General features: G+C 44.0%; 3 protein-coding genes across 12 annotated transcripts in view; 2 read left to right on the forward strand and 1 right to left on the reverse strand.

Moving 5' to 3' along the window:
- DHX57 (DExH-box helicase 57) overlaps positions 1–28,455 on the forward strand; it is an 80,550-nt gene extending 52,095 nt beyond the window's left edge. For 3 of the 4 annotated variants that reach the window (XM_068232193.1, XM_068232191.1, XM_068232192.1), the window contains exons 14-24: positions 796–892; positions 979–1,152; positions 1,882–2,082; positions 3,372–3,648; positions 4,825–4,920; positions 6,975–7,058; positions 9,354–9,491; positions 13,710–13,784; positions 18,530–18,664; positions 18,763–18,963; positions 28,158–28,455. In XM_068232193.1, the coding sequence (XP_068088294.1) occupies positions 796–892; positions 979–1,152; positions 1,882–2,082; positions 3,372–3,648; positions 4,825–4,920; positions 6,975–7,058; positions 9,354–9,491; positions 13,710–13,784; positions 18,530–18,664; positions 18,763–18,963; positions 28,158–28,301 (1,622 nt within the window). In that variant the 3' untranslated portion in view covers positions 28,302–28,455. Of the gene's footprint in view, positions 1–795; positions 893–978; positions 1,153–1,881; positions 2,083–3,371; positions 3,649–4,824; positions 4,921–6,974; positions 7,059–9,353; positions 9,492–13,709; positions 13,785–18,529; positions 18,665–18,762; positions 18,964–23,096; positions 23,187–28,157 lie in introns of all 4 variants that reach the window. The other variant, XM_068232195.1, reaches the window with a different exon arrangement.
- A 6,574-nt stretch (positions 28,456–35,029) lies between these two features.
- GEMIN6 (gem nuclear organelle associated protein 6) lies at positions 35,030–48,777 on the reverse strand. Of its 6 annotated transcripts, none has more exons than XM_068232201.1 (3): positions 48,681–48,777; positions 43,462–43,636; positions 35,030–37,460 (listed from the first exon to the last, which is right to left on the reverse strand). In XM_068232201.1, exons 2-3 carry the CDS (start codon positions 43,587–43,589, stop codon positions 37,088–37,090), a joined length of 501 nt encoding a protein of 166 aa, XP_068088302.1. In that variant the 5' UTR covers positions 43,590–43,636; positions 48,681–48,777; the 3' UTR covers positions 35,030–37,087. The 6 variants fall into 6 exon arrangements, with proteins under 6 accessions (XP_068088302.1, XP_068088305.1, XP_068088301.1 ...); XM_068232204.1 differs by lacking the exon at positions 48,681–48,777 and adding an exon at positions 48,486–48,559; XM_068232200.1 differs by lacking the exon at positions 48,681–48,777 and adding an exon at positions 47,434–48,025.
- Positions 47,726–60,611, forward strand: SRSF7 (serine and arginine rich splicing factor 7). Of its 2 annotated transcripts, XM_068232197.1 has the most exons (8): positions 47,732–47,899; positions 49,492–49,672; positions 50,293–50,469; positions 51,780–51,854; positions 52,658–52,759; positions 53,710–53,757; positions 55,095–55,127; positions 60,034–60,611. In XM_068232197.1, the coding sequence occupies exons 1-8, from the start codon at positions 47,872–47,874 to the stop codon at positions 60,086–60,088; spliced, it is 699 nt and encodes a 232-aa protein (XP_068088298.1). In that variant the 5' UTR covers positions 47,732–47,871; the 3' UTR covers positions 60,089–60,611. The 2 variants fall into 2 exon arrangements, with proteins under 2 accessions (XP_068088299.1, XP_068088298.1); XM_068232198.1 differs by lacking the exon at positions 55,095–55,127 and having other exon boundaries at positions 47,726–47,899.
- The last annotated feature ends 1,583 nt before the right edge of the window (positions 60,612–62,194 follow it).

Below are 62,194 nucleotides of genomic sequence, written 5' to 3' on the forward strand. Positions count from 1 at the left end.
CCGGGCCGAGGCATAGGCTGGAGAGGCTCCAGCCTCAGGGCGCAGTGTAGGAGGGGGCGCACAATTCATTCAGTTGTCATTCCTAATTGTGTATGAAGCAGAAAGAAATAAGAAAAGGGGATACATAGCAGTAACTGCAAGCCAGATAACTAGATATTAAGGTGTTGGGGAGGTTGTGGGCCCTGTGGCCCTCTTAGTCTAATAGCAATTAGTGTGTGATGGCTGGGGTGGGAGGGATGGAGGGGCGCACTTTGGTGTCTCAGCCTTGGGTGCTGGAGGACCTTGTCCCTGCTCTGGTCCCAGGTAATATCTATATAAATAAATCTACAATGTATGACCAATCTTGATATAGTGAACTTCTGATATAGTAGGCTATTTTGCCAGGTCTTTTGGAGTTTACTTTAAAGGGATTCTGCCGGTGGCGTAGTGGTTAGCGCTCTCGCCTTGAGAAAATATGAAAAATGTTATCAGGTGCGTGGATGCGGATCATACTGTATGACTATTAGGCCTCTTGCACACTACATGCAATTCCGATTTGCGTTTTTTAATCGGTACTGCATGCTGCGTTTTTTTCTGCGTCTCTCTTTTTGTTTTAATAGCATCCAGGGAATATCAGAATCGTGAATCGGATTTGCAGTGTGCAGGGGGCCTTATTTGGTCTAAGGGCAATTTTTTCTGCTGCATTCCGTGGAAACAGCAGCCCCAGCTAATAACTGTCCAAAATGGAGATGCCCTTTTATAAAACTTATGGTCAGTTATGCACTTTTCACGTTTTGTGTTTTTGTTTTATTTTAGGTGCTATTTTGGTGTTTTTGCCTGGCCTTGCAGAGATTAAAACACTGTATGATCAGCTACAATCGAATGCCTTGTTTAGTAACAGACGCAGCAAGCGGTATGTTCCCCCTCACACTGATTGGTCATTATCTGTGTATTGTAATAAATAGTATCAGTTCATGTCTCTTGTGTTCCGCCCTGCAGATGTGTTATCTACCCCTTGCATTCCTCTCTGGCCAGTGAAGAGCAGCAGGCCGTTTTTATAAAACCACCACAAGGAGTTACCAAGATCATCATTTCCACCAACATCGCAGAAACATCTATCACTATTGATGATGTTGTGTATGTGATTGACTCTGGCAAAATGAAGGAGAAAAGGTAATATGGGCATCAAACAAAAATATCTGTCTGTTGTGCCTTGCATTTAGTCTTTCACTACTTTTTTCAAAAAAGTAGGGAGAGAGAAGTTCCTGTGTGCCCAAGCCAGTGGTCTCGGTACCAACGAGACCTATCAACGTGTACTAAAAGGCTGGAATAAAAATAATCTCTTTATTGAAATGACAATTATGAGTACAAAAAAAAAATAGGCTATGGCGGCCGACACAGCCTATTTTTTTTACACTGACAATTATGTCATTTTAATGGCATTTCAATAAAGCGCTTATATTTTTTTCTGTGGTGCCAGCCTTTTTGTACGCAACTTTCACTACGTTTAGATTTTACCCCATGATTTACTATGCAGACCTGAAACTTGGGCAGGTGCTTCACTTCCATCCTTCTAATGACTTTATCTGGCTGTAACATTAATCATTCTTTATACTAACGCTGGATTGGCATCCCGGTGGCACGAACACGGCGGCGGCAGCGAGCAATGCAGGGTAAACAGAACGTTTTAATGCGCCCACATTACAGTAATTGGTTATCTTCAAGTTTCCCTACTATGATTTTTTTTTTCTTTTTTTAAGTTTTAGGTAAACTTTAAGTTTAAATGTACTCGAGTTCTAACATTTTGGCAATAGTATTGGGTTGTTTTCATTAAGTGTGCGTGTATACTGTAAAGATGTATGTAAAATGATCCCTGGACTACATTGACTCCCACTTCCCTAGGTATGATCCAGGAAAGAGTATGGAGAGCCTTGAGGAGACGTGGGTATCCCGAGCCAATGCCATGCAGAGGAAAGGAAGAGCTGGGCGTGTGGCCTCAGGGGTGTGTTTTCACCTGTTCACCAGCCACCACTATAAGCATCACCTGCTAGACCAGCAGCCTCCGGAGATCCACCGTATTCCACTGGAGCAGCTCTGTTTGAGGTACATGCGATATTTTCATGAAAAAAAAAATCTGTATGAGAAATAGTTCTGCTGTCCTTCCTAATTGCCATGCAACTAAAGCCTATGACACTTGGACTGAGACACACTGTATCTTTAAATGTTAACATAGACACAGGTTGCTCTATCAGTAACAGTAATTGTCGTTAGATGTACTGCCTCGTATGTATTTGTCCACTAGATGTCACTGTTGTATGAATCATGTAGAATTTATTGCATAATACCCAAGCAGCAATAAGAAGCTTTGGGTATTCTGTTGTAATGGCCATATCAATCCCTGCAATGCACTGATAAGGAGCCAACAGTCTGAAACAGGATGTCTGCGTGTTGGATTGATGTGGCTCTGTAAAATGTATACGCTATAGGCTTGCTATACGCCAGCAGTTCTGGATGTAAGCCTGGCTTCAGGGGCATTAAGAGATAATTTGCATATTCAGGAGTGATGCATCATCATGGGTAACCACAGTTGCTCACTTAAAGCTGAATTATCTCAAATACCTTCTGTTTTAAAAAGGCAAATTACGCCAAAGAATTTATTGAAGATACAAATATTTTTATGCTGCTATATATAGTGCGTGCGCATATACCTGAACACATATTAGCTCTATGGATAAAGTTGCACTCACTGGCTGGCCATCCAATCAGGAATGGCTGGTGTGCTGGAAAAACAAATCCTGGGCACCACAGGATCCAAAGATAGTATGAAGACGTAGTAATCCGCACCACCTTCAATAATAAATCTTCATTTATTGGTATAAAAAGACATACAGTAAAAACAAAGAACTGTAGTGCAAGATAGTCCACTGTTTCAGGCTACCTGCCCATCTTCATGTTGCCCAATTCTGGGCAACATGAAGATGGGCAGGCAGCCTGAAACAGTGGACTGTCTTGCCCTACAGTTTGTTTTTACAGTATGTCTTTTTTATACCAATAAATGAAGATTTATTATTGAAGGTGGTGCGGATTACTACGTCTTCATATACCTGAACACATGCGTTGAATATAGAAGTTGCCCTTATTATTTTTTTGAGTCTCGCACTTGTCTAGACTCCTGCTCTAGATTCTTGTTTCGGGTCAATGATTCAGAAACTTCATAGTGAAGCATTTTCTAAAGGAAGTCAGCTCACACATCCCTACTAGTGGATTTTTCTGTACAGCAGGCTGAAAAATCTCATAGCAAAGATTAGCTTTTATATAAATTGTCTCTTTCCTCCATTTGTAAAGAATAATTTCAACTTTGTTTGGAGTTTAACAAATCCGTTTAACCCTAGGATAAAGATTTTGGAGATATTTTCTGAGATACGTCTGGAAACGGTCATGTCCCGAATAATTGAACCCCCGAACACGGAATCCATTCAAACGTCAAAGTTGCGGCTTCGGGATCTTGGGGCGCTTACTAAGCAAGACACGCTCACTCCGCTGGGCTACCATTTGGCTTCCCTGCCAGTAGATGTGAGGATAGGAAAACTCATGCTGTTTGGTGCGATCTTCCGCTGTCTGGACCCAGCGCTCACTATTGCTGCCAGCCTGGCCTTCAAGTCTCCTTTTGTGAGTAATGCCAACTATTAAATGCCGAATTTATAAACCTGTGCACTGCGAAGGTATAAAATGTTGAAACCATGTGTTACTTTTTTTTTACTTTTTAGTTAAAGTTACTTTTATTTAAAGTTTGCATGGGGAATCTTTGATCCATGCAGTAGCCAACTAAAGCTGGCCATACACTTATAGATGCCAACCAATATGGCAAAACTATTGATTCCTCTCTGGAAGGAATCGATTCCTACCACACATTGCACATCGATTTTACACCTGTGGCCAACTGCACAATATCAGTCCAGCAGTCGTGTGAGTTGATCCGCTGGATGGATTGGGCAAACTGCCTGTTAACATTCGCTCATCTAGTCGTTTGCCACCCGGACACACACACATGCCTGATTGTCATCCAACAGACCAAAATCGGACGACAATCAGGAGAAATTGTTGGACGTGTGTATGAGCCTTAGGTATCTGTTGTGTAACTCTAGGAGATCTTATTTAGTTGGGATTTTTTTTCAATTATTAAATGTCTGCACACATGCTAGATAAATGTTGGGGGCACACAAACTATCGACATCGCTGAAACTGCATTGCTTAGCAAAAAGAAACAGGTAGTTTGAACGACCTTGTTCACACACTGATATTCTAAACAATTATGTTGTTCAAAAACTGCCACTTTCACACGCCAGCGGGCATCTTCATCCTGTTTTCCGCTATTATTAACTCCTATCCCATCTTTGATTTGCAATATCTATCCTGCCTGTCCTTGTGCCACATTGCCTATTTCCGTTAAGCAACTGCCAGGTCAAATTCCTTGCAAGCACAAGGCTATTAGGCCAAATAAAATGATTCAATCTGAACACTGGTTGGCAGATCACTAGCCTGCAGTCTTTTGACACATATGATCCCATGAGGGGGGCATGGTATGTGACAGCAGTTTTCGGCAGTGAGGAGAGAAACGGTGCACTCGGGGATCACTCAAGCATTGCTGTTGGTAAAGATCCAATGTGCCAGATCTTTATGTGACTTCAGAGACCCTTGTACAGATACTAGATTCTTGGCAGAGCCGGTCCTGTATGGCCACCTCAGCCGAGAGTCCTCTCGCGTGTGCTCCTAACTTTATCAACCTGAGAGCATATTTTTACTTGCAAGGTGTACTTTTATTGATTCAGTTTTACCTGTGTCCAGGTGTGTCCCTGGGATAAAAAGGAGGAGGCCAACAAGAAGAAGCAGGAATTTGCTGTAGCAAACAGTGATCATTTGGCTCTTCTCCAGGCATACAAGGTGAGTGGTGGAATTGTACTATGAGTATCTCAACATGGGCATGATGGCCACAATGGTTAGCCTGTTCAACAGACCTGTCCATTAGAAACATTCATGTAGAACTGTACAGTATGGTATCATGTATTTATTTAGCCTCACTAGTTTCAACTTAAAATCACTCTTACCTATTGAAGTATTGGAAGCCTTAACGTTTTGTGAATACCATATACTTGTATTAAAAGTTGCACTTGATGCTCAAGTAAAGTATTTGTATTGTAAGACCATATATAGTGCTTTTAGGATACCCTGTATATTATATTAGTTAGTTCACTGATACTTTATTATACACCTTTCATGTAATCTAATTATCAGGTATGAGCTACGGATGAATTCTGAGTAGGTTTTATTCAGAATTCACCCAGGTAATTAGCACACCTGAGGGGGGGGGGAATCGAGGGGGCACGGGAGGGTTAAACATACCCAGGAGCCTTCTGATGTAATCCATCCCATGCTGCGCTCCAATTCAGTCACGTGACTGCCGCACTTCCTCCTTCAACCCGAAAGGAGAAAGTGCAGTAGTCACGTGACCGTGAATTGGAACACAGCATGGGACGGATTGAAGCAGAAGGCTCCTGGGTACATTTAACTCCCCGCTCAGGTGTGCTAATTACCTGGATGAATTCCGAATAAAACCTATTTGGAATTCATCTGATGCTCATCCCTGCTAATTATGCAAATTTGGTATGTGAATATTTAAATTTAGCTTGAAAATGGACTAATCGAAATCACCAGTGGAAATTGATTGGTTCATTTTTAAGCTGCATAAATCTGCATTAAAAATTATCTGCGTCTCATTGACCAATCGTAGACGCTAGGACTACAACATTTATACAAAGCTAGACAGTGATGATATTTAGCCACACTACAGGGACTCCATAGAACTGCTAAGTAAAAGGTAAAAAAAAATAAAGACTTATGTGAAATGTAGTTCAAATCTAACTAAATTTGGCAGACTAGTGGCAGTTACAAGTTTTGAAAGGACTTCCCACTAGGCACAGCTGTGATATGGCACAGTGTAGGCCTCAGCCTCACATCCGGTATATTTCTTTCAAAACTACATACGTTTAAATGAGCACTACAGCAAAACTAGTAAGCACTTAAAATCTGACAGAACCAACATGTTTTAGACTAGTCTGTCTCCTCATGGGGGATTCTCAGGGTTTTCTTTTGTTTTCAAAAGCTTTTCCTAAACAGCTATTACTAACTGCCAAAATGGTAAGATGCCAGCCTCCCTACTCGCTTGGACAATATTTGGGCAGCTGGAATGCTTTTAAAAAAAAAAAAAAAAAAACACCACCCATAGAATCCCCCATGAAGAGATGGACTAGTCCAAAACCTGTCGGTTCTGACCGATTTTAACTCCTTACTGCTGGGGTGGTCCTTTAAGAAGATTTATGCCTGGCAAAAGCACAACATGCTGAACACAACTTAATAGTGTGTGTGTGTATATTACACACTGCTTTTGTCCCCAAAATAATATGTATGGAAAAATAATGCAATTTCCCCCATATCACGGTGCTATCGATGTGCGCCTCATATCCTGATCAGTCAGAGAAAGCTGTAAAAGCAATTCTACTGCTTAGGAGCAGGGAAGCTGTTTTATCAATTATCCAGATAAGACCACCTACTTGTTAACTTGGTGTTGTGGCTAAAGGCCCGTACACACGCCTGATCAAAGGCAACGATGGGTCCGTCGTCACCTCCCGCTGGGCGGGCGTTCCAGCGACAGTCCGGCGTGTGTACAGTCTGTCTGCAGACTGATGAGGCTGTTTCTGAGCGACCCGCCCGGCAGATCGTTCAGAGACAGCCTTATCACTTCGCCGACAGACTGTACACACGCCGGATTGTCTGCTGAAACCCCGCCCAGTGGGAGGTGACGACGGACCCGTCGTTTCCTTTGATCAGGCGTGTGTACGGGCCTTTAGCCACAGGAGCAGAGGGGAAATTTTAGTAAGAGTGACCTAACCATTCTCAGTTTAAACCTTTTGATGAATCAGTTTATTTTGTTCATTTAGGGCTGGAGCAATGTTATAAAGGAAAACCCACGTGCCGGATATTCGTATTGCCGAGAAAATTTTTTATCATCAAGAGTGATGCAGGTACATTAAATTGGAGACGATGATGGATTGTAAATTAAAATGTTATTTTTTATTATGTGTCCATTAAAGCGGACCTGAACTCACAACGTCCTCTCTGCTCTAAAAGATACACAACAGCATAATAACCTTTAAACAAAAAACACTTGTTTGTTACAGCTGATACAAATCCTAAAATTAATCTGCACTGTTTCTACCTCCTGATTCATGGAAGCAGACATATTGTTAACCTCCTCTGCTTTCAAATGGCCTTATCTACCATCTCTGCCATAGGCAGTCATGTGACCCATGGGAGAGATCAGATTATAATTTGTGATTAGACACAAATGAGGGGGAATTATACAGTGGGTTGCAAAAGTATTTGGCCCCCTTGAAGTTTTCCACATTTTGTCACATTACTGCCACAAACATGCATCAATTTTATTGAAATTCAACGTGAAAGACCAATACAAAGTGGTGTACATGTGAGAAGTGGATCAAAAATCATACATGATTCCAAACATTTTTTACAAATAAATAACTGCAAAGTGGGGTGTGTGTAATTATTCGGCCCCCTGAGTCAATACTTTGTAGAACCACCTTTTTGCTGCAATTACAGCTGCTAGTCTTTTGGGGTATGTCTCTACCAGCTTTACACATCTAGAGACTGAAATCCTTGCCCATTCTTCTTTAGAAAAAAGCTCAGTCAGATTAGATGGACAGTGTTTGTGAACAGCAGTTTTCAGATCTTGCCACAGATTCTCGATTGGATTTAGATCTGGACTTTGACTGGGCCATTCTAACACATAGATATGTTTTGTTTTCAACCATTCCATTGTTGCCCTGGTTTTATGTTTAGGGTCATTGTCCTGCTGGAAGGTGAACCTCCGCCCCAGTCTCAAGTCTTTTGTAGTCTCCAAGAGGTTTTTTTCCAAGTTTGCCCTGTATTTGGCTTCATCCATCTTCCCATCAACTCTGACCAGCTTCTCTGTCCCTGCTTAAGAGATGCACCCCCCTCGAGCATGATGCTGCCACCACCATATTTGACAGTGGGGATGGTGTGTTCAGAGTGATGTGCAGTGCTAGTTTTCTGCCACACATAGCGTTTTGGATTTTGGCCAAAAAGTTCCATTTTGGTCTCATCTGACCAGCGCACCTTCTTCTTCCACATGGTTGCTGTGTCCCCCACATGGCTTGTGGCAAACTGCAAACGGGACTTCTTATGATTTCTGTTAACAATGCCTTTCTTCTTGCCACTCTTCCATAAAGGCCAACTTTGTACAGTGCATGACTAATAGTTGTCCTATGGACAGAGTCTCCCACCTGATCTGTAGATCTCTGCAGCTCGTCCAGAGTCACCATGGGCCTCTTGACTGCATTTCTGATCAGCGCTCTCCTTGTTCGGCCTGTGAGTTTAGGTGGATGGCCTTGTCTTGGTAGGTGTACAGTTGTGCCATACTCCTTCCATTTCTGAATGATCGCTTGAACAGTGCTCCGTGGGATGTTCAAGGCTTTGGTAACCTTTTTGTAGCCTAAGCCTGCTTTAAATTTCTCAATAACTTGATCACTGACCTGTCTTGTGTGTTCTTTGACAGTGTTGTTGCTCCCAATATTCTCTTAGACAACCTCTGAGGCCCTCACAGAGCAGCTGTATTTGTACTGACATTAGATTACACACAGGTGCACTCTATTTAGTCATTAGCACTCATCAGGCAATGTCTATAGGCAACTGACTGCACTCAGATCAAAGGGGGCCGAATAATTATGCACACACCACTTTGCAGTTATTTGTAAAAAAAAAAAAATGTTTGGAATCATCATGTATGATTTCCGTTCCACTTCTCATGTGTACACCACTTTGTGTTGGTCTTTTATGTGGAATTCCAATAAAATTGATTCATGTTTGTAGCAGTAATATGCCAAAATGTGGAAAACTTCAAGGGGGCCGAATACTTTTGCAACCCACTGTATAAATCTTTTGAAGCCACGGCCTGCAGCCATTCTTTTTTTCTGTCCTCTCCAGGATCATGTATTCAAGTTTTTGCAACCCACTGTACAAGCTAAACTCTCTAATTATACACAGGGTGCATTTCTCTATGTATTTTTTTCAGTTCTTTGCAAGAGTTCAGGTCCACTTTAAGTCTGCAGTTGGTATATTATGGATGTTGCAACTTGAGCCGGTAAAATAACTGAATTATTCTGGATAAATGATATTCACAAAGTTAATTTCCTTGGTAATGTTCTGTTTCGTGTAGGAAAATGGGACACACACTGATGTACTGTAATGAGACTTTATCCCTGGTCTGTTTTATCCTGTAGGAAATAGCTAGTCTGAAAAGACAGTTCACAGAGCTGCTGTCAGACATTGGCTTTGTTCGGGAAGGCCTGCGTGCTAGAGACATTGAGAAGAGGTGGGCCTACAGAGGCGATGGAATCATAGAAGCTACTGGTGAAGAGGTAAGCCTTGCTCTAAAGCCGTGCTGTCATGGTAACCATATTTAGTGTCACATTTTGTGACATCCCTGTTTAGACATTCTCTTGTTTTGCTGCTAAGTTAAAATATCCTCAGACTTTACAAAGGTCCACCATAATATATACTTAGATTTATTTCATGTATTCATGGTAGCTTATTTTTTTATATGGGAATGTTTATTTAATCAAAACAAGATGTCCATTTTTGAAAACAGTGGTTAAGTATTTGGCCATACCATAGGAATAGGGCTTTAGTTATCTGGGTGAGGTTTATTTTTAATACTAGAACTGAATATTCATATTTATTGGTAGCAGCTTGTTACAAATCTCTGGGATTAAGACAAGAGAAGGAAAGGTGTTTGACTTCCTGCATCCACTTGACTTCATCATACCTTCATGCTATAAATGGCAATTTAGAAAATCATAATGAGAAGTCCAGTTCAGTCCATACTTATCCACTTCAGGTTCCGGAGTTTTTACCGGTTCCTGACAATACTGGCATATTAGCGGTGATGCTTTTGATGCAGCAGTAATTTATTACCTATGCCATCACAGCGATACATACATTGTTTTTTTTCAGAACATTCTAGGCTTTCTAAGGCCCCGTTCACACTGCACGCGTTTCCAGCCGCGTTTTGGAAACGCGTGCAGGTGGCCGACACGCACGACATCAGACATTGCATAGAGTGCAATGTCTGATGTTCACACTGCATGCGTTCCGGACCTGTGCGGTCCGGGAACGCATGCTGCACGCATTTTTTTGTAAAAACGCGTGGCTGTCCCATTCACTTTTCAGTGATGGGATCAGCCACGCAACGCACACAAACGCGGATGGCGTGCGTTCGTATGCGTTGCGTTCCGCGTGCGTGCCCGACCGCGTTTGTGATGTGAACGGGGCCTTAGGGTAATATTTTTTTTTTTCAAGTATTAATTTCACTGGCAATTTTATAGAGAAAAATTAGGCGGAAACTCACAAATTACACAAATTAAACATTTTTTTAATGTTTCCCCCTTCCTAACTTTCACATGAGAAGTGCCACAGTTTTAAAACACCTCAAAATATATTATTTGGCTTCTGGTTAAAACGATACCCTACATGCCATATATCATCACTAGTCGGGCATCTAGCTTACCAATATCGCCAGCCTGTGCGTCTGTAGCGATTTGCATGCGATTGCTAGGGTGCATAGTTTGGGAACCCCAGTGCTGTATAGATGCATTGATTGGCAACAACATTTCCATACATCTATACAGCCTTGGGTCCCTGAGCTGTCGCCATAGTAATCGCATCCGATCGCTATGGGCGGCAGCCATTACAGGTGTCTGTGAATCTTAAAGCCAAGTATAGGTGACACAAGGGGTTAATTAGTTTGGTAGGGGTTAAAAGTTCACAAAAAAGTAACACTTCATTTTACACTGTCACTTTAAATAAAAGAAATATTTTTTTTGTAGTTTTATCTTTCACAACGAATGTGCATGAGCGACAGGGGCGCGTACACGATTACGGATTTTAGTGCTGGACTTAGTCTCACGTCCAGGAACCTACAGTGTACTAACTAATTTGGGAGTAAAACGTCTGTCCTAAAACCTAAAGTGGCTAAAGTGTATGTCCTGTTGTTGTTTTCATACCAATTCTTTCTTTGAGCGTCTCTTCTCTCCGCATGCCTGACACCAGTTTCTATCTTATGCACCTTTTAAAAGATCAGGTCAGAGCAATGCACAGTTGATTTCACGTCTGACAGGTCTGTTTTTAACATTGCCACTTCTTTGATTTCTCCTCTTCCCCTCAGCTTTCCCAGTTATGATCACGTCATTAATACATTTCTAAATCTTATAAAAAAAAATAAAAAAAGGCATTGAATGCCGCACTCTTAGATCACCATGCACCTGACATACTAGGAACGTTCCATAGGTTTTACACTGCAATGCAACATTCTGCATTACTATGCATCTGCTATTTCAGACCGCAACACATCACTATGAACGTAGTTTAACAACAACCTCTAAATGTAAAGCCAGTCCAATGCAGTATATCAAGAAATCACAGCTGCTTTTCTGTCTTTAAAAGTTGACTGAATTCTTCAAATGGAGAGGCTTAATTTCTCCCTCATATGCATTGTTACTTCCCCTCACCTCTCCTAGTCAGATCAGTGACCAGAAGTTGTCTGCTATGACAGCTGACAAGGGTCACTCTGTATAGACTAGTTAAAGAGGAACTCCAGTGAAAATAATGTAATAAAAAGTGCTTCATTTTTACAATAATTGTGTATAAATGATTTAGTCAGTGTTTGCCCATTGTAAAATCTTTTAAATCCCTGATTCACATTCTGACATTTATCACATGGTGACATTTTTACTGCTGGCAGGTGATGTCGCTGCTGCATGCTTTTTTGGCAGTTGGAAACAGCTGTAAACAGCTATTTCCCACAATGCAACAAGGTTCACAGACAGGAAACTGCCAGAAGTACCACGGTACTCAGAGCTTCTTGTGGGAGGGATTTCACAACAATATCAGTCATACAGCGCCCCCTGATGGTCTGTTTGTGAAAAGGAATAGATTTCTCATGTAAAAGGGGGTATCAGCTACTGATTGGGATAAAGTTCAATTCTTGGTCGAAGTTTCGCTTTAAGCAGGAATTGACAGAGGTGAGTTGACTGCAACTCCTTTGCTGCTGTATTGCTAAGATTAGCATATGGGTCTTTTACATCAATTTATAAATGCATCATACTGAGACTTTTACTACCTGAATGATCAATTATCTATTTCTTCAAGTGCACCTGTCCTCCTGTCATCTCTGCTTGGATGATAGTACTGTATTGTATTTTTTCCTCCCGTTACTTGTGTATTGCCCGTAGTGATAGGCTTCCTGTTCCTCCCCTCTCCAAAGTACTGCACATGTCACAGTCAAATGTACATGCCTGTATAAGTAATTCTTGGTGCAATTTCAATGGATGTTATCTTAACCACTTGATGACCCACCCTTTACCCCCCCCCCCCCCCCCTAAGGACCAGCGCTGTTTTGAGTGATCTGTGCTGGGTGGGCTGTGCAGCCCCCAGCACAGATCAGCGTGCAGGCAGAGAGATCAGATTGCCCCCCTTTTTTCCCCCCTATGGGGATGATGTGCAGGGGGGGTCTGATCTCTCCTGCCTGCCTGGGTGTTGCGGGGGGGGGGGGGGGCACCTCAAAGCCCCCCTCCGCGGCGAAATCCTCCCCCTCCCTCTCCTACCTGTCCCCCCGGTGATCGGGGCTGCACAGGACGCTATCCGTCCTGTGCAGCCAGTGACGGGACGTCCCCTGTCACATGGCGGCGATCCCCGGCCGCCGTACAATGTAAACAAAGCGGATTATTTCCGCTTGTGTTTACATTTAGCCTGCGAGCCGCCATCGGCGGCCCGCAGGCTATTCACGGAGCCCCCCGCCGTGATTTGACAGGAAGCAGCCGCTCGCGCGAGCGGCTGCTTCCTAATTAATCAGCCTGCAGCTGGCGACGCAGTACTGCGTCGCTGGTCCTGCAGCTGCCACTTTGCCGGCGCACGGTATAAGCGTGCGGTCGGCAAGTGGTTAAGCACATACACATTTAGGGGGGGGGCATAACAATAGCAGGAGTGCATCCTAACACCCTAACCTCGAAATGGTGGGGATCATATGATACAGCTCCAGGATGCAGTGCAGCTGTCGCAGTAGAGTGTTATACTTTACCTGCTTTTGGCAGCGAGACAGGTCTTCTACACTTTTCTTCAGTGTACAAGCGCCGTGCAGCCAATCACCATGTGGATTCCATCCCTATCACATGACACCAGAGACAAGAGTCAGAGGGCGTAGAACTGCAATGAAGAGGAGTGAATAGGACCCACCACAGTTTCTTTTGTGTTCTCCTGTAGTGATAGGATTCATGTTCCCTCCTTTCCTCCCCTTTCCAAAGTACTGCGTGTCACATCTCAGTGGGGCAGGGGTCCAGCACAATGTAGTTATGCCCCTGATTCAGATGAGGTCATCTTTATTCGCTCAAACTTGGATGAAGGAAAATCAAATTTTCCACCTGCACATCTAAAGTTGTGGAATTACGGGCATAGCACTGAAATATCTGTGTGAATTCTCATGTGACTTATGGATGACAAATGCTCTGCCATAGTCTGTACCTTTTTATAAGATTATTTTTACAACTGACGATTTCTGCATGTTTCTTCCTTATTTTGTGCAGGCAAACACAAACGCAGAAAATATAAAGCTGATGTCTGCCATGCTGTGTGCTGCTTTATATCCCAATGTAGTCCAGGTAGGTTATTCATATGAGTACTTTTATTTGAAAGCCCAGCTTCAGAATTTTTTTTTCAATAGACAGAAGTGCCAAGCTTCCCTCTATTGGCTGATCTCTTTTTTTTTTTCCCCTCCATGTTCTGCCAAGTTGTTGTGTATATCGAACAGTTGATTGCACAAACTAATGCCATGTTATGTGTAGAACTGATTGATATATACGTTACCGTGTCTGATCATTAAACAACTGAGGAACTGATGGTTTGTAAAATCCTGGAAAATCTACAAATAGTGTAGTGCTTTGTATTATTTAGGGTTTTATTTGTCAACTCTTCAACATATTAAACTATGTTGTTCCTGAAAGTAAATCTCCACTATAGCTGAGAAAAGGAGATCTCTTCTGCTCAGTTCTCTACCTTGTGGGGATTATTTGCAAATCTGATTTCTGTTTGCTTATTTGTAAGCATGTAACACACTATTCTACAAAGTACCTAACAGACACTGCAATATGCGAGTGTCCAAGTAATCTGCTACTCCATGTGTGGAAAACAAGCTCCTCCCATGTGCAGTTTATCACTCCTGATACAAAATGGAAGGTTTCTTGGCAACCTGCACTCCATTAGGAGAGTACAGATTCCTGGCTGGCAAAGAGAAGCTATTTAATTACTTGGAATTCATAGCAGTTTGTAACTTGAAATTAAAAGATACTTCTTAGTTACATTAAATGACAAGAAATCGTGGGCAAAACTCATACGTTTGTAGCAATGTTCAAGGAAAGTGGAGTTTCAGGTTGAGTATTGAAGATGTGCAAATTAAAAAGAAAAAGGAAAGTCTAGGCACAGTTAGTACATATGCTTGACCTAGGTTGACAGGTCTTAAAGCCAATGGGTACTAGTTTAAAAATAAAAAAGTCAGATACTCTGTCCTAATGAGCCTTCCCTCTCCTCTCCCGGTGCCCTCGGTGCTGCGCTGGCTCCCCCGTACGCGTCCGCCGCCGCAGGGACTTTGGAGGTCTTCGGTAGCACTTGGGCTCCAGAAGACGGGCCGCTCCATACTACGTACGCGTGTATGCGTCATAGAGGGTGCTCGCGCATGCGTACTATGAAGCGGCCTGTCCCCTGGAGCCCGAGTGCTCCCGAAGGCTTCCGAAACCTCCCATCGGTGGTGGAAGTGGCAGTATTTGACCGAACTGGTCGAATACTGCTACTCGGGATCCTGCGCGGGACCGGGCACTGTGGCACTCATTAGGACCGAGCCTTCCCTCTCCTTAGGTGAGTATCTGATTTTTTTATTTTTAAACTGGTACACATTCACTTTAAGCCTTGTACACATGCTAAATGGTCCTCAGCTGGTGTCTCAACCAGCGGTCAGCCTGGTGGACCAACTTTGTCCACATTGTTCTCCCCATTTACCCCACCCACTCTGTGCTCTCCATTGTGTTCTGCTACATTGGCCTTCCTTCTACTTCCATAGCAACAGTATGTGTCGCTAGCCAGGAGGCTAGCGATGCACCATTACAACCCCAACCATGCAATATTGCCCGAGAGAACGAGTACTGATTCCGTTCTGGCAACAGTCTTTGTACATGTGTAAATGGCTTAAAGAGAATCTGTATTGTTAAAATCGCACAAAAGTAAACATACCAGTGCGTTAGGGGACATCTCCTATTACCCTCTGACACATTTTCGCCGCTCCTCGCTGCATTAAAAGTGGTTAAAAACAGTTTTAAAAAGTTTGTTTATAAACAAACAAAATGGCCACCAAAACAGGAAGTAGGTTGATGTACAGTATGTCCACACATAGAAAATACATCCATACACAAGCAGGCTGTATACAGCCTTCCTTTTGAATCTCAAGAGCTCATTTGTGTGTTTCTTTCCCCCTGTTCTCATGCACTGAAGTTTCAGGCTGCTTGTTTCTTCCTGCAAACAGCTTTGCCCTTGTCTGTAATTCTTCAGTATGTGAAAGCCCAGCCAGCTCAGAGGACGATTTATCCAGCTTGTAAAAGATAAGAGAGAAGAGAGAAGCTGCTCTAATCCTAAATAACACACAGGCAGTGTGCATAGAGGGGACTGGAAGGGGAAGTTCATAGCAGAACCACAACACCGAAGAACTTGGCAGCCTTCCAGACACAGGCCGACAAGTCTGACACGGGAAAGATACATTGATTTATTACAGAGACAGTGATAGTATAAAGTGCTGCAGTAAGCTAGAACACATTAGAATAGCTTTTTGAACTTGTAGGATGATAAAAAACAGGATGCAATTTTTGTTACGGAGTCTCTTTAAGACATTTAGTAGAGCTATTTATATAATAGGTTGGGTAAGGAAGATGATATAGTATATACTATGGAACCGGTGAAGCACATTTTCAGAGCCTGAAAATAGTGACATATCTGTTCTTTGCATTTGTTTTTCTTACATACACTATATGAAATGTAAATTGTTGTCCCGCTTTATAGGATTCCATAAACAAACTGACTACAGTGTTTTCTGTAAGGTGCATATATTTTCTAGTGCCACAGACAACTGTGTGTGTCTATAAACATCTATACGTAAACCTTCTCATTAGTGAACTGGAAGTGGCTGCAGGATCCCAAATAGAAAGTTTTTTTTTTTGTTTTTTTTTGCATGGTTTCTTTAAGTGTATATTGCACTGCTTACAATTTTTGCCATATGTTTATTTAGCTTGGTTTAGCTGGTTTCCATTAAAGAGGATTTGGACATTTTAGGGCTTATTTAATTTGTGTTTCCCTGTACTGCTGTAAAGCCATTACTGTTCCCTGGTGCCTAATCCAGCTGTACTGTATAGACACTTCTTTGGTTATAGTTGCAACATTTAAACAGCTGATTTGGCCACGGTGGGCTGATCGTGAGCTCAACCATGATACTTAATGCTGCTAAACTGACATAAGTCTTGCTGAGCCTCGGCCTCTGCTGCCTACTTGATTCTTCAAAGCTTTGTACAGATTTTGTATTTAGGTGTAGCAGAGAGGAGATAGTGGCACCAGTAGGCAGCAGGGCGGACCAGCTGGAATAGGGGAATAGGAGCATGCTCCCAGTGAAGTTGTAATCACATTAGAAGAAAGTTAAGACATTCTGGGCCAAGGTTGAAAACCTTTTGAAATATTTAGCCCCTCCAAACTTCCAACTATCCCCCCAGCTAGCCTTACTATTATACGACATTTCGGAGCTAAACACTTCGCAGAAACCAATTGTAGCCCATGTCATTATATCATGACTTTGAACAGAGGCGCCAGCAGAATAAAAACAACAATTAAAAGTTTTAAAATATGCTGGGGAGGCAGTGGTGGACTTACCTCCGAAAGCAGACTAGACTACTTGTCTGACATAAATAAACACTTTATTAGTACCCCAATAGATGCAACGCGTTTCGCAGGACCAAGCCCGCTTTATCAGGCAATAAAATAGGGGACAAAACTGTGGACAAAGGCAAAAAGTACAGGACTGCAGTGAGCTACATAATATAAAACATTCATACGGTGCATACAAATATATTAATTGCTAAAAAAAAAAAAGCAGTTGCATCAATTAACTACAAACACCTGTTTACAAAACCGCATGCAAACCTTATGCAAGTTTTTTTTTTTTTTTAGTTTTTTTTTTTAGCAATTAATATATTTGTATGCACCGTATGAATGTTTTATATTATGTAGCTCACTGCAGTCCTGTACTTTTTGCCTTTGTCAAATCTCACGTTTGTTTATGATTAATATTCTTTTTATATTTTTGTTATCTGTGTTCTACTGTTTAAGTACAAAACACTTTCATGCTTGTCCTCCAAGCCCAGAGAGGCCATGTAAATTGGATAAGACAAGGCAGATGACATATTGATGCCTGTTTTGTAATTTGTTAATGAAAACTCAATAAAAATCTATTGAAATAAAAAGAAGACAGAGAAAGGGAAGCGCTGCTTCCTAAAAGCCCTTTAATCCAGGCGGGTAATCACAGTGGTACAGAACAGCGGGGGTCTCAGTGCCTAACTGTGTTGTGAAATCAGAGTAGAGGAGTTGGAGCAATTTTGGGTACCTGGAGTCGGAGTCAGTGGTTTCATAAACTGAGGAGTCGGATTACTTTTTTTTTTTTTTTTTTAACCAAATTCACAGCCCTGCTTCTAATGAGATTGTGTATTTGGCTTGTGGTTATTAATTGTCCCTAGACACAAGAGATTGTGATAGGGAAGTGGTCTCATCCTTTTAAAAGGACCCTGAACTGAAAAGGATACGCAGGCTGCCATATTTATTTCCTTTTGAGCAATGCTCCTTTTTATCTAATAAAAGAGCATTACATACTACAGATGGTGCTGACTCGACTGTGGAGGGAACTTTTGAACAATGCGAGTTGCCTGGCAGTCCTAATGGCCTTTCTGGTCAACAGCATCTTAATCACAGGCCTGAAGCTATCATGCGGCTAATCCAGTCAGACTTCAGTCCGAAGAATCTGATCTGCATGCAGAGGATTAGAAGGACAACCAGGCAATGTGCATTGTTTAAAAGGAAATAAATGTCAGCCTCCTTATGTCTCTCTCCTTGGGTTTCCTTTAAAGGGCATTTTATTTTACGAAAATATCACTCAGGAGAAAAAGTCAGTTGAAGAGGGGTCTTTGTGTCCAACCTACTCCAGAGGGAGCTTACGCCAAACTCTGCTGTGTATCCCTCAGTTGTCCCAACAATGAAGGCATTTTACAGTGAGTGATAAGCACTATGATAATACATTACTCTTGCTAAATATTGCTTTTCCTTATAGGTGAGGACGCCAGAAGGTAAATTTCAGGCGACCAGAGCAGGAGCTGTAAAAATGGCACCAAAGGCTGAGGAGATTAAATTTGTGACAAAGAATGACGGTTATGTTAACATACACCCTTCCTCAATAAATTACCAGGTAAGTCAACATTTTTTATGACTATATTGTAAATTTTGAAAATTAAACTGAAACCTAGTTTTCACCTATTTATTATGACCTTTATTATTTTGTTTTAGGAGCGGGGTTTTGATAGCCCATATTTTGTGTACCATGAAAAGATCAAGACCAGCCGCGTGTTTGTGCGAGACTGCAGCATGGTTTCTGTTTACCCGCTTGTTCTCTTTGGTGGTGGCCAAGTGAACATTGAGCTTCGCAAAGGGGAGTTTCATATTTCCCTGGATGATGGTTGGATCCGCTTTGTAGCAGCCTCACATCAGGTACATTCCTTTAGACAATTTTTCAATGCATATACATTAGGGCTGCACGATTTTAGGAAAAAATTGAAATTGCGATTCCCCCCCCCCCCCCCCCCCCCCCCCCCTCAAATTGCGATTTCGATTTTTTTTTTTCACGATTTTCTTCAAATCGAGCTTTAGCACTAAATTCACAATGCCCCCAGTATAGTTTAGCCAGGTAAGTGCCTCCAGTATCGTTGCCCCAGTATAAGATCCTGCTATAAATAAAGAGCATTTTGATGACAATTAAGGCAGACTGTGTACGAGAGAACTTGTTAATCTGGCCACAGAGCTTCCAGCAGGGTAATTGTTAAAGTGCAGAGTATCATAAATAACAGTGAGAGAAGGCTGAGGAATGTGAGAAGGGCAATGAGGGGTAGGAGTGGGTGATCTATTACCTTCAGACCATCACCCGCAGCATGGAGACAGAACACCAGCGCTGCGGCATTAAGGAAGTGTAGGGAGAGGGACAGAAAACCATCACTGCTTCTATAAGCAAGTGTGCAGAGAGGGAGACATCTGTGTACGGAGCACAGAAGCGGGGCTCAGAGGTGCCAGGACAGGAAAGAGTTCGGAGCCCCTCCTTCTAATAGTCTAACCTTACAGCACTGCCTTTCCTCCTGGCTAGCTCTCCTCACTTTCAGCAGCAGCTGCTGTTAACACGCTGGCTCTGCCTCTTTTCCTCCCGGCAGTTCCTGGGGCCAGCTGATGAAAATATAATCCTGCATCACTGCGCTCCCCATGTTGTTGGAAGGGGGAGGCGTGGCAGAAGCTAGGACTAGCAGTGAATATTTATGATTGTTAACGAGCCGGGCAGCAGGGGGAGGGCGAGTCCAGTCCAGAGCAGCACACAGCACCACCAATCACTTTGTACCACCCTCTATACAGCTCTGCCTACCTCCTCCGTCATACCATCTCTATCTAGCTATTGGCGCTGTGTGCTGCTCTGGACTGGACTCGCCCTCCCCCTGCTGCCCGGCTCATTAACAATCATAAATATTCACTGCTAGTTGCAGCTTCTGCCAATCAGTGGCTCCCAAAACTGAAGCTACTGACGATCCTGAAATCGGCTGCACGTGAATCGCGGTTTCGGTTTAAAACCGCAAAACCATGCAGCCCTAATATACATATAATATTTTGCTTTTTGAAGTGAAGGTCCTACCGATCTTCATTACGTAGTCCTTTTGCTAACTTTTCCTCAGAGAAGCTAACAGTCTCATCTTTACCAGCATGGTTTTGGGAACATACAACTGTCACGCGCGTCCTAGGTCTTAGTGGACAGTGTCGTGCGCAACGGGTTACCGGGGGGGGGGGGGGTGCGGCGTGGCAGCATAGCTAGCATAGTTGCCCCAGTATGGCTAGTATAGTGCCCAGTATGGCTAGTATAGTGCCCAGCATAGCTAGTATAGTGCCCAGCATAGCTAGTATAGTGCCCAGCATAGCTAGTATAGTGCCCAGCATAGCTAGTATAGTGCCCAGTATGGCTAGTATAGTGCCCAGTATGGCAAGTATAGTGCCCAGTATAGCTAGTATAGTGCCCTGTATAGCTAGTATAGTGCCCTAGTATGGGTAGTATTCCCCTCTCATGTCCGTGTAGCGGCTGCTGTGTGTGGAAGCAGGAGAGAGCGGTTTCCATAGTAACGGCGATACACATCGCCGCTACAGGAACCCGCTGCCCTGCTTCCTGCCTCCTCACACAGCAGCCGCGGGGCGCGCTGCTACACGGACATGAGAGGGGAATATAGTTTAAGCGGCCGCCGGCTAAGGTAAAAGTGGGGGATCGGGGGAGAGGGGGGCAAGAGGACAGTCCTGCGGCCCAACTGCAAACGTCTTACGGACCAGCAGTGGGCCGCGGACCGGTGGTTGGCCCTGCACTACATTACCATGCTGCCCATTGTGATGCGTCCACCAGAGGGAAGCACAGCACCACTTTTGGCAGCCAAGAGTTCTAGGGCAGGGCTTCCCAACCCAGTCCCTAGGTACCGCCAACATGTTTTGTGGAAATCCACACAGGTAGTTAATCAACTCTGCTGAGACACTAATTACCTCACCTGTGAATGTTTTGTGGTTTTCTGCAAAACATGTACTGTCACTGGTAGTATTTGAGGACAGGGTTGAGAAACCCTGCTCTAGAGCAGACTTCTTCCTGTTTGAGTCCATGAATACAAAGTGGCTTGTTGTTTGAGCTATCCAGTGGCTCACACAAACTATTTGAGTGGACTTAAAGGATACAGTAGTTTTGCACCTGCGCAGAACACTCCAGACCACGTGGGCGCTCTCGTGAACAGCGGCAGACGCAGTAGATGGTGACCTGGCAAGGTCGGCATCTGCAATGGAGGAGATCCTGGGACACCGGAGCTGCAGCGAGGTACATATTGGCTGCCAAGGGCTGGAGGAAGCCCCAGGTAAGTATATATTTTTTTGTTTGGGGGGGAGGGGGAGCTCGGATGTATCCTTTAAAGCAAAGAAGAGAGAAGCCTCCAGAAGCTACCCATTCCCTGCTCATGACCACCGCCTCAGCCCGAGACCCTCTTAAAGTTCGTAGATGTGTTTCTCTCCATGCACGAGCGCGGCTGTACTGCACTGCGTGAGTAAGGACATACAGTAGCATGGAACTGCTCATACGCAGCGGGGAGCGAAGCCTCAAGAACATATTTATCAAGCTCTTCTTGGATGTGTTCAGAGGATACATGTGTGTCAAAGGTGGTGGCAAGGAGCACATGGGAAGCCTCTGGACTATATCTACAGGCAGCCCTCTACCTAGGTATCTTTTTTTTTTTTTTTTTTTTCCTTCCCCCCCCCCCCCCCCTTTAACCACCTCGTGTTCACTTTAAACATTCAAGCTGACCTTCAAACATAAAAAAATAACACCTAGCTAGCTATAGAATACAAATATTGTATATAACATAACTTCATTCTAATTGCCGAAATCCAGCTCTTGTGATGTGTTATGCCTTACTGGTGTGGGGAAGGGAATGGAGTAGCAGTGCTGCAGGCCGTTCAGTCTGATCCTATGTATAGGAAAGGTGTGTCCTGTTTGCTGGTTATCCTGTGGGTCTAGGTTGCCTAGAACTATCTAAATTGCAGAAAAAGAGAGAACACCAAGAGCCCAATATAGTGTAGTATGTACTGGTAATGTATAATTGGAAGAGTAATAATATTAATTTAATACTCACAAACCAGGGTTACCAAGTAGGCAACCACTGTCAAAGCAGGTGGGGAGATTGTCCTGACCCCATTTAGGATTAAAAAGTCGCTCTCTGTAGTAGAAGGAAGGGTACAACCCTCCACCAAGGGTGGACTTGATGTAGATAATAGGATAACAGAGGCGCCAACAGGATAAAAAAAACACTAAAAACTTAAAAACCCATCTTGGTAATAGATGAGGCAGTGGTGGACTCACCTCCTCCAAACAGAACGCACGACTGTGGATTTTCAGTCAAAACAATTTTATTGGTAAACAGCATCTGCCAGTATCATCAACACTGAGGCACTCCGTGTTGATGATACTGGCAGATGCTGTTTCCTTCCATCTGTTGTTGCCTGATGAAGCGGGTTTGTATCCCGTGAAACGCGTTGCACTTTATTTGGAGTATCCAATAAAATTGTTATGACTGAAAATTCACAGTCGTTCGTTCTGCTTGGAGGAGGTGAGTCCACCACTGCCTCCTCTATTACCAAGATGGGTTTTTAAGTTCTTTTAGTGTTGTTTTTTTTTATCCTGTTGGCGCCTCTGTTATCCTATTATCTATCTAAATTGCAGAACTATTTGGAGAGAATAAAAAAAAAAAAAAGTCCTATGATGCGTTATATAAAAGTATTTCAGTTCGTATATCTGTCATAAATGCTTGAATACCAGTTTTGCTTGTTTAGAACATTCTTTGAAAGACTGCTAAAAACAGCATTTTCTAAATGCTCAAACATTTCAGAAGCTGATCGTTAACTCGTCCAGCTGGTTCTCTCCTAACTCACTGAAATAGTTGAATTAGACATCTAGTTAGAGATGGTATTAATTACAGCTAAAGTTTTTCCATGAAAGGTATAAATTACAATTGCTGTTATTCAGTGTCCAAATCGGTGATACTGTAGTTTTTGGAGTTCTTAATTTTTGGCAGTTAAGATCAGCCAGTAGAAACCCAGGCCAGGAGAAGGAACAGGACCCCAAATCCAGGAAGCAGAAACAGATTGATTAGTCATTGTTAAAGGTGAGCTTACAGATTATCGGCAAATATCTGATATCAAAGTAATAAGCACATTTAGAGCTGTGAGTGTACTGCAGGCAATCATTTATTATAGTGAAAGAATTAGCAGGTTTTATGTGAGATCATTGTTCTTGTGTAGTAATGAATGTCTGTTCCTCTAAGATTATTAATCAGTATGCCTTCCATTCTTGCTTTGACACTGGATAAGAAAAATTATATTGTATTATTATATATATATAACAGGTCGGCCTAACCTAAGCTTAATACAAGTGTGAATAAATGCATACCAAGTGGAGAGATAAAAAGCAGCCTCAAAAGACACCTTACTGTAACTACATTACTCCTTTCTGTACTGTTAAAGTGTAATACACACCCTATACTAAACCTTGCAAGGCAACCGTTAATGGCCGCCCTGGATGAGAATAGAGGAACACTAGATATTTGAATGACAGCAACCCCCAAATGCAGCATTGGCCTCAATTCACTAAGCTTATCTCCTGTCATTAATAACGTTTCTAGAGTTGTTACCATGGTGATGAGGCATGTCGTATTCAGGAAACCGTTTACCTCAGGCAAACCTAAAGTTAACTCTTCTGTCTTTAAGTTAACTCTTCAATCCTTAAAATAACTCCAGAGCAAAGGCGGCCTTAGAGTATGCGGGGCCTGGGGCGAGTGTCATATGCGGGGCCTAGAGACACAGGTATGCTGTGTGCATGTATACATACATACCTAATGGTTAAGACTCTATCATTGCAGCGCTGGGTCCCCAATTTGAATCCCAGCCAAGTCAACATCAGCAAGGAGTTTGTATGTTCCCCCCCGCCTGCATAGGTTTCCGCTAGGTACTCTGGTTGTGAATTATATGATTAGATTGTGAGCCCCTCTGAGGACAGTCAGTGACATGATTATGTACTCTGCAAAGTGCTGCAGGAGAAGAGGTCAGTGCTATATAAATACATAACAATAATCTAGAAGGACATTAGACTATGGAAGGATTATATTGTGAGCTCCTTTGAGGACAGTCAGTGACATGACTATGTACTCTGTAATGTGCTGCGTGAGATGTCAGTGCTATATAAATACATAATAATAATGTAGTAGAACATTAGACTATGACTATGGTAGGATTAGATTGTGAGCTTCTCTGAGGACAGTCAGATACATTACTATGTACTCTGCAATGTACTGCAGAAGATGTCGGTGTTGGTAAGGGAGTGAGGGGGTTACAGACTGCAAGAGAGGATAGAAATGAGAGGGAAGAGAGCACTAGAGATGGCTGAGAGAGACAGAGATAGAATGTGATGGTGAGGAAAGTGTAGGAGGAAAAGAGACCTTTTTCTTCCCAGGATTGCAGTTTGAGCTATTTGTCTTGCTGGGGGAGAAAGACCTATATAATCAGCAGCAGCCCCCATCCCCTCTCCCTCCCATAGGTCAGCTTATCTTTATTGCAGCTATTTGGCTGTAAATATCTTAATTGTTTACTAGCCTGTATCTTCTTCCCCATATACCACCGATAGCATCTTACATCTCTCAGCTTGAGCTCTTGAATCTCCTGGCATGTTTGTGATCAGCAGCAGCCCGGAGAGGAAGGGGGCGTGGCTGCAGGTCTCAGTGCCCTACAGAGTAGAGATGCGAAGTTCGGATCTTTTCAATGATCCGGATGATTCGAATCGGATCATTGAAAAGATCCGGATCTTTGATCCGAATCTCGGATCATTTTACAACGAAAGCATTCGGGGGTGAAATGACTAGCAGGACAGGAGAAGGGGAGGGGGGTGGACACACAGAGAAGGGGAGAAGATGGACAGAGGGCAGGGAGTGGACAGAGAAAGGAAGAGGGAGGGACGAGCAGAGAGCAGAAATGTTTGTTTGCACACAATACCCACATGCTGCAATCATATGCTTTACATATATTTCACCTACATGTTCATTTGTATACTCCCAACTCCCATTCCCCAAAGCATTCCCAGAAGTAAAGTACAGCTGTTTAGAGCAGTGCAGGAGGATCATATTGCACAGCAATCACAGTGCCTGCCCTGTCCTAGCCCAGCATGCTGCCTGTAATGTTACTCAGCTGTGCCAAAAGTTTTCAATGTGTTCACTATGCACAACTACGGAACAGACAGCCTATAATGAGCAGCACATTTCAGCCAGTATGTGTGCTCTACACATATCTGGCAGTGGCACCGATGTCCCCTCTCTCTCATCTACCTGTGGCTGTGCAAGGCTGCCTCCCCTTCAACAGAGAGATCCATCTCTGCTCTGCTTCCAGGACCACGCTGCCTGCTGAAAGGGGGGCGTGTCGCTCCTGGCCCCGCCCCCTTTGTGATCCGAATCACTCATTTTGATGATTCGGATGATTTGACACACAAAATAGATTCGGATCAAAGATCCGAATCGTTCATGATCCGGACAACACTACTACAGAGAGAGGAGGAGGAGGACTCAGGGAGCGACAGGCATCAGCGTCACTGAGTTGTCTGCAGCCCTGTCGCTTCCTGCAATTCCTGACTACTAGACCCAGCCATCCGAGTGTGCAGCGCAACTGCCGCCCTGCAGCCGCCCTGCAGCTCCATGACAAGAAATTGTCATGGAGAAATCCGAGGCTCCTGCTGAGCCATGTAGCCATACACTGGTCGATTTGCCATTAGATCCACAAACTGACAGATCCCTATCTGATCGAAGCTGATCAGAGAGGGATCGTATGGCTGCCTTGCAAACAGATTGTGAATCGATTTCAGCCTGAAACCGATCACAATCTGTTGAGCTGCTCCTGCCGCCTGTCGTGTCCCCCCCCCAGCCCCCCCCCCACCGTATACATTACCTGTTACCTGAAGCTGGCTCCGGGTCCTCTTCTCCGCACTGCACCGCATCCCAGCATCCCGCACCACATCCCAGCGTACACTGTGTCACTCCGTGACCATGAAGTTCAAATAGAGCGCCCTCTATTTGAACTTCCTGGTCACTGGAGTGACACAGGAAGTTAAGGTACGCTGGGATGGAGCAGGAACAGAGCGGTGCAGCGCGGAGAAGATGCCCGGGAGCCAGCGTCAGGTAATGTATACCTGTATCGGATCGGCCGCCGCTAGCGACGCGCTCCCTACCCGCGGGCGATCGACGGTAATTTCCTGCACGACGCGATCGGCGGGTGCGTTTAGCGCGAACGATTGGCAGCAGAATCGATCCCAGTGATCGAATCTGCTGTCGAACGGCGGTAAATCGGGCCAGTGTATGGCCAGCTTTACTGTGTGGTGGTACGTTTTCTCTTGCCTTATTATCTCCAGCATGATTTTAGTGAATTGAGGCCATTGGTCTCCATTACCTCACCTGCTGGAAGCTGCTCAGCTGTATGCCTTGCTGCCATCCCTCCTCTATAGCAGAGCGCTCAGTCCCTGAACTGTCGCCATAAAAATAAAGTTCCTGTGTGTGTGTGTGTGTGTGTGTGTAATGCATTATAGAGGAACTGTAGTGAAAATAACATGATGAATAAAATTGCTTATCTTTTATAATATTAATAAGTTATTTAGTAAGTGTTTGCCCCTTGTAAAATCTTTTCTCTTCCTAATTTACATTCTGAAATTTATCGGTGATGGTGACCGCTTTAGTCCAACCCGTTGATCAAAACAGAAGGTTTGTTACTGAGAGTTCTATGCACAGAGGGAGCTGCTGCTTGCTTGGCAGTTGGAAAAAGCTGGTATTTCCTACAATGCAATGAGGTTCACAGACAGGAAACTGTCAGGACCATGGTCATGACATCCCATTGTGGGAGGGGTTTGACCACAATATCAGCCACACAGACCCTCTTGATAATCTATTCCAGGTAAAGATTTCTTGTGGGAAAGGGGGTATCAGCTACTGATTGGGATAAAGTTAAATCATGGGTTAAAATTCCTCTATAAGTAAAGGCATGACAGATCTGTGGGTAGGTTCATGAAATCCATTCTCATGCTGTTGGAAAGACACTTCAGCTACATACACACTTACAATAACTGCTTCAAACAATTGTTCCTATTCTTTGTGGGTGACAGTTTAGAAACAATTATTAGTAAGAAATGCACTCTGGCTCTCTATCGTGCTACCAGTTCTGTTGTTGGGGAGTGCAAAGGGGAGGTGCCTAACTACAGCTTCAGGAAATTGTTGGTTTTCTGGCTGTAATGATTGCAAAAGGGAAGGCTGCTGCTGAGGACATTCATTCCTATTCTAGATTTTCCCTTAAAGTGATCAAAGGCCATAGAAAGCTAAGCTGTGTTTATACTACTTGAGTGGGCATTCCAATACCGTATATACTCGCATACAAGCTGAATTTTTGACCCCCAAAAAGGTGGCCAAAAGTTGTGGGGTCGGCTTGTATGCGAGTCGTGGGTGGTGGTCCGCGCCCCCCCCCCCCCTCCCTCCCGCCCGCTCGCTCCCTCCGCGGCCACTTCCTCTAATCCGGGTTCCCCTCTCGCTCTCCATCATGCGTATTAAGTGTGATTTATCGCCGTTACCAGGGGAACCGCTCTCTCCTGCCTCGTCACAGCAGCAGCGCCGGGCGCGCTGCTGTGACACACTTATACGCATGATGGAGAGCGAGAGGGGAACCCGGATTAGAGGAAGCGGCCGCTGGCTGAACAGGTAATAGCGGCGGCTGCGGAGGAGGGGGGGGGGCACTATACTGGGCACTATACTTGCTATACTGGGCACTATACTGGGGCACTTTACTGGCTATAGTGGGCACTTTACTGGCTATAGTGGGCACTTTACTAGCTCTACTGGGGCACTGCCTACCCGGACTGGGCACTATACTAGCTATACTGGGACACACTAGGGGGATCATGCGGCCTGCACCAATCCAGCATTTCCTACCCCCTGCTTATATGGGGGTCAATCTTTTCCCTGTTTTTTTAGGTAAAAGTTGGGGGGTTGGCTTATATGCGAGTATATACGGTACTTTTTGAACTTGATGATCAGATTTTTCTTTTCTCCTTCCATTAGGTTGCAGAACTAGTGAAGGAACTGCGCAGTGAGCTTGACCTGCTGCTACAGGATAAGATCAAGAATCCCACAATGGACTTGTGCACCTGCCCCCGCGGCTCCCGCATCATCGCCATGATTGTCAAACTTGTGACGACACAGTGACCCTGAAACGTCACTCAGAGTTCTCACTGCCACTTTCTGCCTTCATTCAAATGAGCGCTTCTGATACCTAAAGATAACTTATTTTGAGTTATTTTATTTAATGAAAATGAAACTGATGTGTAACGAGATAAAGGCTCAGATGACTTTGGCTGAATAGCTGTTCTCAGGACGTCTATTGTACAATGAATTCTGTTGCTTCTGGCTCCAGGCTAATCCAGAGTGTAGAAAGTGTCAGCAGCAGAGGTGGTCTGGTAGATGCTCATAATTCCAGGTCGCTGGCAAATTTATTGCAGGTTGTAATTGGGCCAATGAAATGTACTTCCTGCTGATTGTTTGGTCTAATTCCAAGCTGCACAGTTTGCAGATGGTTAAAATAATATCTTAACTAAGTGTGCTTATAAAGAGGCAATAATGCAATTTACTTATACTATTTATCTTGCACATATGACCCCCAGTGTGTAGAGTTTTAAAGGCTATCCGAGACCACAAAATAAATGTACCTTTACTTACCTGGGGGCTTCTTCCAGCCCCTAGAAGTCACGTGTGTCCCTCGCCGCAGCTCCGGTCTCCTCCCGGGTCCCTCTGGCAGCTGACTCACATGACTTCTAGGGGCGGGAAGAAGCCCCAGGTAAGTAAAGATAAATTTATTTTGTTGTCTCGGATATCCTTTAGGGCTCTTTTCCACTATGAAATGCGATTGCGATCGCGATTCCGATCGCAATCGCGTTTCAATTTCCACCATGCGATTGCGATTGAGCTACTATACTCATTATAGTCCAGCTCAATCGCATACAAAACGCGGCAGGACGACGATTGCGCTTTGACCAAAATCGCATCGCAATCGGATCGCACTAATGGAAATTGCTGCTGCAGTTTCCATTAGTTTAATGTACCTTGCGATTTGCGATCAGCAGCAAATCGCAAATCGCAGGCTAGTGGAAAAAGGCCCTTAAGGTGTTACACTGTCCGGATACTAATAGTAAACAGGCTACAGTCCCTGCTGGTCTCTGCTTATATAAGGTCGTAAACCTAAGCCTCGTACACACGTTGGATGAAAGTCAGACGAGGTGGCCGATAAAGACAACCTCTGCCAAGAATGCCTGATGTCCCAACCAGCGATTAACTTGGTAGATTGCTGGCCCAGAGCATTATTCTCCCCAGTCACCCTACCCACCGAGTGACATTACTACCCACGCCGCTCCATCGTCCACGTTGCGTGCTAACCCACATGCTACCAACACGTCTGTACCGCCTTAGCCCTTTAATGTCACCTAATAGATTGGCTCCTGAGATGCTTTGTATGTACGAGGCTTTACTCCACTATATCTACAGGGTAAAACTGCCTCTGTATACTCACAATTACCTTCTTATTCAAGTGCGGATGATGTGTTAACACGAAACACTGTAAAAACAGCACCGAAGATTTGGGCGCCACCATAGTCCGTAACAGGAATTATAGCTATAGCGGCACTCACTGAGTAATTTAGCTGCTGTCAAGGCGGAGCACAAATTACTATTAAAACACTGTAATTCATCCACCAGAAATAGCTGGAAGCTGTTTTACATCTTTCACCACTACTCATGGCGACCTGGAGGGGGGGGGGATAGTAATTACCGCCGCCAGGACTTGTGCAGGAGCAGGTTTTTTAGCTTTACCCTGCGCCTAAACTGCATCTGAATTATATGTATGCTTTAACACTGTGTACAGAGAACTGCTGCTCGGTTATTTTTGCAAAGTCACCAACATGAGTAGTAAAATCTATAAAGTATATTGCATTATTGATCAGAGCCTTATTTTATGTTCTTTTAAAGTGTACCAGAAACGATAAAATATATTTTTTTATACATACTTGGGCCTTCCTCCAGCCCCATCCGCATGGATTGCTCCCACGCAGCTGCCAGAGATACATAGAGGGCGCATTTCTCTTGCACAGATTGACCGTGACTGCCTGAAGTTACAGGACCTGGTACCGGAGCTGGAGAAGGCTGAGGACGGTGGCTCGGGAGCTATCTGTGCGGATGGGAATGGAGGAAGCCCCAGGTATGTATACTTTTTTTTTTATTGTCTCTGGTTTCCTTTAAAGAGACTCTGAAGCGAGAATAAATCTCGCTTCAGAGCTCATAGTTAGCAGGGGCACGTGTGCCCCTGCTAAACCGCCGCAATAGCGCCGCCAAACGGGGGTCCCTTGACCCCCAAACCCCCCACTGCGACACTTGGTCGCAGGCTTGGTCGCTCCTGGAGGCATCTCCGCCTCTCCCCCGCCCCTCTCAGTGAAGGAAGACAGAGGGGTGGGGGAGAGGCGGAGATACGCGCTGACAGACGCGTGTGGGGCAGGGCTGCGATGGTTAGCCCTGCCCCAACCAGGAAGCGCTCCCCTGCATTACGGAGGGGATTTGGGGGTGAAGGGACCTCCGGTAAGCCGCGGGATAGAGGCCGTGTGCCCCTGCTATCTATGAGGTCTGAAGCGAGATTTATTCTCGCTTCAGACTCTCTTTAAAGAGGAGCAGCTGTTAGGTATAGGGTCTCAGAGAAAATAAACACATATATCAGTAGCTAAATATTGGCTGTACTTACATTACATATGCATTTCACTGTCCACGTTTGGATTTCACAGAAGTTTTATATAGTATTTGCAGAGAATGATGCTCCTGACAGCTTATGGCAGGTTCCATGTTTGTCTGTCTCCTATGAAGCCAAATGTGTCGTCATGTCCTGCCTGCTTCCTGATGATTCGCTCACACAAAAGATCTGTAATGTAAAACACTACTGTGCAGTGAATATTAATTAGCCATGTGGCTAGGAACAATAGCGGACTCCTGCAGTGTACTCTGCCCGGAGTTTTTTCAATGTTGTGAGCTGCTGCTTTTGTAACACGAGCCCTGTAACTTATCAATAGCAGCTGAGGGGAGGGCCCCAGAATGCTTTGCTGTATGGTATGCGGCTCTCGGCTTCTTAAGCGCTTGGGTCTAACAGCTTTGCTGATAAGCACACATCAAAACTAAGAGAGATTTTTTTACTTTAGTATTGCCTTTTTGGCTTTCTTCTAAACCAGTGGTCCTCAAACTAAGGCCCGCGGGCCGAATGTGGCCCCCTAAGGCTTTCTTACCGGCCCCCCACACAAATGTATTGCTTATAAATGCAGTCAGCTACATCTTTAAATATTGGTGGTCCACATATGGAATAGCAGTGCAGCACCCCCCATCCACATGAAAGCCAGAAAGCAGAAATTTTGCTGGTTTCCAATCCAATTCCACATCAGGTGACACTGCTGTCCAATTGGCTTGCAGATTGTCACCTGGGTATGCTTCACTGTCTGGTCCGCAAAGACTTCTACATCATTTTATGTTTACTCCGGCCCACCAGCGGTCTGAAGTATGTTGACCCGGCCCTCAACCCAAAATGTTTGGGGACCCCTGTTCTAAACTGTTTAACACAGGAGAACAGAGGTTTAAATTAGCTTTTGCAGCCTGACAGTTACTCTTTAAACACATTTAGCTGGGAGTACACTAATTATGTGTTTATGTTGACTGGTTATTGCCTAGGAACATGGCTAGCTGCTTTTATGGCAGCAGAGGCTGCAGGCAGCCTCACCCAGTTTCTGAAGAAGCTGCCTTTTTTCATGCAGTACTTACTGAAGAGAGTGATTATTTAACAAGCAGGGGCCCATGTGCAATTAACTATTTCTCCTGAGGTATCTCATAGGAGATCATTTACAATTGAAAAATTACTATTTTTTTTATTATTTTCTTGGTTGCTGGTGGTTTGAAACAGGGCTTTTCAACCTTTTCACTAATTGTACCACTTATCGCCTGACAAATGTCAAATATCACCACTGCACCTGTGCAGATCTGAACCGATCAGGCACTGGATCCCCTCTACTGAGGGAAAAGGTAGAAGCCTATTTAAGATCCAGAGGTAAGTACCACCCTGGAGTACTTTCTTGCAGGTACACTTTACGAAAAGGGGGGCATATGGGAGGGGAATATCAGGAGGCATTGGTGGGGCAAAGGATTAAAATTATATTGCTAGCCTACAGATTGACAATATAGGTAGCCTTTCCAGTTCCTCCCTCCCCTGCTTCAGTATAGGTAACCTCCCACCACCACCAGATACCTGGGCAGTGACTCCCCACAAAATTAAGTTCCCTCTCACCCGCTCCTCACTGTACTGCCCTGCGGAATAGTTCAGACCTCAGATCAGTAGTAAACCGGCCGCAGTGAAGAGATAGCCAGGCGAATGGTGCAGTGACGCCACGTATACGTCAATTACAGGAACTAAGCAGTGATGTCACTTCCTGTATTTGAAATATACCCGCTGTCACTGTGCACCATTCGCCTGGCTGTCTCCTCACTGCTGATCTGAGGTCTGAATTATGCTGCAGGGCAGCACAGTGAGGAGCGAGCAAGGGATAGCCAAACTTTGTGGAGGCAGGACTGGACCAGGACAAGTGGCAGGCAAACTTGAAGTGTACCACCTGGCCAACAGCAAAGTACCACTGGTGGTATGTGTACCACAGGTTGAAAAGCCCTGGTTTAAAAGACCTGTTATGACAAGGTGTGAAAATTTCACTCAGGAGAAAAAGTGAATTGTACCTGGGCCCGGAGCAATCTGCAATTGAAAAATTACTATTAAAATTAGTCTGAGTCTTTTATTGTTTACTTGCTGGTGGTTTAAAAGGCATTATGTGAAAATATCATCTAGGATACATCTCAGAAGAAAAAGTTAATTGCATATGGGCCTTGGTGTTGGTTTAAAGGATACACATGGTGACATGATGAGATAGTCATGTGTATGTACAGCGCCAAGCACACAAATAGCTATGCTCTGTTTTGTTTTGTTTTTTTTTCCCTTTCTCTGCTAGAAAGAGTTAAACATTAGGGAAGCAAGTGACAGTTTCCAGCTGGGTGGACTCTAAAAGCCAGGAGTGTGTGTGTGTGTGTGTGTGTGTGTGTGTGTGTGTGTGTGTGTGTGTGTGTGTGTGTGTGTGTGTGTGTGTGTGTGTGTGTGCTCACCGTTCCAGTGCTAGGACTCCTCGATGCTCGCTGACAAGGTCTTGTTGTCTGAGCTCGGCCATACTGCGAGGTGGTAACACAAAGCCTAATGGGCTCAGCTTTTTCCACGAAGCCCAATCGGTGGCTCCCGAATAGTTTCGGCAAGCATGACCCTTGCAGGTGAATGTGGAAATGCACTGCAGTGACTGCTCTAAAATAGGCTACAGCCTGAAGAAGCATGGTAACACTGCAGAGGAGAGACATGTAGCACTTGGTGCATCAATGTGTCAGAAAGAACACAATAGAAGTAATAACTATCAGATATCAGCCGGGCCAGATAATACTGTTGTATTCCTGTGAAGATGCTCTTCAATGCTCGTTCACTCACGGCTAGCATGAACATAAAGGCAAAAGGGACAATTACCCATGGCCCCGAAGTTCTGCTGACCCCCCAGGTCTCCCCTTAGCTTTTGCTCCCTAGGACCCCTGCAACATTTTGTCAACATCCATCCTTTTCTCCATGAACAGTCACAGGTCATTGAGCAATAACATGAGCCGGGTCACTGAGAAGATGAGTGCATGGACTGGAGCAGCACTGTGCTGACAAAAAAGGTGCTGAGCCCCAGAGAGTACCGAAAAGTTAAGGGGGGGTATTATGGTGACAGTAATCTTAGGGGCCCAGCGGGATGAATATGCGGTGGGGGCGGGATCAGGGAGGGACCACAGATTAATTTTGCCTCACTGCCCCATTGTGGCTTGAACTGGCCCTGCATTAATTCACTATTTGTTGTAAAACAAAGAAGAAAATGTTACTAAAGACCTACAGCACATAAATCAGTGTTAATACTGTACATTTTTTTTTCACCTGGTCTAATGATATACAGTCATAGAAAATGATCACTGCCTGTGTTCCCCAGTGCAATTTTAAATGGATGTTATCACTCAAATAATTAAAATACAATATTTGCTTTTCAGGCAGATTTCCTGTTCAGTTTATTATACAGTAATTTGTGTCTAATTAAAGTGATGTAAATACCTGACACAACTGGGACAAGCCTTGGTTACTTCGCTAACTAATACAATTTGTCCATAAAAAATGGTCATTGACATGCAAATAATTCCATCTCGCATAAGCATTGTATGCAGTTCAGTTTACAAGTAAAAAAACTACCCCTGATCAACCATAACATTAAATCATCTGTGATGAGCAGCACTGATTATGTTGTTACAATGGCCTGTTAAGGGGTGAGATGTATTAAGCAGCAAGTCAGCAATCCGTCCATGGAAGCAGCAAAAAATGGGCAAGTGGCAGTTTTTATAGGGGCAAAAATTGCGAAAGCTGGATAAGCAGGTCACAGAATCTCCAAAACTGCAAATCTTGTGGGGTGTTCTGTGGATATTAGGTACTTAAAGTGGTCCAAGGAAGGATGAATAGTGAATCGATGATGGTACCCAGGGTTCAGTGAGAAACGTTTTCATTTAGATAAAATTCTCCAGATCACAATCTGATAGATCACCTTCAGGATGTACTGAGAAAACTAATCTGATCCATGGAGATCCCAGAAAACAATTTACGGATGAAAAGGACCTGCTGCTGATATCTAGAGCCTGGTACACACGATCAGATTGACGGTCGAAACAATTTCCGACAGGTCCAAACTATTTTCCAATCGTTTTTCTGATCAATTCTTTTATAGAAGTGATTAAATCCCAGCCAGGGTGCTAACTGCACAGAGTTTGTGTGTTTAAAAGGTGACTTTTATTGAAAAATTTTTGTTACACAGAAGAAAAACAATCGCCTCATTAACAGCTAAGCCGTACCTAACACATAACTCAACCAAAAACATCTCAGCCATCTAACGGCTGTTAAATCAAAAACTGTAACACTTAAAATACATATAAGATGTAGATTTGTTCAGAGGAAAATGAACTATAATTGACTATTTCTATGTAGTTGTCACAGTAAGTGATTTTAATCCTCTGGGTCATACTTGTTAGCAGTAGGTTTGGTCCAATCCTCCCCTCAGGTTAAATCTAATGGTTTCCTTAAATTCTTGTAAAAGCACTTTGTAGCAAGGATCTCTATAAAGATGCTGAATGGTCATCTTACATGTTTGCACTCTTATTCTGCCAGTGGGACTAAGCCCGGGGTCCCCAACCTGTGGTCCGCGGCCCACTGCTGGTCCGTGGGACTGTCCTCTTGTCCCCGCCGCTGCTGTTACCTTAGCCGGCGGCCGCTTCCATATATTCCCCTCTCATGCCGCCGTGTAGTGATTCCCAGCAGCGCACAACGCAGCTGCTGTGTGATACGGAAGGAAGCAGGAGAGCGGTTCCCATAGTAACGTAAGTAGCGGTTGGGGGAAATTGGGCGGGGGGCACTGTACTACCCATACTAGAACACTATACTGGGCACTATACTAGTTATACTGGGCACTATACTAGCCATACTGAGGCAACTATGCTAGCTATTCTGCCCCCCCCCCCCCCCAATAACCCGCTGCGCACGACACTGTCCACTAGGACGCGCCACCACCCGCGATCCTTGGAAACAAATTTGGTCAGAAAGTGGTCCCCGGGCCGGAAAAGGTTGGGGACCCCTGGACTAAACAATCATCCTCATTCTGTAAGTGCTTTTTGAAACTAAAGGAAATCCTGAGAATCCCCCATAAGATGGACTAGTCCAAAACCTGATGGGTAAGAGGCCAGAACTTACTGTAAGTGACAGCTACCTAGAAATAAAGTCATTTACGGTGCATTTTACTCCGAGACAGATGTACATCTTATACATATGTGTACACAGTATTTTATATGTTATGGTTTTCAGCATAGTGCTCCTTTAACGTTCCAGTTCAATTTCACAAAGATATGATTGTTTTATTGAATTGAATGTGAACAATTGCAGTTGAAACGCGTCATCTGGTGTGTCTGAGCACACATAACGGTAATGCACTAACGTAGTGCAAGTCAATAGTTGGAAATTGATTAAAGGACACCTGAACTGAGAGGGATATGGAGGCTGCTGTATTTATTTCCTTTTAAACAATACCGGCTGTCCTGCTAGTATCTGTGGCTGCAGTAATGAATACAGCCGAGCTAAACAAAAACACAACGAGATCTACTTACCTGGGGCTTCCTCCAGCCCCTGGCAGCCTATCTGTCCCTCACCCCAGCTCCAGTGTCCCGGAATCCTCTCTGTAGCAGATGCCGACCTCGCCAGGTCGGTCTCTACTGTGCCTACATGAGCGCACTCCTATAGCCGGAGCGTTCTGTGCTGGCAAAGTACTTCTGCGTAGGACGCTCCAGGACAAGTAAGTGCGATTGCGAGCGGTTTGGCCGCGTGCTTGCACAGTAGCTGCCGACCTAGCGAGGTCGGAGACACTGGAGCTGCAGCGAGGGACAGATAGGCTACCAGGGGCTGGAGGAAGCCCCAGGTAAGCAGATTTTTGTTTTGTTTTTTTGTAGCTGGATGTATACTTTAATATCTGGATCACACACCTGAAACAAGCATGTGGCTAATCTAGTCAAACATCTGGTCTGCAAGCTTGTTCAAGGTCTACATCCACAGTATCCGCAGGACAGCCAAGCGACTGGTATTGTTTAAGAGGAGATAACAGATGGCAGTCTCCATATCCCTCTCAGTTCAGGTATCCTTAAATGGTTCCAGGATAAAAGAAACAAAACTATGATGGTATGCATTTTCTTTGACAAAGATATAGCCACATTCTTCACTGCATGATATATTCCAATACTCTTATACATTTGAATGTAATAGTGTGTTACATCAGTATGGCTTCTCACTGCTTTGCTAGGTAGCCTTGTAAGAGTCCTTGTACACGGGACAATATGATCTCATTTGTGCTACTGCAGTTGTCTACTCCATAAGGCGGGTCAATGGTCAGCACTCCAGCCACACACAGCGTCCTTGAGGACTCCCCCTGAAGAGCAACGGGAATGTTGTTTTGCTCCAGCCAGCTCTTCAGGCTTTGTTTTCTGGCCTCCAAGTCATCACTGAGCTGTGCGCTGGTTTCATGACCCCCAAAGACATGTGAAAGTTTCTCACTGATGATCTCATCAGGTCCCCGTAACACCTCTACATTCTGCACTGCATGCCCCATCACCACTCGGATCTCTCTCTTCTCATTCTCTTGGAAGTCAGCCAGGACCATGCTGAAATTAATAACAAAGGGAACTGGTCATTACATGTTGTTATTGACTGATATGGCACCATCATCTTACGCAACACTGTAAGAAGCACATACTAGACATAAGTGCATAATAATAAAAAGGTGGTGTACAACATGGATGTACCAGTAACTAATGTCATCCTGGTTCAAAACTTTCTACAATTACTGCAGCACATACAGTTGTCTAATGCTGGGAATACATCATGAGTTTTTTGGCACATAGATGGCTCAATAGATCATTTCACAAGTCCGATCTGATTTAGATCGTTTTTCTGATCGATTTCCTCATAGAAGTGAATGGAAATTGATTGGAAAAACGATTGAAAAGTCTGCTGAAAAAAAAAACAGTGTATTCCCAGCACAACAAAATGTGCAACAGTCACTGAAAACAATTGGAAAGAGCCCTTCCCTTGCCAGGTTAAAGGGATTGGGGAGGTAGGGTTTATAGTCTATTATGCTGGGAATACACAGTACGTTTTTGCCGCTCGATTGAGCCATTTAGATGGCTCAATTGATCATTTCCAACATGTCCGATCTCCCACCTGATCAATTGCGCATAGGGAACAATGGGAAAAGATAAGAAAACCGAATGGAAGATAAGAAGATCGCCTGCATAATTGAGCGCGGAAAATGATCGGGTGCGAAATCGAGCAGCAAAAGCGTACCGTGTATTCCCAGCATTATGCTAGGCACACACCATACAATTTTCTGTTAGATTTACCTGCCAGATAGAGGATTACCAACATCAGGGGCGTAGCAATAGGGGGTGCAGCGGTAGCGACCGCATCGGGGCCCTTGGGCCAGAGGGGCCCCGAAGGGCCCTCCCTCAACTACAGTATTAGTTCTCTATTGGTCCTGTGCTCATAATAATCACTTCTATATATACATTGAGTAGTGGTAAACATTAACAAGCTCTTCCCCATCCCCTTCTTGCACCTTTGACACTGTAGTTGCCATTGGCAGGTTTTGGTGCGCCGTATCAATTGTTATGTATAGAGTGCCTGGGGGGCCCCATTGTAAAACTTGCATCGGGGCCCACAGCTCCTTAGCTACGCCACTGACCAACATGTTACCTGCCAGATAAATAATTACCAACCTGTTGGAAATTATCTATCTAACCATCTATCTGCTTAGCAATTAGGCATTGTTCTACTCAGCAGGAGATAACCGGAAGAAAATGCACCAGAGATAATGACCAGTCTCTACAGAAAATAATCTAACAGAAAATTGTATGGTGTGTACTAGGCATTAAGCCCCATCTACACCCTACAATTTTTTGTCCGATTCGATTCAATCCAACATTTCGGATCGGGATTCGATTCAATTTGCCATTGTTTGGCAATGGTAAATTGAATCGAATCCCGATCGGACATGTCAGATTGAATCGAATCAATGAATGGTATAGAATCGGACAAAAAAATTGTATGGTGTCGATGGGACTTAAATCACAGGTCAGGAACATTTTTGGCTGAGAGAGCCATAAATGCCACATATACTAAAATGTAATTCCGTGAGAGTCATACAATAAATGTTTCAAACTGGAACTGTACACATGCGCAGCAGAGGGCTCACGTCCCTGTTGCCATGGAGATGTTTATACAGTTGATCCTCTGGGCAGCGGAAGTGTCAGACATGTCTTCAGCTTCTCTTGGGTTTCAGCAACATCAGCAATTTTCCTGAGAACCAGACAGGAGAAATACTGCAGCTTGTACAATTAGCTAGCTGACTTGGGGGTTGATGCACTTTGTAGGATGAGATCCCTGCACTTTGACCCAATAGGCTGTTTGTCAAGTGACAGACAGCCTATTGGGCCAATCAAAGTGCAGGGATCTCCTCCTACAAAGTCACTGGACCTGACAGGGGCAAGGGTGGGACAATTGGAGCAGCCGTTGGTTTGGGGGCTGCGCGAGTAAGTTAGTAGTGCTTGCTACAGCAGTAGCGGGCCTACTTTGAAAATTTTACTTGCGCTGTCACACTAAGCTGCGCTGCTTGAGCAGTGTAGGTTAGTGAATCAACCCCTAACTGTGAGCCAGATGTAGCCATCAAAAGAGCCACATCTGGCTCCCGAGCCATAGGTTCCCTACCCCTGGTCTAAAGAGATTGGGGAGATAGTGAGTAAGGCTGTGTTCCCACTTGGGCTGAGAATACTTTTTGTCCATTCTCCATCATTGCTAAACGGACAGTGACCGGCTCCAATTTCATAAATAGGAGCCATTCACACTTGTCAGCCTGCAGCAGATCTGTGAGATTTGTTGCGGTAAGCGGACTGCACTTCTGTGCAGGCGAATGTGTTCCCATGGGGGTAATGCATCTTCCCCAGACTACAGCCGGACCACGGCGGACCATCAGAGCAGACGCTCCACTGTCCACTCCCGCTGACCGCACGTGGTCCAGCTCAACTGGGAACACAACCTAAAAGTATATTCAGTGTCAGTAAGTTTCACATTTGGTGGGATGGAGAGATTGGTCAAGAATGCCCCAGATTAAATGCCTAAAAATGGGAGGATTTTGCACTGAGGGACAAATCATTTTGCACAAGATGATCACATACTGTTATCCCAGACAGCGAATACCTGGTGTCTCTGTGTAGCATAAGCCACAACCGGGAGATACTGATTTAAAGAGGAAGAAGCTACAACAGTGCTGGGAGGAGATTTTGTGGCTGGCACTGAGGCCTGGTGCACACCTAGCGGTTTTTGAAGCGATCCGCAAGCCGCTTCCGCCTTGGAAAACGCTTGGCTAATGTATTTCAATTGGATGGTGCATACTGGCGGTTTGCGGGTTTTAGCAAACCACAAACGTGGGTCCTGCAGCACTTTTGTGGTTTGCAGAAGCGTTTCTGCCTCAATGTAAAGTATAAGAAAAGCTCAAACCGCTCTGGAAAACGCTAGATCAGAGCGGTTTTCCAGGCGTTTTTGTTACAGAAGCTGTTCAGTAACAGCTTTTACTGTAACAATATTTGTAATCTACACAAAAACTCTCCCAAAAATGCTAGGCATGTTTAGAAAACATCTCTAAAGATGCCTAGAATCGCTCTGAAATCTGCTCCAAAAACCTCTAGCGTTTTGAGGATCTGCTAGCAGTTTTGGTGTGCACTGGGCCTTACAGCAGGTTGCTATTGCCTGATTATAAGGCTGCTTTTACACTTAGTGCGGTGCGACTGTTAACGATCGCACCACCAATGGCCGCGGTGTCACAAATTTAGTGAGGCATAAGTATGCCTCACTTTCAGGGTATATGCGCAAGTTGCCCGGTAACACTGCAGCAGTGCATTATCTGCCGCACTCAGTGTGATAGCCCCATAGTGCTGTCACTACATCTGTGACGGGGTGCAGCGATGCACTGATTGTAAAAGGGGCCTAAAGGTGCTCATCGATAATAAAACAATGATTATGGAATCTAACCAAATCTATGAAGTAGAAGGGTAAACGGAGTAAATGTACCTTGAATGGATACTTTGGGCAGTCACTTACATAGCAGTATAATTGTACAATCACAATTGTATAATTGATGGGCACCTTAAAGAAATGCTATGTACTAGTTGTGGACTGGAGTAAGTACATCACAGTGTGTAATTAATATTGGCAGGTGCGCTTTGTCCTGGAACTAGCACCACTTTCAGGGACTTTAGCAGTGGCAGCAGCTCGCTACTTGGAACCATTTGCAGGTCACAGATAACAGCAGTTCTAGACTAAATAATCTGTGATTGGATGAAGCAACAATCCTCAGTATGCCTATACAAGTATCCACTGTCTTCTGGGCGACCTCATTTGAAATAATACTCTAAACTGTATTTTTTACCCATGTCCTATGTTATAAGCCTGCAGCATGAGGTTCCCTGCCTTTCCCTCAATGGTGGTTGCATCATGTAGGACACATGCTTCAGCCAGGTAATATATGGATATTGTGTTTCTGCGCTTCACTATGGCATTTAATAAAAGCACCTTACACACACGTCACATATATGTGTCATTCAGTGATCTACTATGGTGCATCAGTAAATTACTCCATGGGACAGTTGAACACAGCAGGCTAGCAATTCTGCTAAAACAGTCCCAAAGATAATCTTTGCTGAGACTAGCGTTTGCAGAAAGATGTAGGCACAACTACCATGGGGCCCAGGCCAGCAACAATAAAGGTGCTCATACATCAGAAGATGTATGGGGAGATTGACCAAGAGACAGATCTCTGATCGGAGAGAGATTTCCCTGTCCATAGAGCACAGGCCAACTCCCGATCAATTCCAGCATGAAATATCTTAGGAATCAGCCTTGTGATTTCACCTCACCATCCCCCCAAGCTGTCCCCCCCTAATATAAAATGCCCTCCCAAGCTTCCCCTCCCCCCCGTGCAGTATACTTTACCTGTCTGTGTCTGCCACTGGCTTGGCTTCATACATGCACCTTACGTGGTTGCCGTATACGTGGGCTTGTGTGACGCCGCTACCGCCACGCACCCGATCAAGCAAGTTGGCCCTACATAGATACATGTGACCAATTTCAGCCCAAAATTGGTTGCATCGTCAGTCAGGCATGCTCTTTGCAACACCGATTTTCATTTGATTCATTAATAATTATCGAAACATATGGTCGATCGGCCGCCAAGTGGTTAGATGTACGGCCACCTTAATGCTGAGCATACACGGCTCGATTTTGCCGCTCGATCGATTCCGCAGTCAATTGTCTTATCTTCCGCTCGTTTTTCTTATCTTTTTCCATTCACTTCAATGCAGAATCGAGCGGCGAATCAATCGGGTGGGAGATCGGACATGTCGGAAATTATCTATCGAGCCATCTTAATGGCTCAGAATCGATCCGTGTATTACCAGTATAAAGGTCCGTACACACGCCGGACTGGAGGCAACGACGGGTCCGTCGTCACCTCCCGCTGGGTGGGCGTTCCAGCGACAGTCCGGCGTGTGTACAGTCTGTCGGCGGACTGATACGGCTGTTTCTGAGCGATCCGCTCGCAGACAGACTGTACACACGCCGGACTGTCGCTGGAACGCCCACCCAGCGGGAGGTGACGACGAACCCGTCGTTGCCTCCAGTCCGGCGTGTGTACGGACCTTAAGGGTCCCATCTAGCTACATAATGATAGCCAGGAATAGCATTTGGCAAACAAGCTTGCATTGAATAAGCACACACACAATTCAGTTGCCTGCAAAAAAAAAAAAAGTAATGAATTTACAAATGGAAGCTATTGTTTAAGAAATCTTTAAAATTGAATTAAAGCCAGAAACCCAAGAATGGCTTTTGATAGGTCTCTCCCACCCAGCAGGGAATGGTTCTATTCACAAGAAAGTAGTTTGTGGTAACTTGATCTGCTATGCATAGAAAGTAAATTATAATCTGTGAGCAGTTATACAATGGTCAGTCCAGCTCCTTGTTTGCAGTAAATAATCTACATAATAATACACATGCAAAAGAAGTGTAGCTCTTCAGCCAGCTACTCAATGGAAATGGAGCAATGTTTACTGTTGCATGCTGCTTATTATTATTACAAAGAAGGTAGCTTAGTAGTAAGTAGTATTGCCCTGTAAGGTTCCATTCACACTGGGGATTGCTAAATACTAGCAAAATTGCTAGCGGTTTCTTTTTTCACTGAACATGATTTTTGAGTAAGTGCAATTTTTTAACAGTCACTCCAAAATCGCAGAAAAGTGATGCATACACTGCGTTTCTGATTTCCACAAATCATGAACCGCTGCATTGAGATCACTGCCATATACTATACATTACAATAGCGCTTTTCAAAGCGCTAGCGATCGTCAGTGCTGCGGAAATTGCTCGGTAAGCTCCCAGTGTGAATACATTTTAGCACAGTTTAATGACAGAATGACAAGCCTACAAGCCATAACAAAAGAAATGACCCTGACACAACCATGGCTAAAGCTGCACACACTAGATAAATGTCAACCACATTTTCAGATCCATCCATACAGCAGCAGACTGTTGGACTGCCTTGAGCTGCGTCTTATTTACCTGGCAGACACAGGATCAATGGTCACCACCCATCCTTGGTATTTATTGTTTTCATCAGCCGTAACTTTAACTTCTCTATTAACATAAGTTTGCCACTCTGGAGGACTTTTCTCAAGCCAAGCAGTCATGCTTTTGTTTTCTTTATCACGAAGATGAGGAAACACAATCAATGGCTCTAATCGGGGACATAAAAACAGTATCAGAATATCACAGTCTCCTGATTTTGTCTCGATAAACAACATGATAATGCAGGTCTAATGCTAGGAATACACGGTTTGTTTTTGAGCCATTTAGATGGCTCGATAGATCATTTCCAACATTTGTTTAATTAGGTATTTATATAGCGCCCACATATTACGCAGTGCTGTACAGAGTATATTGTCTTTTCACTAACTGTCCCTCAGAGGGGCTCACAATCTAGTACCTACCATAGTCGTATGTATCATGTAGTGCATGTATGGTCTAGGGCCAATTTTTGGGGGGCAAGCCAATTAACTTATCTGTATGTTTTTGGGATGTGGGAGGAAACCGGAGTGCCCGGAGGAAACCCACACAGACACGGGGAGAACATACAAACTCCTTGCAGATGTTGACCTGGCTGGGATTTGAACCGGGGACCCAGCGCTTGCAAGGCAAGAGAGCTAACCACTACGCCACCGTGCTGCTACTGTCCGATCTCTGGCCCGATTGTTTCGCCGCTCAATTCCGCACTGAACACAATGGAAAAATATAAGAAAAACGAGCAGGCGATAAGAGAATCGCCTGCGGAATTGATCGAGCGGAAGAATCAGCGGGCAAAATTGAGCCCTGTATACCCAGCATTAAGCCTCGCACACAGCTGATAACGACCGCCTCAGACGATAATCAAATGTGTGTACATAGCCCCCAACCCTGCCTGCCTACCGCGCAAGCAATCCACCAGGCGGATCAACTCACCCCCAGCGACGGCCGATTCCTTTGTGTACGCTACTCCCCCAACATTCATCAAAGGTGTATACACAACTTTATATGCACAGGAGACACCTCTATCCCAATATAAAAAGATGTAACACAGTTTAAATAACATAAAAGGCATTCACAGTATGTACATGGAAAAGGAGTAAAAACTAAAATCAATAGTTAAATAAGAAGGAGAGGAATCGGGACATGATCCCTCAGGCAGGGGTCACACTTGCTTAAAATCGTGTGTTTTGCTCAACACAAAAAGGGCACATAATGCTGCCCAATGCACAATCACAGTGCACTGGGAGCATTGTGAATTTTTTCCACAGTGGCAAAAATAAAGCCGACACTGTTCCCCTTAATAGTAAATGCCCCCCAGTGCACTATGTGCACTATACAATACCTGTCCACGTCTGCAGTCCTTCGTACAGACAGGTTCCCCACGTGGTTGCCGGCATACACATGGACGCATATGTGATGTCACACACACGCACCCCCATTACTCCGGCGTGGGGCACGTGTATGGATGAAGGACCCAGTCCAGAGGTAGTGGAGGACAGGTAATGTACAGTGCATTGGGCACCGGGGAGGGGCACATTAACCATTGTGGGGACATCGGCCGGGCGGCGGATGTGTTGTCATAAGGCCAATACCAGATCGATTTCAGCATGAAATGGATCAGGAATTGGCCTGTGGTGTATGGGCAGGCAACAGATCTCTCTCCCATCAGATTCAATCAGAGATCTGTCTCTTGGTCAATCTGCCCATACATCGTCTGATGTCTACAAACGCTAGATTATGGGCTGAGGAGGTCGTTATTTGCTGTTTCAGCCTGGTACACACATTGAATTATGACTAGCCAAACACTGACCATTTTACCACCTCTATGTAGTATGAGGTCAACAGATATTGAATACTATGAGCAGATTGTGTAGGTAAATCCTCAAACTACATGGGGATGGTAAAATTGGTCAGTGATTGGCCATTTATAAGGCTTAACAAAACAAAATGACAAAATCTGGTAAAAATGTAAGTGAAAGTACGTTGTGCTGAGTGCCAGAGCTTCCCTACAACTTAGTATGGTTGAAAAAAGAATTCTGCAAAGATACAAATCTCCAAGAATTTATGAAGTGCTGCGTAATATGTTGGCGCTTTATAAATACAATAAATAAGTGGACACTGTATTAGAAAATAGAGGCCACTAGCTGCCAAATACTGGTCAAATATGTGAATTGACTGGCAGCTAGTGGATGCCATTTTCTGGGCCAGGGAAGATTTGCTTGTTCTGCTGTCTTTTTCTTAGGCATGGGTGCACTTCATTATTTTTTTCCCCTACTAGTTTATCAGTTTTAAAGCAACAATAGATTTTAGCGTCATTACATTTTAGTAGGATGACGCAGCGTTCTAACCGCAAGTATTCTAACACACAATGATTAAGTTAATGTTACCTGTAATATTCCAATGTCTACCAAAATGAAAAGCGTGGTTTCAAACAGATTTGTTTAAAAATCCTATAGAAACTGAATGAGCTACCCTACCAATGGTCAGTACTGCTCACTGCAGTACAAAACTATTGGTTGAAAATATTGAGGCTCGGTTCACAGTGGTCATTTGCATATCATACACGTTATAATGGGTATGAACCACAATGGAGACTGGACATAGACTGTAATACATAAGCCTGCATGTAGTGAGCTAGAATAATGTGATCAGTTACAACGCAATCAGTTACGAACAGCCCCATAGAAATGTATGGGCAGTGAGCTGACATGCAGCATTATTCTGCAACACAACTGGCCACTGGGACCAGGGCCTCAACTTCACATTTATGATGTATAATACCCTAAAAAATCTCTGTGAGAGCCAGTGCACACCAAAAAGCGCTAGCGTTATCACAAAACGCACATTGCTTTTTGAAGTGATTTTTCTAGGCGAATCTAGGCATGTGCCTAGCAATTTTGTAAGCATCCCTAGCGATTTTGGGAGCGTTTTGGTGTAGCATTTTTTTTTGTTACTGTACAGCTGTAACTGAACAGGTTCTGAAACAAAAACGCTTGGAAAATCGCTCTGATCTTGAGCTTTTCAGAGCGATTGTCCACTTTCCTATACTTAACATTGAGGCTGAATCGCCATAGAAATCAGCAAAAATGCTGCAGGACACAGGTTTGCGGAAAAAAGCTCATCACTCTGTTGTGCTCTAACATTAGCCAAGCACTTCGATCATCTCTGAATCAGTGAGGAATTGATAAGTGTGTAAAGGCAAAGCATTTGTAGGTTTAAGTACATTTAAATTTCTAGAAGGTTTATGAAAGTAAACATGTGATAGCGTGCTAAGAAAAAAATAATGTTGCAGTTAATGGTTTAGATCAGGAGTTAAAAACAAACAAAACCAGTTGCAGCTAATTACTGCTATAGCAAGGGTTGAGCTTCTCTAGGACAATCTCGTGGCAACAGAGCTCAAGAGTATACTATACTGAATATGGTACCAAAGAGGAATACTGTCGGTTTGGGAAATTCTTAACTCGTTGCAAATTTATAACTAAAAAATTTAATTTCCCTGCAGACAGAGTCGATTCCAGTGTACCGAGATGCAAATTGATCAATCAATCGAGGTATGAAAGCTGGAGACAAGATTCCGCAGTTGTAGAGAGCTATCAATCAAAAGCAGATGAAACCGGGTTGATTGCGCTAGTTATACCGCCGCCTTGATAATATTAGCCATTGAACGCCCAAGCAAAAGCAATGTATTACCAACAGCAATCACCCCTACCCGACAGAGAGCCACTAGTAGCTTCACTCTTTTCCTCACCTGCACATGCAGATACCAACGTCACTTCCTAAGAGAAGGACCCACAATCCATCAGTTTGTAGTTCTGATCTCTTTTGTGAATATGAATGTGTGTCGAAACGACTGGCTGCGTGTGCATGTGGTAGTTTTGAGAATACAGTTCCGTGTGTGTCAGTCTGTAGCATAGGCACATACAGGTGTTAGTGTGACTGTAACATTACAGCCTGAATTAAAACCCTCACCCCTTAGTGCTGCATCCTTATTAAATGAATAATTACAGCATGGCTAGGCGTTGATGAATAAAGTGAAACCGAAACATCAGCGGTAGTTGCTTCGGAGCACGGCCCCCTATAGCTCTCAGTAAATACTGTCTGTAGGCAGTAAAGTCGTGTAGTGAAAGAGCTTGGAGAGAGACCCGAACACGGTGTTGCCATGCCGCCACACACGCACGATAACGATTACATTACATACAACAGCGACAGTTAGACTGTTGCTAGGCCCACGTAGGACACGCCCTCTCACGCCTGATTGGTGGGTGTTCCTGAATGACGCTAAGCATTCGCATCCAATGCAATGACCCTGCGACAGCGCCCACCTCGCCTTCTCTTTATATAGCGGGAGCAGGCGGGCCGCCATATTCTAGTCACGGCGCTGTGGTGGAGTGTTAGTCGGGAGAACACATGTCGCGGTACGGGAGATACAGCGGAGGTGAGTACAGCTGAGTGTTGCCAGCAGTGCGGCGTGTAGCGAGCCCTGTGTATGGCAGAGAGGTGGTGCGCCTGCTGAAGCTGGGAGCTGCAGATGGCATGCTGCCGCCATTTTGTAAGGCGCTTTGCGTCACGTGTTTGGCGCTTTGTGTAGGTACAGGGATGCATAGCCGTTATTACGTTAATATTGGTCTCTATAGAGATGTTTCAGCGTGTTCTGTCTGCATTGAGGGGGTGGTTCTTGTTTCCACCCGTCGTTACCTGCACGCTGCCAGGTTTACTTAGACCTCACCGAGCTACTTCTGCACCCCTCCCCCCTGCACGCCTATTCTGTGCATCGTGGTGCCTATAGGACTGAGCAGACCGGTGCTTGCCTGACCTGCATGGTTCCCTAATCCCTAGCAACCCCACCTGCCTTCCTAGCCTGCAGCCCCGACGCTCACACCTCCGTTTTACCTAGTGGCCTGCTTGTCCAGGTAGCAATTGATATTTTGTGGTTACTGGTTGCTCTGGGCGAGCGAAAATCAATTTCTATATTTTTGACGTGTGTGTCTGAATCTAATCGGGCAGGGAACACGCTTACTTACTGTTTTTGTATAAGTTTTCTGCACAGAAAAACAGAACATGTTCAATCAATGGGCTAGTTCACAATTGAATTAAGGGCCCATTTCCACTTGTGATGCGCGTGTCTGCACGACGTGCAGCGTCGTTTCTGGGTGTGTGGATGCACAGACCAATCCCATCAGCTGTGCTATGGACCGCTATGGGAATCGCAGCCTCACCTTTTCGGATGGAAATGTCGGAAAAATCGCTAGCGCAAATGATTTGACCGGCGGTGCCATTGTACCCTATGGCAGTTTCCCTGCATGATTTGCATGCGGGGACACTGGATTCGGCACGGAAACCTTGCCAGTGAAAACGGTCCCTAATGTGTTTTTCATGTGAAGAAAATAACTGGCATTCTGCACATTTTGTCAGTTTTCTGTATCAGTTTAATTAGCTGATGTGAAAAGTGTGCGGTTTTCTGTATAGAAACACACTTGGTAAGTAGAAAACTGAGACAAGTGTGTCCCCTGCTTTCAGGAAAATCTAGGTCTATTGTGGGCACAGGATAAGATTTGGTTTGGCAAGACTGAGGCCTCATTCACAGTGGGAGGTTGTGGAGCTGTTATCTCTTCTAACCCAGTATACTGCACTGCTAATACTATGTCCCAGTGCGATGTTAGCGTTGCATTGTAGTGTGTAGCGTTATGGTAACTCACTGCTCTACCTCTGTGTTACCAGGTACAGGAAAGCATACTCTTCCTTGCCTGTATGCTTTCCTGTACCTACTGTATGAGACAGAAACACAGCGTTAATGTGGGTTGCCACTTTTATTGTGTAATAATGCTGCATTGTGACTTCAACTTCTCATTACAATGCAATGTCCCACTGTGAATGAATGCATTTGCTATGTTTTTGCGCAGGGATCTACAAAATTAAACATTGGGATTTTAGTCCTATTGAGTAGTAGGTCTATAAATATGGTTTATGTTCACTTCAAGGTTGTAGTAAGCTGTATTTATGTTAACTTTTGCCTTTATTTTTTTTTAGAGGCCAAAGTGTATGTCGGTAACCTGGGGACAGGTGCAGGGAAAGGAGAATTGGAGCGAGCCTTTAGTTACTATGGTCCACTGCGGACTGTCTGGATAGCTAGGAACCCTCCAGGGTTTGCGTTTGTCGAATTTGAAGACACCCGGGATGCAGAGGATGCAGTGCGGGGCTTGGATGGGAAGTATGTACTGAAGCACTTTCTGAATTGCTACTGATACTTATGTAGTAGACACACATTTCCTCTTCGTCAAAGAGGAACTACTAATGCTTCTGATCGCAAATCGCAAGGTACATTAAACTAATGGAAACTGCAGCAGCAATTTCCATTAGTGCGATGCGATTTTGGCCAAAGCGCAATCGTCGTCCTGCCGTGTTTTGTATGCGATTGAGCTGGACTATGAGTATAGTAACTCAATCGCATGGTGGAAATTGAAACTCGATTGCATTTCATAGTGGAAGAGCCTTAAATGTCACTTTCTACTTATGTTTTTATGAAGCTTTTACTATGGCATAGATGTAATGTGTGCAAATCTGCAGCGATCGGCAAAGTGCTGCAACCGTGGAACCCTATGAGGGTGGTTGTACTGCAGTGTTGCAATCTCAAGTCCTGCCTGCATTTTCGTCCCAGTTGCGTTGAAGGAATGCATGGTTTACGATCACTCCAGTAATCTTGCTAAAAATTGCTTTTTGCAATTGCATAAAATCGCTCCTGGTTATTTCTTTTCTCTTTCGGGTTCATGAGTTTATGTAGTTTATTATGCCAATGGATTTAAAGCTAATTATTGTATTTTCTCTTTACAGGGTTATTTGTGGTTCAAGAGTAAGAGTAGAGCTGTCAACCGGCATGCCACGTCGTTCCCGTTACGATAGACCGCCAGCTCGGAGGCCCTTTGATCCAAGCGACCGGTGTTACGAGTGTGGGGAAAAAGGGCATTATGCCTATGACTGTCAAAGATACAGCAGGCGTAGAAGGAGCAGGTACACTGATAGTCCTGACAGGTTGTCGTCAGATTAATATTCTCAATATGCTTGCTGTGGTTGTTTGAAAGCAGCAGTCCTTTAGCTGAGACATTCTTTGGCATGTTTTGTCACCCATTAGAGGTGATAAATATTGCAGTCTAGTTCAGAGCTGAATTTTGTATAAGACGTTGATAACAAATAAAACTAGATTCTAAGAATGTGAAGATGTGCCAAAGATGTGTAACTGGGCTTAAGTGACAGACTGCATCATGCTATTTGATATTCTAACACCATGACTGAAATAGAACCTGATTGTACGGAGCTAAAATATCTCTATATAGACATTAAAAGTAATTTCTGGGGTGGTGGAATATGGGCTTATTTAATTGGAAGGCAGTTTTGTCTGTAGCCCTAAAGCCACATATTTGATATGTCTTATTAGAGCTGGAAGCTTTATTGCATGCACTTGCCATAGCAGACATGAGCACCAAGAACAATGTAGATAATAGCTGCTGTAGTGTAGCTTGCTCTGTGTTGTAGCCACAACAGTGTAATACAGTTGGGACTGCTGCTTTTATTTTTTGGTGCTTTATGCCTTGTTTTATTTATTTGAACTGTTCAAATATATTAATCACCTGGTCAAAACCTTACAGGTTTCTTCGTTTGAGTCAGTCGCCTTGATTCAGAATGTCACGAGCCTTAAGATTTCATGCTGAGGCGCCTTGCAAATCCGACATTATGATTCTGCTAGACCTTGAGGTGATCAGCATAAGAGGCCAGATCCCCTCAAGCCTTCTACATCTAGATCCGCCATTATGATTCTGTAGAGGCCATGAAATCTAAGATCTACTGTGATCGCCGTATCAGAGTAATATTGGCATACATTTGGGGCTCCCCTGCGGTTTAGAAAAGAACTTCAGATTGACCACATTCCCATCTAGAAAAACCTTCATGCGTCAATCAAGCCTCACCTGGCTCATATGGCTGTCAGTTTGATCGTCGTTAGATTGGAAGACCTACAGTAGATGCAGCGATCGGCTGGTAGATCCTTCTAGACCGTCTAGATCTTCTAGACCTTGGGCCAAAGAGGGTCGACCTGCAGACTTGCAAGGTTTATTTTAACTACAAATTCTAGTCTTTTTATATTTTAGAATATTTGCTTTTATTGTAAATGAAATTCCTTTAACAAGTTTTCTCCTAGGTAGATCTTTTCACGGCAAATTAGGTTTCCTGTTAAATTTATTTTCAGACATTGCTAAATGTCTGGTTGTGGGCTACCTGGGCCTGCATTTTAGACATGTGGTAACTTGCTTTTTCAAAATGTTTAGGTCCAGGTCTCGGTCTCACTCCAGATCTCGGGGCAGGAGGTATACACGTTCACGCAGCAGAAGCCGCGGCAGGAGGTGAGTTATATACATTGCTCTGTGACCTGTATTGCTGGGGACCAGCTTGGACTGTAAGGCTTTTCAGGCATTTTGCCCTGTACACAAGTGTCTGAGTAGGTTAGGTGCAGTCAGTACCTAAAGTGACGAGGCATAGAGCCACAACAGTAAGGTCGGCCATACATGTGGGTTACCAACCAATGTGGCAAAATAAGTGATCCCTCTCTGATTTCTCTTCAACTACATAAGTGTATGAATTTTAAGAGTGCTTGTATTTAAAAAAAAAAATGCAAGTCTGCTTTAACTGTCAATTCTAGCCAGCATAAGTGCAGTCGTGTGCATATTGGCACACTTGCAGGGGCTTTTTCACCGGGTTTGGGGAGAACTCGGGAGAGCAGTGGCCATGACTCCTGCCCATACGTGCCTGGAGCCTCCATTTGTACAGGGGGAGTAAAGTTATTTTATCATAGACATGACAAAATTAAAGTTTATGGCACCACAGACTATGCATTTCAATAAGGTTTTGGGTTTTTGTTTGTGTATTAGGTTGTGTACACTTTTTTTTTTTCATGCATTGTATTTATAAAGCGCCAACATATTATGCAGTGCTTTACAATTGATGAATGGGGTTAACATGCAGGAGCTCTCAGTCTTTGGTAACTATAGTTCATTGTGGTAAAAATAGAATGAGTCTGTTCTGGTCTGAGAGGCTGGAAAGCCTAGAAGGAATTCCTTACAATTGAAAAGGTGCAGGTAGAAAACCATTTAGAAACAAACCTACTGCAAGTGCTTAATGGTGCGTTTTTTTTCCCCCTCCTCCCTAGGTCCAGATCTGGATCTCCCCGTAGATCAAGATCAGCTTCTCCACGTAGGTCTAGATCAGGCAGTCCACGGAGATCCCGGACACCATCAGTTAAAAGATCAAGGTAGGTTTGTTTTTGTTTTTTGTTTCGTTTTACATAAATTGGTCCTTAAATTCTGCTTGGGTTCTTAAAGGGAACCTTAACTGAACGGGGGGTATAGAGTTTTACTTACCTGGGGCTATTGCCAGCCCCCTGCAGCAGTCCTGTGCCCTCGGCGCCGCTCTGGAATCCTCTGGTCCCCCGCTGTCACTTAGTTTCGTTTTTGACGACTCACCAGTCGCCGGCCGCCATGCGTATTATTGGACGCATTCACCAATGCAATTAGCGCTATTGCGGACCGCAAAGCGTACAAAAATACACGTTGCCGCATTCTGCACGCGTAGATATGCGGCAACGCGTATTTTTGTACGCGTTGCGGTCCGCAATAGCGCTAATTGCATTGGTGAATGCGTCCAATAATACGCATGGCGGCCGGCGACTGGTGAGTCGTCAAAAACGAAACTAAGTGACAGTGGGGGACCAGAGGATTCCAGAGCGGCGCCGAGGGCACAGGACTGCTGCGGGGGGCTGGTAATAGCCCCAGGTAAGTAAAACTCTATACCCCCCGTTCAGTTAAGGTTCCCTTTAACAAGATATTATGCTGGGAATACAGTACGTTTGTACCGCTTGATTGAGCCATTTAGATGGCTCGATAATTTCCAACATGTCCGATCGCCCAATCTATTCCATGCTCGATACCACATGGGGAACAATGTAAAAGATAAGGAAAACTAGCAGAAGAGAATCTCCCGCAGGGAATCTACCAGGCAGCATAATCGAGCTGTGTAAACAACCTATTCCGGCATTACACTGGAGAGGGAAGCCTCAAGGCTCTATTGAGGCTTCCCTTGCTTATCTAAAGCACGCTACAATGCCTTGTTGCTAATCTTTCAGGGGGTGCACCATTCTTCTGCTTTAAGGTGACCATTTTCAACTGAAGATGAATAACTATAATTTTTTTTTTCCCCCCCCAGGTCTAGGTCCCGCTCTAGATCACGGTCCGTTTCACATCCGCGAAGCAGGTAAGACATTTCCTCTGTACAGAGAATCTCTTCTCACTTGTTACTTATGATCAGGTTCTTCACTGCAATTACAAGGTGATGTTTAGGAAATGGATACTCTGACACATGTAGAGGCCTAATCGCTACAGTGAGCATCAGGAAACCTATGCTGCTGTAACTGTCTGGAAGGACTGAAATCTATCAGATTCCTCTAGAGAACATTTTAAGCTAGGTCTATGGTGCTGTGTTTAATACAGCAGAATCTTATTTAGTAAACTCTGTACCCAGGTCCTGGCAAATGTGCTTGTATAAATATACAATGTATGACCAATTCTGATATAGTAAACTTCTGATGATAAACTACTTGGCCCAGGTCCCTTGCAGTTAAACTATAAAGGATTCTACTGAACATGCAGATTTCTAGCTTGAAAGCAGACCTGAACTCAGAACTTCCTCTATGCTCTAAAAGAAAAGCAACAGCATAAAAACCTCCACCAAAAACATTGTTACAGCTGATACAAATCCTGCAATAAATCTGCAGTGTTGATTTCCTGCTTTCATGGAAGCAGACATGTTAACATCCTGTGCTTTCAAATGAGCTTATTTGCTGTGGCAGTCAGCTGACACGGGAAAGTTCAAATTACACTGGGGATTACGACACAAATGAGGGGGAATTAGGCTAAATTTTATAAATACATACAGGGTGCATTTGTTTTTTCTACTGTGAGTTCAGGTCCACTTGAAGATTAGTCCATTGACACAACCAGGATTTCTGCTGGAAAGTATTGGCACTCTTGACTTTGCCAGTGTTTGAATCATTAAGCAGCAGTTGACTTTTTTCAGATTGGTAGAAGTGCAAATTCCATATTTGCTTGAAAACCTGAATTATTATTTTCTCGTTGACCATTTCTACTGCAGTAAAGGTCTTGGAATGAGTTTTTCATGTCTAAATTTTGTGTAAACAAATTCAGCAATGAAGCTTCAGAGGAGCCCAGATTAATGTCCCTAAGTTAAGCATTTTATGCTTTGCAGCTTGCTTTAGTAAAATTTGAAACATTAACTGGATTAGCCTTTTACTAGAGGCTACTACAGCTATACTCTTGGTGACCTGGCGGGCTCTGTTGGCTTTACTGTGTGTGTGTGTGTGTGTGTGTGTGTGTGTGTGTGTGTGTGTGTGTGTGTGTGTGTGTGTGTGTGTGTGTGTGTGTGTGTGTGTGTGTGTGTGGTAATCCATTTAAGGCAGAGGATCAATGGCACCTCCATGTACTCAGTAGGATTCCCTCAAAACTGCCTAAGCAGAAGCATAATGGTTTAAAATGTTTAACTATAGGATTTTAAGATTTTATTTTCTCTTACAGGTCTAAGTCGAGATCTGTTTCTCCAAAAAGAAGGTAATTCACTTTTGAATCCTAAATGCTCTAAACCCTTAAAGGACGACTGAAGTGAAAAGAAAATTAGAGGCTGTCATATGTATTTTCTTTCCTATGCAATACCATTTGCATGCAGATAATCTTGTCAGATCTGGCAAACGCCTGATCTGCTGCATGCTTGTTATGGTCTGTTTAAAAGTATTAGCAGCAGAGGATCAGCAGGATAGCCAGAAAACTGGTATTGCTTTATATGGCAGCCTCCACCTCCCTCTTGTTACAGGTTCAATGCCTAGAACTGCATTAACTATATGCCCAACTTCTATCTGTTAAGCAATTGACTACATCCCAAGGCTTCCTAGCATCATGGGATCATTTTGTTTAGATTACACCATGCATTTGGCTCCTACAGTGCTCCACAGATTGCTGCATATATGTATTAAATGGGGGGGGGGGGGGGGTGTAAATTCTGTACTAAAACCTGTACTGGGTAGAAGTACATGGAGGATGCCATTGCTCATAATTGACTTTTCTGGTTTTCATGTTAACCACTTTTGGCCTTAGCAGTTCATCTATCTACTTTGCCATGTAAAACCTACATAGGTTGAATGATTTAATGGGCAGGTAAATTAACCACTTCAGGATTCGGCATACGTGTAACTACACCCCTGAATCCTGAAGTGGATTGCATGGAAACGGCCGCTCATACGAGCGTGTCTCCGTGAACACCCTGCGAGCCGCCGATCACGGCTCGCAGGGTAAATGTAAACACACGGGGAAGATCTTCCCCGGTGTTTACATATATACGGCGCTGCTGCACAGCAGCGCTGTAGAGGAGATCGGCGATCCCCGGCCTCTGATTGGCCGGGGACCGCCGGCACCTGATAGGCTGAAGCCTATCCTATCCGGCGCAGGACGGAACTCCATCCTGCGCCGCTCACAGAGGGAAGGGGAAGGAGGCCAGGAAGCGCTACGGAGGGGGGCTTTGAAGAGCCCCCGCAAGCGCAAGCAGCCGGCGGCGATCAGACCCCACCAGCAGGACATCCCCCTAGTGGGGAAAAAGGGGGGGGAAGTCTGATCGCCCTGGCTGCTAGCTGATTGGTGCTGCGGGCTGGAGAGCCCACGCAGCACCGATCAGCAAAACGACCCCCTGGCACAGAAGTGGTTAAATAGGATAGGTGCAGGAACAATGATCTAACTTACTGATCAACAGTTTTAAAACAATGTGCTCCAAGGTTTCAGTTGTATCTATTTAGAGTCTGAAGCCTAACACCCCCCCCCCCCCCCCCCCCCATATGTTGTTTCCTACTCCTCTTAAAGCTGACCCAAATCAAACATTTTTTTAATATAAAATATTCAGTTGCACCACTCTTACACATACAAAAATAAACACTCCAAGCCCATGAGCATTTCAGTGCATACTTTTCACCCTTTTTTCATAACTAAGGTTATACAGGTGGCAGCCATTAGCAGGGCTGTGGAGTCGGGCAATTTTGGGTGCCTAGAGTCGGGAAAAAATGCACCGACTCCTAATGAATTTGTAACTGTAATTAAAATAGAAAATATGTTCTATTTCTCAGATAATAGTCATTAAAATAATGTATATATACAGTAATAGCTGTGCTTAGTCCACAAAAATGAAATAAACCAATCAAAATTAGTTACTTGTGCTGCTTCAATAAAGCAGTCCCCGTATTTTTAAAGTCAGATATACATATCTGATTGTGACTGTATATATGTGTACACAGGAAATATCTATCTATCTATCTATCTATCTATCTATCTATCTATATCTATCTATCTATATCTATCTATCTATCTAGCTCTATCTATATATATCTATCTATCTCTATCTTCTCATATATCTCTATCTCTATCTTCTCATATATCTCTATCTCTATCTTCTCATATATCTCTATCTCTATCTTCTCATATATCTCTATCTCTATCTTCTCATATATCTCTATCTCTATCTTCTCATATATATATATATATATATATATATATATATATATATCTATCTCTATCTATATTCTCATATATGCTGTAAGAATAAAGCCTGATGTATAGCTGTGTCACTAATAGAGATGATCAATGAGATGGAAATAATTCTGCACTGATGCTGATTTATGCAAATGTATGCACTCCCTTTGCTGATGAAATCAAATAATTTGATATGTTAAAATTTGGTTTGGTGACTACAAATTAAAGGGTACCTGAGACGGATGAAAAGTTTTTTATACATACCTGGGGCTTCCTCCAGCCCCCTTTTGGCTAATCAGTCCCTCGCTGTCATCCACCACCCGGATCTTCTGATATGAGTCCTGGTAATTCAGCCAGTCAGCGCTGTCCGGCCGCATGCCGCTCCCACAGCCAAGAACATTCTGCACCTGCGCAATAGTGCTGCACAGGTGTAGTATGCTCCTGGCGGCGGAGTGTGTGCATGCGCACTACCCCCCACTGGCTCAAGTACCTGGACTCAGGTCTCAGAAGATCCAGGTGGTGGAGGACAACGAGGGACTGATTATCCTGAAAGCAGCTGGAGGAAGCCCCAGGTATGTATAAAACTTTAATTTTATCTGTCTCAGGTTTACTTTGTTACACAGTAGTACTATACTCTACATATGCACTCCCCACAGAGCTGCAGGGAATCCACTGAGAATGCTGTGTACATTGAACAGAGGTGTTGTCTGTCACCCATAAACCTTGTTCAGATTGTGCATGAAGAATGTGTAATAGAGGAAGAATCTCCTCATTCCCCTGCAGAGTACCTGCACATCATTCTTGCATGTACCCACACTTGCATTGCCTAGGGCCTGATAGATGTTCTTTGTTCCGGTTTGTACCTTTTACAAGTACTCTTACCAAGGACTAGTTTTTAGTCTAAAGGGAATAAATATAGTAGTCTACATATCCTTCTCACTTCAGTTGTCTTGTAAAATTCCTAAGCGTTGGCAGTTAAACGAATTTCATGTTACATACTTTTAATCAACAAAATTGTAATATGCAAATTAGAGGAGTCTGAGTCGGTGGAATCCTAAACTGAGTCGGTGGATTTTTGGACCGACTCCGCAGCCCTGGCCTTTAGCAATTCCTCCTTTGCTGGACACTTACTCAACCAGTTTGCCGGATTCTGTCCCGGCAATATGAAAGGAAGAGGGGTTCCTGCAGTAAACGTAAAATATTTTATATTTGTCATGTAGCTGAGAAAGGCTGTTATTTTTATAATTTAGAAAATAAATTTCATTTCTGAAATCTTGTATTTTTAATTTGGGTCCACTTTAAGCATTAATGCCCTACCTGAAACGCTGCATTCCTGCGGCTGAACGCTCACTTAATCCCCGGGAAGATTTGGGCAGCGCTTCCATGTAGCGGTAGAGCTTTAGGCTGTAGCTCTGCCTCTGCTTGTCAATTTGCGTGGATCTCCACCTCTCCCTGCCCCTGTCTTCTTTCACTGAGAGGAGCGGGGATAGGCTGCTATCAGCGCAGATTGATGCAAATGGAGGCAGAACTACAGCCCAAAGCTCTGCCTCCCTGGCTTTTTTTTTTTTTTTTGTCCTGAGATTTTGGGGGACTAAGTGAGCGTTCAGATGCAAGGATGCGTTGCTGCAGTTATGACATTCATTAACAGGAATAGGCTTTTTTTTTTTTTTTGAGACTTAAGTCTCTAAGTCTGGCATTGGTGTGCAGCCGCTGGCCAGGCTGCATGCATCCTACAGTGAGTGTATGACGTCACTACTACATAATGCACAAAGTGCTCACACGCGTGTCCTGTAGGAGGTGCCCAGCCAGTGCCTGCGCACTAATGCCAGACTCTGGTGACTTGGAAGAGGCTACCAGGGGGGCATTGAAGTAGGTTTTGGGGGGTTTCTCCTACTTTCACACTGGCATCCTTTAAAATAAGGTCACCTCTTAAAACCATATAAAATGTAGATAGTACAGTCTTTCCCCTAAAATAAGACCTACTCCGAAAATAAGGCCTCCCTTATATTTCAAGCATGCTAAGGCCTAGCTGGGGGGACGCTTTGTGTATGGGGAGGTGTGGGCTCTTACCGCACCTCCCTTGTGGCTGCGTCCTCCTCCATTCCAAGTAATTCCTCCAGCGGCGACATGGTATCCAAGTTATGAGGGCGCCCTTTGACCCTTACGCTGCACGCAGTACGCTTTGCCGGCTCGGCGCTGACGCTCCCCTCATGTAGTAGTAATCAATGTGAGCCTGGGACGCATCAGCCAGGCGCACGATTATGATAGGAAGCGAGCGCCAGCGCAAAGCATACTGCGTGCAGCGTGAGGGTCAAAGGGCGCCCTCATAGCTTGGATACCATGTCGCCGCCGCCACAGGAGAAATTGCTTGGAACGGAGGGGGACGCAGCCACAAGGGAGGTGCGGTAAGAGCCCACACACCTCCCCATACACAAAGCGTCTAGCCCAGCCCCCCCCCCCCCCCCCCCCCCCCCGAAAATAAGCCCTAGCACTAATTTCCTCCCCAGAAAGAATATAAGACAGTGTCTTATATTCGGAAAGACGGTAGGTAAGTAGCTTTTAACAGATTGTGTATTCTGAATTCATCATGGCTTTGAAGCAAACCTCCTATTTGGTGTGCTTTATGCCAAGCTGCGTGAGATTTGTTTGGACCTGTGGCTTATCTAGCAGAGTGTAAGATCTTTCTTCTTGCACACTGAGGCCAGCCCCTTTTCCATCATGTTCTTAAACTGAGGGTAATCGAGCAAAGCTACTGCATCACCTGGATCTTCATGCTCTGATAACCGTGTAGACCTTTGCAGGCAAATATGTAAATGACTTGGGCAGGTGATCTTGGTTACACAATTTGCTGCTAAGCCATGTATAGAACAAGATTTCAAAGCTATTCAGGCATGAAAATTCTTGTGTAGTTTTACAGTTGCATTCATGCGTCTTATTTTTCTTCCAGTCGCTCACCATCCAGAAGCCCAAGGAGGAGCATAAGCCCAGAGAGGAACGGCTGAATAGAGGCAGTTCAGAATTTGTCGCTACAGAATATTTTTTTCACCTTTAAACTTTTTTTGTTTTTAAAGTCACTTCAGTAGGTTAGCGTACAATGTATGTTATATCCTGTCAACCTGAAAGTGAAATCTTTTTTTTGTATCTGGAATTCAAGTACTTGTTAACTGATTATAATGTGTTGAATAGTGTGAAGGGAACAAGACTGCTTGGAGATGGTGGATTCCACTTTAAAACCTGTGTAAGATAAATGCCTGTTGCACATAGCTTGGTTTACTATTTGTCATCAAGGACTTCCCTTCCTAAGCAGCATGAATGAGTTTACTGGCCATCTCTGTGAGAATGCAGTATATGTAGAGGCCACCTTTCAGACTTTGTTTTATGGAATGGGCTGTTAAGAAAAACTTGATAATCTGGGAATGGCAGCTTGTACAAAATGTTTTCAAAGCTCTCCTAAAGCTTTAAACACTGTTGCAAATTTACAGCTTCAGCCTATGTGATGTTCTAATAAAAGTTTTTCAACTTAAATGTCGTCCATGTCTAGAATATTTATTAGTTACACCTCACACTGCACTCTACCTTATTGACCTTCCTACTTCTGCCTCTTCACTCCCACGTATAGACCAGCTGGTAAATGGAGGACTTGGAACTTGCGTGTAGCTATGTCAATGGAGGCTTCAGCTTTTTTTTGAGGCTTGCTTGTATAAAGACTTGTTCTCACTATGTACGACCTACTTATTGGATTGCAGTCAGTTGTGGAATCACTGATTTGCTTTCTTGTAAGCCATGTTGCTATTCCCACTTGTGATGGAATTCATGCAGAGAAACAAAAGCAATTGCACTTTATTTTTTTGTGTGGGTGGGGTTTTTGTTTCAATGCAACTGAAGCACACCAAAATTTGCAAATGTTCAATGTTTGCATTTGGTATGCTGGGTAATTGCCAATGGGAACAAGGCATTTACACTGCATGAAGCTGGAGATGTGGTTACTGAAAACCACAAGGAAGTGCATCTGAGTGGTCCACTTCCCAGCTTTATACAGCTTGCATGCAAGTCAGAATTTGCGTCTCATTGACATTTTAAAATTATTCCTTGGGATAGTCTTTCCTGTGGCATTTGGCACATACACAATTCCTTGCTATGACCCCCAGTGGAAACTTTTTTTTTGGGGGGGGGGGGGGGGGTCAGATTGTATTCCTGTTCTGTACAGGGCTTGTGATCAAGGACTATATATATATGTATGTATGTATGTCTATCTATCTCTATATCTCTCTCTATATCTATATATCTCTATCTCTATCTATATATCTCTATCTATATATCTCTATGTATGTATGTCTATCTATCTCTATATCTCTCTCTATATCTATATATCTCTATCTCTATCTATATATCTCTATCTATATATCTCTATCTCCAGGTGCCCAAAGATTGCCTCAACTCCTAATTTAAACTAAGACTCTACAAATTCACTTTGCTCATGAAATCCAATATGGGGTTGTTGACCAGTTACAGTAGTACCATGCTCAACATGTGTACTACCTGCAGGGCTGTTGTGAATCCACTAGAATATTGTGCAAATTGCATTTTTTTTTTTAAATGCAGGGAATAAACCTTTTATTCTGGGGAGAGGGCTCACTTTCTAACAGGTCTGATATCAAATGTTTTTCTGATCAAATTTTCTTAGAAGTGACACAACTGATCAGAAAAACAATTGGAAAACTGGACTGTAAATCTGCCAAAATTCATGTATTTAGATGTACCACAGTTAAATTGCCTGATTGTCTGGACCTTCTTCATTGTAATCTTACCAAGGGCTGGTTTTGATTTTTATTTACCAGCTACTCTGCAGCTCTAACCTAGGTTTAAAGTATCTCTGGTGTACATAAAGAGATACACTAATGCTTAAAGAGAACCAGAGATGAAGCACCCTCTTGTATTTTACCTTATAAATCAGTGGGAACATGACAGTAAACACCTAATCTGCCCTTTGTTTCATTGTTCTCTATGTAATCTGACTGTTATCACGTCTGATAAGAATCCCTGACTGAGAAGTCAGGCTGCTCCGTCTAGCTTTGCTACAGAAAGATTATAGCTAAGTCTGTATTCTG

The sequence above is a fragment of the Hyperolius riggenbachi genome, chromosome 4, assembly GCF_040937935.1.
Source record: "Hyperolius riggenbachi isolate aHypRig1 chromosome 4, aHypRig1.pri, whole genome shotgun sequence".
NCBI lineage: Eukaryota > Metazoa > Chordata > Amphibia > Anura > Hyperoliidae > Hyperolius > Hyperolius riggenbachi.

Bases quoted from the DNA above. Each gene is read 5' to 3' on its own strand.
- GEMIN6 (XM_068232201.1), bottom strand. From the start codon at position 43,589: ATGACTGCTTGGCTTGAGAAAAGTCCTCCAGAGTGGCAAACTTATGTT. The intron at 37,461-43,461 runs GTAAATAAGACG...TATTAATTTCAG, and splicing joins ATTGATCCTGTGTCTGCCAG to CATGGTCCTGGCTGACTTCC.
- SRSF7 (XM_068232197.1), top strand. From the start codon at position 47,872: ATGTCGCGGTACGGGAGATACAGCGGAG. The intron at 51,855-52,657 runs GTGAGTTATATA...CCTCCTCCCTAG, and splicing joins AGCAGAAGCCGCGGCAGGAG to GTCCAGATCTGGATCTCCCC. The intron at 55,128-60,033 runs GTAATTCACTTT...TTTTTCTTCCAG, and splicing joins TCTGTTTCTCCAAAAAGAAG to TCGCTCACCATCCAGAAGCC.